This window comes from Peromyscus maniculatus, chromosome 13 (genome assembly GCF_049852395.1).
Source record: "Peromyscus maniculatus bairdii isolate BWxNUB_F1_BW_parent chromosome 13, HU_Pman_BW_mat_3.1, whole genome shotgun sequence".
Classification (NCBI taxonomy): Eukaryota; Metazoa; Chordata; class Mammalia; order Rodentia; family Cricetidae; genus Peromyscus; species Peromyscus maniculatus.
In genome coordinates, this window is record NC_134864.1 from 36,745,533 (window position 1) to 36,817,621 (window position 72,089).

The following is a 72,089-nucleotide window of genomic DNA, read 5'->3' on the forward strand; positions in this document are numbered from 1 at the left end:
TGTTCTCCAGGAAACAAAGGAGATAATCCCCAGTAGGACTTTGCAGATCACTTTCTCTTTAGGAAGTTTCCAGGCTTCACCTTAAAGAGGGGATGGCACAGGCTGTGCCTGGTCTCTGAGTTGAGGAGACAGAAAGCCAAGGGTGGCAGAGCAGGATGCTAAGAAAGGAGACTACCCAGGGACCTTTTGAAAGTCACTGATGTTCAGTGGATTTGTGATTGGCACCTGGGAATGGAGGGATAACCCAGCTGGTGAGAGACCATTCTGAAGGAGTGGATGGAGGGGTCCTTGAAGACCTCACAGCATCAACAATAACACCTATCCCCAACCACAGCGGAAACTCTCATAATGTGCAGAGCATCAGATCCAGTCCTGATAAGGTCTTTCCTCAGTATAGAGGAAAATCAAGCAGAGTAAATGCTACTTTCACTCAGACTAAACTTACAAGTAAGATTTAGAAGGCTCTAGCCAGTCTCAAATAATTCAGTCCTGTCAGAATAATTACAGGAATCCAAAACTATTGGCACCCAACAAGAACAAATTCGAAATGTTTCACATCAGATAAAAGTTTACTAGGGGTACCAAGAAGCCAGCCAATACTGCCACCGAGGGTGAAAACCAAATGACCAACATTGACTTAGAAATGATGCATATTGTGGAGTTGAGAGACGAGAACATTAACGTTATCATCATTGCCTTTCATATTGTCACGAATCTCGGAGAAAGGATTGATCATGTTAAGTAAAAATACAAAATAACCCACAGCTCATCTAACACTTCTAGAGGTAAAAACCACGGTGTCGGAGATGAAAAATACCCTGGGTTAGACCACACAGACTGACACTGCAGAGGAGGAGACTAACGAATGGAAAGAAACAGTGAGAGAAGTTGTTGGGAATGACAAGAAAAATGACAGAGAATGACAACAGTGTCCGTGGGCTGTGGGACATGCCTGTGCTTACGGTGACTGTGGGGACAGATACCGGGCTTGGGAGGCGAGAGAAGATGTGTCTGCTCGAGAGTTACTGGAAACTTCCTGAAAGTGAGAAAAAGTATACATTCACACAGGTGAACAGAGCAACCAAGTCCAAGTGTAAGAAATAGGAGAGGGTGCTTGCTGCTAAATCTGAAAATCTGAGTTCTATCCCTGGGACCCACTTAATGGAAGGAGAGAACTGACTCTTATGAGCAAGCTGTCCTCTGACCTCTACATGTGTGCTGCGGCAAGATGCCAATTGTCATATACACCCAAAAAATGTTAAAAAAAAAAGGAAAAGAAAAAAATCTAATAACCTCATAAAAAGTCTTTAAAACCAATGAAAAGCTGGCCTTCTTCCTTCATGTCCCCTCTTTCTTTCTCTGTCACACACACATATGGACACAGACAGACGTGCATAGGGACATACAAACTCACATATGTTGACTTAAGTGGGGTTCTTTCTATCTCCAGTATTCGGTTTGATTAAAACCAAGCATTTGCTTTGTGTAACTACAGAAGGAGAAGTTTTAGTTTAGAAGTTGATTCATCTGATCTGCTAATAGCATATTCCCTTAGCCGTAGAGCTTAGGCTCCAGGGGAACAGCTGTTTTCCCGTTCTTGCCTGGGAACCAGGCCCCAGCAAATGTTTCACATGCGCACACAACGCCTTTAAGCTCCCCATGATTATCTACAGCAATTAGGGCGCTGTGACAGCTGGTGACTCCTTGATTAGACCTTTCATGAAAACCCTAAGTGGTAAGAAGTGAGTGTTCAGGCTGATCAGCCCCTCTCATGGAACAGAGAGTCCTTCCTGGGGCCAGCCTTCTGGTTTGGAGTAGAACAGACATTTTCCACTGCTGATGAGATAGGGTAGCCCTGTAGAACCGTGGAATGGCCCTTCGTGACCTGCACACCATCTTATTTATAATAAAAACAAACAAGCAAACAAACAAAGCCCTGAGCTGCACTAGGTTTGATTCTATATTCCGATTGGGTCAGTTTTTAATTCATAGAATGCAGTCTCTGACGTCTAGACATTTGCTTTTGTGAAGTTCTAGTTTTACCCAATCAACCAATTATGCCCATTCTCAAGGTTACAGTAAAGTTTTGAGCCAAATGCTCTTGCTAGGATTAATAGTTCAATGTTAAGAATTTGTCTGTTTGAAATTCAATACCTGCTCTTAGGTGACTTTTAATTTTATTATTGTTATTATTATTGTTTTTTTTTATTGTATTGAGACAGGGTCTCATATATCGACGGCTAACCTCAGATTAGCTCTGTATCTGAGGATGACTTCTGCTATCTCTTCCTGCCAAGTGCTGGGATGGTGGGGGTGTAACACTACACCTAGTAGATGGAGTGCTGGGAATTGAACTCATAGGTAAAGACCTATACTAACAGATCTATATCCCTAGCCCCTACGTGTGTGTGTGTGTGTGTGTGTGTGTGTGTGTGTGTGTGTTATTGTGTGCTCTCACGTGGATACATGTGCAAAGGCCAGAGGTTGAGGTCAGTTGACTTCAACCTTTCTCACATACTTTCCATCTGATTATTTGACGCAGGCTCACCAGTTCAGCTAGGCTTGTTGGCCAGCAAGCTCCCCAGATTCTCCTTGCCTTCACTGTCCAGCACTAGAATTACAGATGTTGTGTGGGTCACCATGTCTAACCTTTTATGTTAGCGCTAAGGACCCAACCTCTGGTTCCCACGTGTCCATGTCAAGCAAACACTTTCCTGACCAGGGCATCTTCCCCAGACTCTTATGTCCTTCTTGAAATCTCCAATCTTCTTTTCTAGTCATCCGTAATTTATTCCTCTCTTCCCCTTATCCCTACACTTTTTGCAATATCTCTTTTCATAAAGTCCAAATAGCAGCACAACCTCACCACTGTAGCTCGGTGCACTGGCTTCATAGTTCTCACCAGGGCTGGGTATCCACTGGGTAGCTGGGTTACCATCCTCTCAGCCAAGAACACGGCAGCACAGACATCCATGTCTAACGGAATACAAGGCAAGGGAAACTGAGTCGAGACGCTAGCTGTGTATACACGTGCAACCACAGTTGGACATTCTTTTATTTGGAATCCTTAATTACATGAGCACATCTAAAACCCATCTCATTCAGTGAAAGGAAAATGTTGTCATACCAGAAATGTTAATCCTAAATTGCTTTCTATACTTTTTGCTTCTTTCTAAAACTTAAAAAACAAACAAACAATAATGCATAATCATTGAAGTATGTTTGAATGCATTCTGTTTTTGAAAGTTCAAAAATTTCTGTCTATATTTATATGATGGAAGACCAATTAGGGCAATGAGCTCTCATACGAAGTTGAAGGTGGTATTTTTTTTTCAGGGATAACTCTGTAGGCTGCTGTAGTGGGTAACTGTTCTCACCATGCCCTGAAGCACTGCCCTTAGTGAGGTAGCAGGTAACTGTTACACCTGCCTATGACCTTGAAGTACATGCCCCTGGAGTGTGGCCGCTCAGGACCCTTAAGACCTGGGATGCACATTTGAGGTGCTCTCTTCGATACCTCCTGGTTTTGGAGGCTCGGACAGACCACGGCAGATCTCACCAGAGAACAGCATTGGACTGTGCCTCACCCTTCCAGGATCCTGTAACAAATTCCTTTATTCTGTCTTGTGAGTTAACCGCCAAATAAATTCCTTTGCTCATTAAGCAGACTCTGTGGATTGCTAGCAATATTGCTCTCTTTAGGCTGCTTATAAGAAGTTTCCTCTGCCTAGCATCTGGGCCGCCACCTGTGGCCATGTAGGAGTCCAGGCCCCCCCCCCCCCCAACTCCTTGTGTTGTCCATGGTGATGTCCAGGCCAGAGCTGAGGCTGAGGGCCCAGGGTCTGTGCTGATGTCCAAGGCTCCTGTTACCACTGAAGACCATGTGGACACCTGAGGTCTGGGGCTGAGCTGGTGTCAGAGGGCCACACTGCTTCTGGGGCCATGAGGCTGCAAGCCCAGGGTTAGGGCCTGCAACCTGAGGCCTTGGTGGTGTCCTGGGGCCATGAGGCCACCAGAGCCATCCTGATCTGAGTGGCCAGTGCTTTCCCCCAGAGCCAGGATGGCATTCAGGCCCAAGATGCTACCAAGCACCATGTCTGGGTCTGTGGTCTGGGGTCTGTGTTGATGTCTGCGGCCCGTGTCATCTCAGAGGGCCATAGGAACCATGTGTGATGAAACTCAGAGGGCCAGGCTGAGTCAGCCCCCCTCTTCACTGGCCCAGGGAAAGCTGGCCCTGCCTCTCTCCAGACACTGCAGCAAGAGAGCTGGCCCTGCCTCTCACTCTCTCAGGAGAGCTGGCCCCTGCACTCATGAGAGACGGCCCCACCTCTCAGCACAGGTGACAAGAACAGCCCCTTGACAGTGATGTAGGGGAGCTGGCTCCATCCCTCACCTGTGGTGGGTGACCCCCGTGGCCTGGACTGACCAGCTCAACCACCCTTCAGGCCCACAGCTGGGCCTTGGGTTGGCTCACCCCAACATCTACCCCATCTGGGACTCGCTGGAGCTCATGAAGGGACAGGTCCTGTGGAGCAATACCCGCAGGAGCTCCATGACTCAAGGTGGCGGCAGGATATCCCAAAGGAGTTCCAGTGAGGATCTGCTGCTGATGGTGTGCCAGAAACCAGAGGCCTTGAACCAGACCAGTGACTCACTGCAATGAACATTTGCTAGTAAAGCTGATTGGACACAGGGGTCTCCTTGGTTACATACTGTTCCCATTGCCACCAGGACAAATGAAGAGGTGTTGGAGAGGGGAGAAAGGAGAAGGGAAGAGTTTGTTTGTTTGTTTTTTGGTTTGGTCTGTTCTTGTCTTTGTTTATTTGCTGGTTTACTTGCTTTGTTTTGTTTTGTTTTGATTTTTAAAAAAATTTTCTTGGGGGGGGCACTGCAAGGTGAGGGGAGGATATGAGGGGCTGGGAGGTGAGTGGAATTAGAGTACATGATGTGAAATTACCAAAGAATCAATAAAGAAATTATAATTTTGAAAAGAAAATTTCCTCTGCTAAGATAGTTCTAATTCAGGGTAATTCTATCCAATGTCTTCCGGCTCATTTGCACATCCCTGACCTACCCGAGTGGTTGGGAGCTCCTTACCGACTGTGGTCGGGGCTTCAACTCCTCTCATTGGCTTTGTGTTGGCTGGAGAGGCAGAGAAAGATTATAAATAAGAAATACATCTGAAGAACCTGGAAAAATATTCGTTCCTGACCAGGAGAAACTCGCCTTTCCTCAGTGGGCTTCCACCAAGCCTGCTTCCGGTGTGTGTGTGCCGTAGCACGCACGTGGAGGTCAGAAACAGTCTTCACTATCCATCTTCACTTCCCCTCCTGCCAGGGTTGAGACACGAGCTCTTGTCATTTGACACTGTGTACACCAGGCCAGCTATCCCATGAGCCTCTGGGGCTTCTCTTGTCTCCCCGCCCCCCTCCCCCATCCTACTATGGGAGCACTGAAATCACATATAAAACTTGGCATTAGTTGTACATGTGCATATATATGTGCAATTAATGCCAACATATATATGTGTGTGTGTGTGCCTCTGTGTGTGTGTGTGTGTGCCTGTGTGTGTGTGTGCCTGTGTGTGTGTGCCTCTGTGTGTGTGTGTGTGCCTGTGTGTGTGTGCATAATGTTTGTTTCTGACTGTGAATGACAATTTGAAGTTTATTCAACTTTTGTATCATGTTCCTGGATTAAAACAAAACAAAACAAAACTCTTTATTCTTTTATCTGATCTTTGCCTACCTTACCTGTTAAACCTATTCTTTGACAGAAGAAGGTTATCCAAGTCTGTCATGTTAAAGCAAGATAATGCAAAATGAATGTAAATGAATGAGTCTTTCTCATCTATCCATCTCGGCTGTGTAGAAGTCTTTTAAAAAACAGTTAATATGAAACATACCAAACGTAAATATATAAGCCAAATAATTTCGCATTGTACAAACTTGATGGCCCAGCCTTTGCTCATATAGCAATCCATCTACTCATTCCTTCAAGCCCTGAAAAGCAGCTCTTGGCTGTGCTTGGCACATGGTTCAGTCAGGTCATCTTGCTGGCATAGTGTGCCAAGGAGTACTGTTTGTGCACTGGTGCTCCGTATTCTTCAGTTGTTGGACTGGTACAAAGATAAATGATCCTGACTTCCCGAGACAGTAAGTGGATACCCAGTCACATTGTCACAGGTAATCAGTTATGACCCTTAAGACCTCTGGCTTTATCAAAGAAGAATTTTAGAAAACCACATTTTTTTCTCCTTCAGAGAATGTACAATATGCCCTGTAGTGATTCTTCCAAAGCTTTCAATCGAGGTTGGATTTGCACCAATTCAGTGTCCAAGCAACTTCTAGGGAATGCTGTTGGTGATCTCTCTTCCCTTACCACTCCTACCTAAACCAGCTCTCCCAACTTTCCCTGTTTATTTTTTAAAATAATTTATTTATTTTATGTGCTTTGGTATTTTGCCTGCATGTATGTCTGTGTGAGGGCGTCAGGTCCTCTCGAGCTGGAGTTAAAGGCGGCTGTGAGCTGCCATGTGGTTGCTGGGAATTGAACCTGGGGCCTCTGGAAGAGCAGCCAGTACTATTAACCACTGGACCATCTCTCCAGTTCCCAACTTTCCTGGTTTTGAGACCCACCTTTCATCCGGTTACCTGAAGCAAAACTTCAAAGTCCTGTTTACACTTTCATCTCTACTGCTTCTGGTCCAGTCAATCAGGACCCCACATAATATTTCCCTCCCACATTTGTCCCCTTCTAAGCTCACCTCCGTAGCTCAGTCATGCATCCTAGAGTCTACTTGTATTCTGGAGACCTTTGTGGCTGTGTAGTGGGTGATGTGCAGCACAATCTTGCCATTGAAATTTTCGTTATCAATTTGGGAACAAAATTTGATACCATTTTTATTCTCAAGGAATGCCAAGATCAATTGGCATGAACAACCGGTGTATAAAGAGCTACTCTCAGAATTTTATGGGAGAGAAGGGGCAGGACTGTCCCACTGCTCAGAGTGCTGTAGAAATTTGAACTGATCTCCCCTACTTTACTAAGTTTCCACAGCGTTTACATAATTAAATGCAAGCTCCTCACCCAGGCATTCAAATGCTTTTACAATATGGAATCAATCTAACTTTCCATGTTCATCTACCACTTTTCCTGGAAATATGGAGCCCATGCTCCAGCCAAATTTTCCCTCTGAGATCCCTGAAATTGCCTTCAAGTGTTCTGTTCTCTAATCTCCTGCAGATCTCCCGTCTCTGTGCCTCTTGTCAAAATGCTGCTCAGACATCCATGCCTACTTGGAATGCTCCCTCTGCTTTCCTGCCTACCTGATGTGACCTCTGCTCTCAGTGCACAGAGCAGAGTTTCTGTGCTTTCTCACATCACTTCACCCCCAGTATTGCAGTTGGGTACATTTGGGGTTGCAGATATGTGAAATATAGTGTGGATCACTTACCTTAGTTGACTAGGTGCTAAAAAGCACGCAAGCACAATAAATCAATGTGATGAGAAAGAGTTATTTTATGACTAGAAAACACGGAAGATTCAGGATGCTAGGACTAAGGTTGCCACTGGTTTGTAGTCCAGGCCTCCAAATTGATTTCACAGTCTTACTCCTGCCTATATACTCCTATAAATTCCTGAATATAATTTCCTGGAAATATGGAGACATATTTACCTTATAGGATGGTAACAAAGGCAACTATGGATTTGAGAATTCTTCAAAAGAACAATATACTTCAAAAGTATATTGTTTCTGATACCGCCCATGAAATTAAGATGGGTATCTGTGGCATGTAAATATATTTACTAGTTTTAAAAATCTAAATGTATGATTCAAATTCTTGGATGTCCGTGGCTGTACTATAGAACTTATATAATTCTAAGAAATGAATTTTAATTTAAAGGACATCAGTCACTAACTGGCTCTGGCCTCCTGCTTATCTGTAGCATCAAATTCTAAAATTCCAGGTTGTGTCTTATTTCACTGACACAATATTAATATCTTGTATTCTTGAGTGGTGTCGCTCATCAAAACCTCATTGTTCTACTAATGGGTGCCATCCATCGGTATTGTAACCAGGCTTCTAGATTCTTCTCATTTTCATTTTCCTAGGACAGCCTTTTAGAGTTAAGGATATATGTGTTTGTCTGCTTTGAGTTTGTTTTCTACTTTTTTTTTAAAAAAATGGGTGTTTCTTTAATACCTCCAGGAAGTCTCTCCTTTCATGTCGCCTAGCCAATGATGGCTTAGCTGTAGTTAAGAAGAAAGCACCATCAGGGAAATGCAGAAGCAAGTGGTATTTCAAGAGTCACTGGGTGGTGCAGGTCCCATGCTAGACAGTTTGCATACCTAATCGCACACAATCTTAGCAGTCAGCCCACCAACCCACTTGGTGGGTGTTATCATCCCCACTTTCGGTTGGAGAAACGTGAGGCTCAGAGGATTAAGGTACTCACCCAGGGAACACCTTGATTCCAATCTTGGTTTCATCATTTGATGATTCCAAAGTCTGGATTCTTATTTTCTATGGTTCAACACCCCCTAGATTTTAATTGAAGAGGTCGTTCTTGAAGTTGGCAGGTTGTGACAATGGGATTTTCTATTTTGATGCCCTCCTAAGACCTTAGTACAGCTCTCTGAGATTCCAGAGGATCAATGAATTGATTGGCCTTGGATAAAAATACACAAAGAAAAGTGGCTTTCTTATAAAATGTGTTTCAGTTATATTAAGATTTCTGCCAACAATGCTTTTTTCTTGATAAATTCTTTTATATTGATTTTTTTATATATGATTATTCTTGGTAGTATCAGTCAAAACAGTATGGTTTTCTTTAGTCAGATTGCATCTAGTCTATTGATTTGCACTTAGTTGGTTGATACATGACTAAATTTTTCTATAAGAAGTTACCTTATTCATTATAAGGGCAATGTTCATGCTTCTTTAGACTTGCAATCCTGTGTCCATAGATACAGTAAATAATGGGAGATATACTCATTTCTCTTTGACCTTTTGTTATTCAAAGCACAAAACACATAAGAAAAACCACCTCAGGAAACATCTTACAGGCCCCCCTTTATTTTAGCAAATGGTCCCCCAATAGTGGTATGATTTGTTTTGTAGTATGTTTAGTGAGGGCTTTAATATCTATCCATGAAATGCCAGTAGCACACTTCCTTCATCTGGTGATAAAAAAAGTCTGTAAACATTTCAAGGTCTCCTACAGATATGAGTAACCAAGAGAGGAAAAAGAAAAGAACCAAGACTTCTAACTCCACAATAAAACACAGACATAGTATTTGAGCCACATCTTAAAGAAGGCTGATAGGCTAGTGTTCAAAAATGGGGCTCATTTGGCTAAATTTTCAGCATGAAATAAGATTAAAAGCCACTTTTCCTTGAACTTTATGTGATACAAACTAGACTGCAAATTAGGCACATTTTTGTCCACCTTAAGCACTTATATTTGAATAACCTAGGCCAAGAATAAGAAAGGAGACTGCAGAGTATTAGCCTGCCACCCCAACCCCCAAATTAGGTATTTTAATTGCATTAGAGCGAGTTGAGAATATAATTACTCTTGGTAGCATTCGTCAAAACAGCTGTGATTTTTCTTTAGTTAGTTTGCATCATTTTCACTTAATTTGACTTAAAAAACTTTCATTGTCCCAACCTTATTTTTCCATTTGAAGGCATTCTTTTCTCATTTGATATGAAAATGGACTTTAGTAAACCAAGTGCTTAATTACCACTCCCCCCACCAAAAAAAAAAAAAAACAAAAAAAAACCCCACCCACTCTGCCTAAATGTAGAAGTGGAAACAAATGGGTCTCTGAATTTTGACTAAGCTGTCAGAGGATTCTGTTTTTCCATCATAATTTGGGCAGACCCTTTGTTTTCTGCTGAAGTCTGCTCTTTGAGTGTGTAAGATGGATAATGAATGTGGTTTGAGGGCATTAATCTCATTTTTCATGGTAGTTGTTCTCAGTGTTTACATGCTCTGATAATAGGACTGCCCCACCAATTAGGGGATTATTCAGTTGCACTGTTTTCCCCCTTCTTTAAGCCTTCAACAAACTTTAAATACTAGAAACATATCTTTGGGTAGTGTTTTTGCCTTTGGGCAGGACTATCTCATTTAATCATTACAAGTCCCATGGGATAGATATTTTAATTCTCACAGCAAAGATAAAAATAAAAAGAGACTCAGCAAGTTCCAATATCATGACCAAAAAGCCAGTGTTTGTCCCTATGTCCTTTTTAAATGGGTGTTGGGCAGCTATAGTGTGTCAGACAAAGTTTAGGTCAAAGCTGTCCAGTAGGAATAGAGTATCACTTACATAGATAATTTAAAATTTTTAGTAGTCTTGTTAAAAACACAAGGAGAGGCAGCTAAAATTAATTTAAATAATATTTCACTTAGCCTGGCATATGAAAGAGATTATTATTTCCAAAAATAATCAAAATAAGAATTATTAATGAGTTCTCATGCATCCCTTTTCAGTTTCAAAAATTATGGTGCATTGGGAAGATTACAGTACATCCCGGTCAGAGCAGCTGTCCCTAATAGCTCCACGTAGCTGTGTTCCATGTACAACTTTGGGTACCACATCTGTAGACATCAGAGATGTGGAAGTGTCCAAGAAAAAACTCTGTGTTGACATCAAACTTAGCCTCCAGTGCAAGAACCCCAGTGCAACCAACCACTTGGGTGTTGTGTAATTAAGCTTGTGTTTTCTAACTGATCATCGTGTTCGCCTGGTTTCCTCGGGAGCCTTGATGTGCTGTAGGGTGAGTCTTGGCAAAGGCGGAGAAGCTTTGCTTCATATTCTCCTTGTTCGTCTCTCCTCTCCTTTCTCAATCTATCTTCTCCCATCTCCATGTCCCGTATGTGATGGAGCCTTCCCCTCAACTGAATATCCAACCAGTGGCATAGATCCATACTTAGATGGATCTAGCTTAGATGGAAATAGTACAAACACACATACCTGGTGCTGCCATTCTGAAGGAACCAGGAAACTTGGAGTAAAGACTCAAGTTGAATGTAAAATGGGGTTAGAAGAGGCTCTGCAATGCCTCTTTCTTCCCTGAGTGCACTGGTGAGCCTCATTGAGTGAGGAGCTGACCGACCGGTCAGCTAGGTGATCCCACTACAGGGGATGGAGCAGATCCCGGATGTGTGTTTCCTTTGGTAGGAATGGCATAGATGTTCAGTTCCTCATGGAGTAGGTTGCCTAGCAATTTCCTTTCCAGCTGCTTCCAGGTGTCCAGAAGGCACCAGGCCTCCAGGGGCTCCTCCTGCCCTCTAAGATGGTTACACCACTTTGCTACCAGTTTGCAGTATTTCCAGCATTGCAGAAAAGAGTTGCCGCATGATGAAGATTCCTGGCAATGAGAAACAGAGCATTGGAGATGCTTCAAAAGCTGATCACTGGCAGGTAGAGGGGACAGGAGAAGTACATATGTACAGTGAAGGTCATGTCCACACCAAGTTCAATGTTCAGTTACTTCTTTTCTTGATTCCATACTGAGTCCATGTCTGGAGAGGTTTGTCAAACAACCAACTCCCTAACATTTACTAAGAAAAAAAAACAAAAACAAAAAACAAAAAACTTCAAAGCAATGAGTGTCCATTATCCTGATTCTATAGCCCTACTAGAGAAGGACTTAAAATGAAAAGCTACAGTCTTTAACTTCTTCTCTTTCCTGTCAGCTGCTGCTGTCAGCACAGAAGACTTTCTGTTTGTTTCCCTATTAATGTTTTAGAAGCTAAACAGAGGAATGCATAGCTCTGTCCATATACACACACCCTCCTTTCCACACCTGCTTAAACTGTGTGAGACTGTCAGGCATATAGGATCTAGATCATACATGTTTTTTTTTAACTCTATATCTTAAATGCATCTCCCCTGTCCTGTATTACAGTTGTGTAGTGTGATTTTATATGACTGTACTTATTCATTCATTTTAGATGAGCACCCAGCTTCTTTTCCCCTCTTTTTATACCACAGTAGCTATGCTGTGATAAATGCAAATGTCTGAGAGTTCTACCTTCATGAGATAAAGTCAACCTATGGCTTTCAAAACACGTTTATTAACTAAAGATACATGAGACTCCCAATTAGACATTTTGATCATAGTGAGAACATGATTAATACTGCACTGAACTGAATCTGGTCCAAAGCTTAGGAATATGACTATTAAGTTAGCCTGTTTATCTTACCTGGGGGCCAGATTGATATGTGAAAAGTTGATATGTGAAAGTCTTTGAAATGCTGAGAACATTCTGTAGTCCCCACACCACGAATGACATCAGTACTTTTGAGAGCATGAAAAATACCACCCCATCTCTATCATATATAGATTACTTAAAACATAAAAATTTTCTTTGATTTGCAAAATTTTAAGCAAAAAGTGTAAGTAATGTGACTGAGTGTTTGAGTGGAATTATTTAGTTTACATGAATGACTTAATCACTTTGATAAACTAAGTCAGATATTTTTGTGCTATGAAAATATTGAATGTAAGGATTTAGCTGCACATACCAAATGTTTTCATTTGTTTGTTTGTTTTGAGTTCTGAGGATTGAACCAAGGCCTTTGCACATGGTAGGCAAATTCTCTATTGTCATTTTTTTTTGTGAAAATAAATTTGTTTTCCTTCTTATGTTAGATTCTGAATCATGGCCTTCTAAGTACACTCCAGAGTGTTGCATCTTGGACACACAGAAGACAGAAATCTTAGTGAGTCATTTTCTAGCTGTTTTCAAGATATCTGTAAGTGTTGCCTAAGAGAACCCTTCTAGTGCAAAATGTATTGTCTAGGATTCTGTCCAGATGCTGTTAGGGTGCTTCAAGAAGACTTCAAGTGGTCCCATGAGTGAGCCATTTTATAGACTTTCACTCTGATATTTGGCTTGGCTGCATTTGAAGTGGTCCCTTGAGTGAGCCATCTTATCGACCTTCACTTTGCCATTTGGCTCGACTGCACATCAGATGTTGTTAGAACCAGAACCAGTGGGTCACTCTTCTTTTCAGGGAAGACTACATCCTAGAAATCTCTATAATTCCTATTTTAAACTGAAGCCAGAAAATATACTTTCTGAAACTAATCAGTCAGCAGAACACCTGTCATCCAACTGTGTGCCATGTATATATAATTTCAAGAAACATTGGCCATCTAGGACTTAAAATTTTAGGGATTTGGGCAACACCCAATGCAGAACAGATGAATTTCATGGTTTCTTTATGCATTTGCACAAATTAAAATATAAGTCCTCACTTGGTTTGTTTGAACCTCTTTCTTCAATTAGCTCTATACGCAGCAAAGACCAGACAGCAATTTTCAGAAAGCAATCCGGCTTCCTCTGCATGTTGTTACCCTTGTGTGTGAATGTCACTGTGACAGGGAAAATGCCTGGATTAAAAGTTGATTGTGCTCTATCAGTTCCTCCTAGCAACAGGTTTTGTAAACAAATCTGCAAAATCATAAAAAAATTTTTCATGCAGTAATTTTCATTTCGTATACAAGAACAGTAGGATAAGCTTCCCAAAGGTAGATCTTACATTCAAACATTGAATAAATGATTCTTGCCTATAGTGTGTGTGTGTGTGTGTGTGTGTGTGTGTGTGTGTGTGTGTGCACTCACGCGGGAGTGTGTGTGCTTATGGGAGTTAGAGGTTCTGGGGATCCAAACTCCAGTTCTTATGCTTGTATGGTATCTGAGTTATCTTGCCAGCCCTTGGCCCATTATCTTAAAAAAAAAAAAAAGATTCCAATTACAGCATTTTAATTTCATAGTTGAATAGCCTTTAAAGAAAAATTTTTCGTGATCTCCAGGAAATCGATGAAGTCAACCAGATTTAGGAGGTTGAATAGGAGACAGTATAGCTCAGGTCTACTAACCCTAGACGAATATTCTACTTTCCTTGCTGTTTCCTCTAAATAGCATTTGAGAACAAGACGTTTGTTTCTTGGAGATTATTTAGGGGAAAAGTATAAGCTACATTTTTCCTTCCCTCACTTGGTCCAGATAATCTCCTCTTTTGTTTACGTGTCTATTAAAATATTCCTTAGAACTATAATTCTATAATTCTGTAATTACTGTGAGAGCAAGATGGCAAAGTAAGTAAAACCACTCGCTCCCAAGCCTGAGGACCCCAGTTCGATCCCTGAGATCCACATGATGGAAGGAGAGAACTGACTCCTTGAAGTTGTCCCCTGAACTCCATACACACACCATGGTGGCACTTACATGCCCACACATGCATACACACAACAGATGAGCGGAAGTATATAAAAATGTAATTGGCTAAAGAAACTGAAGTTTCATTTATTAGAAGCGGATTCATTGGGCAGCCAGTGTCTGTTTATGAGGCAGCCAACTGCCAAGTGGAAGAAAATCAGTCTGCTGCTTGCAGGCAATTCCAGTTCTACTGAGAACCTGCCGTAGCTAACTGAAGGGTATTTAATGGAGTCTTAAGATCAACTGTTTGGTCATTTTGCTGCCAGTGTGGTAGAAGGTCGAGATTGATAGACAGACTGGTTGCCCAATGAGTTGTTCATTTGCTCACTCATGAGTCCACCAGGACAGTGGTGCTTCATCCCTGACAGGTGTGAGGAATGACGGGAACTGCTTCACCAAGTAGGTGATGCCTTGCATTCAGGAACTGCAGGTTGCTGGGAAAGTGAATGAGTCCACAAATGTGAAGAAAGAGTAACAAAGACCCTGAAGGAAAACGTTGCAGGCCAACATTCCATCTGGGCAGTTAGATGAAGAAAACTTCCAGTTGTGACCCGACAGATGAGCAGCTCTGAGGCAGAGGAGATAACCACATGTGCAATGGAGGTAGGAGGAGGATGGCTCACCTGAGCACTGAGGGACATTGTGTGTTAGAGCCTACAGGAGGTGAGAGATACAGCCGCGGCTGGGAAGGGGACCACAAGTCTCCAGGGTGTGCTGACAGTGTCACACAGCTATATGACTCTTCTTCAAGCTTGTAGCAAGCCTGTCACTCGGGGAAGAGAGACTGAAGGAGATGCAGAAGATCTGGCTTCGGTCACTGCTGGTTCTTGGTCTTCCCCCTTTCACAGCATGGCTTATCTCTTGCCTTGACTTTGTCCAGGGCTGAAGGTGAACCTTAACAACCTTGCTCCTTCCCATGTGTTACCTGTTTCTGGAGATAGTGTGATCAGCTGTGGTGGTAAAGGATATCTAACAGGCCCGAAGCTCTGTCTCTAGTATGTCAGGCAGCTTGGAGAAGGGGTGGGCATTTGCTGAGATCTGGGGATCAGTGGCGAGCATGGAATAGAGCGCTCAGCAGAAAGAACATAAAGGCAGATCTGTACCTTGTATCTTTTCTGCCCTCTTTCCTTGACTTGTTTCCCTCCTCTTCCCTAGTTTCTCCTTCCTGCTTCTCTCTCTGTCCCTCTCTTTCAGAAACGGAAACCACACAAAGAAGATCACAAACTCTAAAGATTCAGTTAAGTCATAGCCAAAGCGGTATCCATGTTGTCTTTTATGCAAGATGCAAAATAAAATGTTGCTAGCACACTGACGTCTGCAATCTGCCCCCACCCCATTTAATCTTCTCTGTCCCTGCTAGAGATGACCGTGATCCTATTATGATATCCTGCTAAGGGATTATACTGCATATATATATATATATATATATATATATATATATATATATATACAACTATAGCATGCCTTGCCTTTACCCCTCTTTCTCTGCAGTTTTAACACCTAGTTACATATGTGTGTTGGATACTGAAATTCCTATAAAGGGAATATGACAGAATATATTGTTTAGTCTCAGTTACTTCGGTTAAGCTTATATCATTAAAGGACATTTTGAAACTAATTCAAAATTTAAAAACATATGAATATAAGATAATACAAAGAATGCATATTGCCCTTTGCCAAGATTTATCAATTAAAAAAATTGTCTCTGCCTAGAGAGATGCCTCAGTAGTTAAGAACACTGGCTGTTCTCCAGAGAACCTGGGTTCAATTCCCAGTACCCACATGGCAGCTCACAACTGTCTGTAACTCCAGTTCCAGGGGATCTGGCACCCTCACACAGGCATACATGTAAGCAAAACACCACATAAAAATAGATATTTTTTTAAAAAAAATTTATCTTACTTGTTTTATTATTTACATGCCCTCTCCCTACATATACATAATTATTCTCATAGTATTTTTCACAAATACTTTAGTGTGTATTTCCAAAGAATAGAGATATTCTCATATAACCACAATATAGCTATCAACTTCATAAAATTACATGGATACAATATAATCTACTGTTAGAGCCCAATTTTGTAATTTGACTTAATGATCCCTTACCATATAAGGAATCTTTTCCTGTAAAGGGTCCTGTGACTATAGGGCCCCATTTAGGGTCAGAGGTATTCTGTTGTCATTTCTTTCTAGCTTCCTTTTTTTCTGGAATGTTTCCTTATTTTTTTATGCCTTAAAAAAATCACGTTATTGATTTTAGGATAGGAAACATTCTCTCTTCTTTTTAAATAGGATATAAAACTCAGTTTGTCACCCATATTGCACGTCTTATTGAATTGAAGAAAACTCATCAGTAGATCTACAAATTTATTCTCAGCTATACCTGATGTCAGAACGGTGACCTGGAAGAAATACAAGGTTATTGAGGGATTGCAAACCCAAGCCCACAAAAATGGTAGTAATCACAGTTCTAAGGCTTCAGTGTTAAATATCTGTTCTGAAAAGAAGCGAAACTCCCAGTGCCTGAAATCATTGAACTGGCATGGGGGCATTAGGATGTACAGTTAATTGGAAAATGACTAGTGGTGCATAAACCTCAGAGACGCTAATAGTCAGGATGCTCATGTGAGACTTTTAAAAATACTTCTAATCAAATGGACTCAAATCCTTTTGGTTAAAGCCTTTTTCTCAATTACTGGTTCCCTTTCGATGCAAACCAACGAAATTCATGTTATTTACTTGGCTCCCATCAGGATAGCCTTTCTCCTGTCTGAGAGTGATCGTCTTTGTTGATACTTCACTTTGAAGTCGGTACAGGGTTGCACTACATGACCAGTTTTACGATAATAACCCCACATTTGAGCCAAAAGAATTCCAAGAACTAAGTTCGTTCCAGGAAGTGGTTTTAACCTCCATTCTTCCCCGTTCAAATTGTGTATTAATCTGTAACTCACTGCTTTGAGAAAATAGAGGTGTGTACACTTCATATGCATTTCCCAGTTGTCTGGAAACCTAGCCTTCCTCCTAATTCTGTCCCAGAGAGGCAGGTGGTGGGATTATAGATAACAGTTCTTTCTTTCTGGACTTGGATATGTCTCATCAAGGAACTGACCGCTAACCATTGAAGGCAGAGGTTGGCCCTACACTAGGTAGCCCTTTCTAACAAAGGGGACTGTTAGAGTATTTTAATGACACATGAAAAAATTCTGACTCAATGGTAAGCTAGAATTTCGAGTACCTTTAGAAATTGTAAATTGCTGGAAAGAGATATTGCATATCGCTTTGCGACAGTAGTTTTGGCATAAAGACCATGATGCGAAGATAGCAGAGATAGCAAAAGGATTTTCATGTCCAGATGACCTAGGCAGAGAAGAATGAGATGTATGTAGGCTCCAAACAATGCAAATACACGAAGGTGTCAGGTTTAAAGAAAGTAAATTTTGGGGAATTAAGAAATCTAGTGAGCAGGGCGCAATAAGAGGACGTATAAAATTCATGAGCATGAAAACAACGGAGGAATCCAAGACACCATAATTAAAGCTCAAAGAACCGCGGTCCTGAAAGAGAATATAGGACTAAACACACATAGTCTGTGGGTAATGCCAGAGACTGCACAGAGCTAGTCAAGGAACTGAGAAGGGCACCCCAAACACCAGTGAGTGATTTCCTGTTTTCTGGGTCAAAATGCTAGGGGGGCTCGAGAGGGTGGTGTGGAGGAGAGGAGAACACATGGAGTCACCTGCCTCCCCTGCTAAGGAAATGGACAGAAACAAACCGAAGCGGTAATTTGTAAATATGACTGCGGCAAGGATCGCAATAGAGTTTTTAATCCAGGATGAGAAAGGAATTGAAATCAAAACCCAGGAAGGTAAGCTTAAGAAAATGAAAGCCTCACTTTGCTGAAATGGTTAGTTTTGGAAAGTCCATGGAGCTCTTTAAAGGAGGAAAACAACATGGGAAAGTTAACTTCAGTAAATAACTAGCATGCTAGATTTGGGTTAGATACGTGATTCAAGTGCATCAGGCCATGAAGAGGAGGATTTGGATAAAAGTTAAGGAAAATTACTTGGGATTCATAAAACAAATATTTTGGGTATAAAAAGGAGACCCAAGAACAGAGGCGGCTTTGAGAAAGCCATTTGAAAGGAGTCAGGATGGAGCATTTGTCCTGACATTGAATTAAAAGAAAGAAAGGAAAAAGGAAGGTTCTTTAGAACATAGATATAAACAGGGAGACACATCTGTGGAATGTCAGAATGCTTTCCGCTTTCCCCCTACTTCCTCCTCCCTCCTCCCCTCCCTCTTCATCTCCCTCTTTCTCTTTCTTTCTTCTTTCAGCGGGGTCTAGCTTCGAACTTCCTATACAGCCAAGGATGGCTTTAGACTTCAGAGCTTCATGCTTCCATTTCGAATGCTGGAATTACCCACCATGCCCAGCTTGTGTGGTGCTGGAAATCAAAGACTTCGTGCATTCCAGGAGGATTCTCTACCAACTGCTCTGCGTTCCTAGCCCTCATTCTCTCCTTCCGACGTCCCAGGGAACATGTGCTGTTTGCACCTCTGTTTAGATGCTGTCTGTAGCTTCCTCTGATGGTGACCATCATGGGAACAACCACTTGTCACAGCGAGAAGTGGGACAGCAGATATCAGAGGCTGTTTGGGTTGAAAGGGAGCTTACATGTTATTGAGTTCAACCCTGTAGGAGGCAACGGAGGTCTTTGTGCACCCAGATAAGCACTAAAGTAGTGTTTCTCAACCGTCCTAACGCTATGACCCCTTAGTACAGCTCCTCATGTTGTGGTGACCCCCCAGCCATAAAATTATTTTGGCTGCTACTTCATGACTGTAATTTTGGTACTGCTATGAATCGTAATGTAAATGTTTTGGGAGACGGAGGTTTGCCAAAGGGGCTGTGGCCCACAGGTTGAGAACCACCACCCTAGGGGACCCTGGAGTGGTAAGCACACAGGGCTGTTCCTTCAAGGGAAGAAATGCAATGCCTGTTAACTGCCCAGAAGGCTGGAGGGGAAGTGCTTCCTAGCCTGGGGACCTTTGTGCTTATGTGACTAAAGATTTTTCCAACACTGGATCCTCCCTGAGACCCTTACCATAAGCTTGTTTTTCTCAACTGATCTGTAGAACCTGTCATTGTGGACTTTACAGTTTCGATGTAGTCAGGTCTGATCTGTATTTAGCTTACTTTCTTCCTTAAGGAGATATATGTATACTTCGTTGTGCATGCAAGATTGAGTTAATTATCACCAGAATACTTTTTGCAAAATTGTGTTGTGCTTAAATACGCCTACAATAGATTGCTCGGGATCTGAATACAGAAGTTCGAACCAACACCAGCTACTGAGTGGTGTTGAGCCCAACTGCCTCCTTGCCTCCCTCATCTTGACTCTCTGCAGCCATTTAATGTGGCAGAGACCCCTCCACAAGCAACCCTACCATTTACAGATGACAAAAAAGACCGGAAATGGGCGTGGTCTATGGAAGAGTTTTTAACTGGAGAATGCCTGTCAGCTAGTCTCACGTTTTAAAAGTGTCAATGGCCATTTCTGGGGGCATCCCTTCCTGTGGATAATTTCATTTGGGGGAGGAGTCTGCTTTCCTTTCTGTGAAGTTAAAGAAAGACAGTTGTCCTAAATTTGGTCACTAGTCTCTTTCTCTGAAAACCTGGGTTCTGATGAAGCGAAGACTAGGCAGAATTTAGTAGCCGCCACCTGTCATGTCAATGGAACCTGGTATGGTGCAGATGGCTCTTCCTGTTACTGAGGCTTCATATTTCTTTGGTTTTTACTCATTTCTACATTAGGTTGTAAGGCTCTTTTTTTGTATTTGTTGATTTTTATTTCCATTTTAAATAATATTTTTTATTCTTTGAAAGTGTCATGCAGGTACACAATGTATGGCCTCATCTCCTCCCAACCTCTTAATTTATTTAATTTTAAATATTTGTATTTTTTGAGATTAAAATGTAATTACATCATTTTGTTTCTTCCCCATTTCCTCCCCAACTCTTCTCATGTACACCTTATTTGCCCTCTAATTCATAGCCTCTATTTCTGTAGTAATTATTACACACACACACACACACACACACACACACACACACACACACACTTAAATATATAAATAATACCTGCTCAGTCTGGCTCATCATATTATTAAGGAAGAAACAAAACTGTGAAACAATAAGTACTATGTGCATAGGAAAGGATTATCTGATGGAAAATCCATAATTTTCTGATGGGTTACTATCAACCAAAGAGTTAGTCTATCTCTGCTTCTGTCTGTCTGTCTGTCTATCTATCTGCCTACCTACCTACCTATAATTTGTGTGTGTGTGTGTGTGTGTGTATGTGTGTGTGTGTATGTATGTGTGTGTGTGTATGTATGTGTATGTGTGTATATGTGTGTGTGTGTGTGTGCGCGTGCGTGTGTGTGTGTGTGTGTGTGGGTGTGTATGTGTGTATGTGTGTGTGTGTGTGTATGTGTGGGTGTGTGTGTGGGTGTGAGTGTGTAGAAGGTAGCCATGGCTTTGTCAGATAGAAGGCATCTCTTTCATTTACTCCAGTAGAATGTGGAGCCTTCCATGTGAAATGGTCACAGGAGATGGGGAACAAGGGAGAAGATGTTGGGCTCCCGAAAAGAGGGAGCTTGTATCTTGGTTTAACACAGTGTATGAGACATAGCAACCTTTGCTAGAGTTTCATGGAGTCTGAGGGTCACAACATGAAGTGGTTTACCTAGGCTATCCCAGAAAATACCACTCTGGGGGAAGGTGGCCCAGAGAGATGGATGCAGCCCATGATGTCCAACCTTTAGACTCTGTGGCATTGTCATCCACAAATTTGTTGGACCTCGTTCATAGCTATCCCGGCACTCGAGTAATCTGCCCTCTTCAAGTTTGATATACCAGATGCAGACCGCGGAGTCTCCACTCGCTCACAGGGCATGGACAGCTGTGGTAAGTCTTATATGACCTGATGCTTAGTGCCTGTTTTCACAATGCTGCATCTCCACATAAAAGCCAACAGCCCAGACAATCACAAAAGAGACTTTGTTCTTTGGGTTTGAAGCTTGGGAATGTAAGGGGGCAGAATTTAGCTTTGGGATGTTTACTATAGTGTCTGATGACAGCGCTTGCTGAGGAGGTGTGATGTGTTCTTTTCCTTTAAAGAATGAAGGATGGAGAGGGCGTTGGCTGTGGCAATAGTACTTGAGTGAAAAACAAAAGTCCTTGTCAGTAGGAAACGGTTCTCCCATGAAGGTGTAGCAGAAGTTCTTATGTTCTTCTGTCAGGTAAACAGAGTGTGTGACAGGGTAGCAGAAGGACAGCGTTCATACCGTGGGGCATTTCATTGCCTTCAGACACAAGTGATCATCCAGACCTCTTCTCTACAGGAATAATGTGACATGACTTTCCAATCGCTTTACAGCGGGCTGTCAGAGACACGGGGGACCATGAATGAGCAGACAATACCTGAAGAGTTAGAAACTTGGAAATTTAATAATATCCTCCAATGGGAAGCCAGGAAATCACACCTCTTCTTCCCCATTTAGGAGATCTGAATGACTTTCCGGTCTTGTCTAAGAAGTCACAGGTGGAAGAATGATGTCACAGTCTTGAGTGTGGAATGGTGAATTCTGGGTAAATGTTTCAGCCACATTAAGATGCAGATAAGAATGTTTCTAAGAACCAGAGGAACACTGCGCAGACTGAAGAATTTTAATGCATTGGGGCCAGAATTATAGACTGCTTTGTATCTTGTAGTTATGTTTTTTTAATTCTTATTTTTATTCTAAGATACATTGCATCCTTACCACAATTTTCCCCACCTCCACTCCTCCCAGTCCCCCCTCCCCTAGTTCAACTCCTCCCCTGTTTCCCTTAAAAAAAGAGCATGCCTCCCAGGGATATCAACCAAAGATGGCACAACAAATTATAATAAGCTTTTTGCCTGTGCTTGGGACCCTTTTCCTCTTACTGGGTTGGCTTGTAATTATGTTTATTGGTATCATATGATACCTCAAGTTCAAAAACAAGTTCTTTCCCCAAATGATCATTTAAAAAAATATTAGGACATGTGTGCCATCGATCACCACGATGCTTTTCCATCTCCTGTGTTCTCTGGAACTCACTTTGCACTCCACACTACTATGGGTGCTGTTCTGAGTGGTCATGCTCCTGGTGGAGTGGGTAGGGGGCTGTTTGAGGTTAGGTCACAACCAGTGTTGTCACAAGACTCTGGGCAGCTTGTTAGTCCCTTCTACCAGGTGAGGATATGGCAAGACAGTGTCACTAGAAGTGATTCTTATTTGACATTGAATCTGCCAACACTAAGAAATAAATGGCTCATGTTTATATGACACAGAATTTATAGTAATTTGTTACAGTGGTCTCCACCGACCAAGAAAGTATCTATCTATCTTCTATCTATCTATCTATCTATCTATCTATCTATCTATCTATCTATCTATCTATCTATCTATCTATCTATCTATCTAATCTATCTACCAATCTATCTATAATCTCTCCTCTCTCTCTCTCTCTCTCTCTCTCTCTCTCTCTCTCTCTCTCTCTCTCTCTCCATCCATCCATGCATCTACCTACCTACCTATCTATATACCCATCTATCTGCTAGCTCTTTCTCTGTATATGAGTGTACATATGGATATTATCTATGTAAGTCAGTTAAGGTTAGCATTACGTGGCTCTATCTTGTTTTCAAGCTGTTTCAATTGAACTGTGCTGTGTGTCACACAGCAGTGGGAAACAGCTGATACAGCCAATCCTCCCCACTGTGTGTGTGTGTGTGTGTGGTGTGTTCCAAGTACAAACTGAAAATCTCATGCTATATTGCTGTATGCCCTCAAGGGCTAAAAGAAAAGAGGAAACAAAGTGTGTGTGAAGACACAAATCACCTGGTTCTCTCATATAACTAGTGCTGAGAGTATACATTTGAATAATCACCTTACAGAATTCTAGAATCCATTCAAGCGAGGTATGTGCCTCCTCTGTTCTACTGTCTAGGGATAAACCCATAGCAATCTATATGCAAGTTTCTTAAAAGACGCATCCCAAAGATTCCATGGTAGAAAGCTGGAATACAAAACAAGCACCAGTGAAAGAAGAGTGAGCTGGGCGGTGGTGGCACACGCCTTTAATCCAATCACTTGGGAGGCAGAGACAGGCAGATCTCTGTGAGTTCGAGTCCAGCCTGGTCTACAGAGTGAGTTACAGGGTTTCTCTGTAGTTTTGGAGCCTGTCCCAGCCCCTTGGAATCGCTGGATATTTTAAGCACATTCATACTTTTGCCTTTTCCCAGAATAGTTATGGCACTGGCAGCTTTTTTCAGATAGGACCTTCTCACTTAGTATATCACATTAATGTTTTCTATTTTTATGGCTTCATATATCATTTCTTTTAGTGTTGAGTAATATTATAGACATACTATATTTCATCAATTCACCTACTGAAGGCCTTCTTGGTTTTTAAAAAAAAATTATTATTATTTCTACTACTATTACTACTAATTCTACTACTACTACTACTACTACTACTACTAATATTATTATTATTATGTGTGTGTGTGTGTGTGTGTGTGTATGAGTGCCTGTATGTGTGTGTATGTACCATATGTTGGCCTAGTGCCATTGCAAGACAGAAGTGGTTCAGAGTGTGTACTGTTCTTGTGGAGGACTAGAGCTTGGTTACCAGAACCCAGGTCAGAGAGCTCACAACAATGCCTATTACTCCAGCTCCAGTGAATCTGACAACCTCTTCTGGCATCTGTGAGAATTGCACTCACAGGTACACACCAACACATAGAAGAACGCGCGCGCGCGCGCACACACACACACACACACACACACACACACACACACACACACACTTTAATATGAAATAAGTGTTCAAAACAAAAGATCTTACTGGAAAATGGAGTTTGATAATATCTTTGTCAACCTTCACAAAGCTGAAAGGCTGGCAAAGCCCTCCAGCTTCATCAAGCCCCTTTCTTTTACTATCCAGAGGAGCTTGGGATGTTCTATTAAGTCACGCTTGGTCTGAAAGTGTTCTGGGCAAAGATGAGACTAGACCTGGCATTCTAGACCCTTGCAGTCACATGTTCACACTACCACACTACATCTGTTTTCTTACTTGAGTTCTTCAGTTCCTGGATACCGAGTCTTGAGACTGTGGACTTGGTTATGACTTCTCTTGGCCTCGATTCCTAGTATGTGAAGTATGCTAACCGTGCATTTGAAATAAACTAGCCACTGAGATCTGTTGACCATGTGCACCCAAAATAGCCTCGTGCAATAGAATTAATGCTGTGTAAAATTTTCTGTCCTTTAAGGAATGCTTCCCTGCAAACTCTGGAAAACAGTCTCCTTAAAAAATTCCAACTCAGTCATCAGCATTCCAGCTCGAAGAATTCTTTATCTGTTGCTGTTTTCATAGGGCATGAATTAAAATGCACGTAACAACTATGATTTTCCCACACCATTGAGTGGGAACTTAACAAAGTTGGCCCGAGAATAATGATATAACATAATCTAAGCATAATTTTTCCATGAGAATGTCTAGCAACTGTTTAAGGTGTTACATGTGTAAATTAATTAGATGTGTCCACCTAACAGGGAGTCTTCATCCACACCTATAGACAAAGGATAAAGAGATCACTATTTTGAAAATAAAAACTTAGGATGAGATTACGTGGTGAGGGAAATGAGAGGAGCTAGAAATCAGTAACTGAAGAACGAGGAACACAATGAGTAAGCGATGGAGGCAAGGAAAATAGTTCCTATTCCTTGATTGTGAGCTGGAGTTTCTCTGTCCTGTCCTTAGTTCCCACTCGTAGAGTCTAGGATCTCTAATGGACTCACATGAGCTCATCTAGTGCGCATGCTCTGTGCCTCTGCACTGGCCCTACAAGACTATGTCTGTGATGGCAAAGGACAGACAGCATTTCCTCTCCTGTGTTGTCCGTCTCCAGATCATTGGGGGACACGTCCCTTCTACATATCTACAACAGTAGCTACTGGGGAAACCGAGGCTTAGTAGATAACATGGGTATTTGTGTACTCCATAGCTTATTTCTATTGTCACCTAGAGTTGGTGGCAATAGAAGGGATCCTCAGAAAGGTGTCATCACAAAGACAACTGGTGCAAACTGCAGTCGGTTCTTTCTAGGGAAGGGGGATAGTTTTAGACTAGCTTCTCTTATCTCTGGGCTTGACTAGAAGAGCCAGGGAAAGCCACCTCCTTCACAAATCTTGCCAAACACTGCAGGGAAAGGTAGTGGCTTATCGGAAAAGAGAGCTATCACACTCTTTACTGCTTCTTTCCTCTCCTTCTAGAAAGATCTTATGCAAATGCAAGTGAGTGCATAAATACATAGACATAACTATATCTGGGCAATACATGTTCATCTCCCTATATCTCTACTTGATTTTTTTTGTTTCTGTAAATAGGATTGAAGTATCCTTCCCTTTTTCTCTCCTTCCTTCCTTCCTTCCTTCCTTCCTTCCTTCCTTCCTTCCTTCCTTCCTTCCTTCCTTCCTTCTGTCTTTCCATCCTCTCTTCCTCCCTTCCTTCATTCTTCCCCCGACTCCATTCTTTTTTTTATGGTGCTGGGAATCAAACTTAAGGTTTTATGCATATATATGTACATATATATTATGCATGTATACACATAATATGCATGTACACACATGCCTTACTTGTAAGTGTATTCAAAACAGTACATATAAATCCAATTCCCATCCCTAGCTGATTCCTGGCATTCTGCTGTATAGAAGCATAATAATTCTTTTGTGCAAATATTTGTGTTTCTAATTTGGGGTATGTATATATCTACTTAGAAGACCATATTTGTACTTGGTGGGCTAACTAATTGGATATCTAAAATTTTCATTGTCACAACTGAATGATCTTCTAGAAATATTGTACCATTTGGCATATTCACCAGCAACCTGTGTCAGTGACATCATCAGATACCTTATGTTTTAATCAAATCTTTACACATTACAATACTTCTTTTTCAACTAAAATGAATCTCATTGCTCTGATTTGCATTGTATTAACCATGGATGAATAGAACAAAGCTCCTTTCATATATTTATCAGCTACTTATATTTCTTTGATAGTTCTTTCTTGCTCATTTTCCTATTGGGCTGGTCACTTTTTTCTGACTGATGTGCTCAAATTTTCTTTGTATGATGGGAAATCCTGCCTCCTTCTGCTTATCATTTGTCCTCAGTGTTCTTGACCTGGATATCTCTATCTATGTATGCATGTGCATTTGCTTTTCTTATTGGTATTTTACTCTTTTTCTTATGTCTTCTGGATTTTTCTGGAAGCTTTTTAGGATGAGAAAAAAATTAAAACTGGATTTAAGTGTAATTAAATTGTATTTGTTTCTCTGGATTTTAAACCTTGCGTGTTGGCTTCTGTAATCAATGCCAATATTATTTCCTTATGATAAATTTCCAGAGGTTAGCACACCATAGAGATATAGAAGGAAAGCAATTACCTCTTTCTGGAGATGCTGCTAGAACCAAGTAAAGCAAGACTACACCCTGCCCTCCATCAGAGCTGACTTCTCTGTGCTGGCGAGGATACACTTGGGCGGGCTAGAAGTCAAGTCCTTGTTAAGGAGGGACCAGAGAAGATGCTGTCTAAACTAGAACAAAGTTTTATGTGATTCTTTCTAAGAAGGATGGTTTGTTCAGAGATGAGAAACAAAAGGAAACAGTGTCCTTACTCAAGGTGGTAGAAGCTTCTGTCATACTTTGTTTGTATTATAGGAAAATGTACTGTACAGTAACTAGACTATGCAGTCGGATTTATTACTATAGTCTGAGCACATAGCTCAGTTGGTAGAGTACCCTGCCCAGCACTCACAAAGCCCTGAGCAAGCTCCCCAGCACAAAATAAACCTGGTATTCATGCCTGTCACCTTGGCTGTTGAGATGGAGAGGCAGAACAATCAGAAGTTCACAGCCATCCTTGTCTACAAAGGAAGTTTAAAGGTAGCCTGAATTGCATGAGACACTGTATCAAATAAAAAGACATTAATATAAAAATTTTTAATGTGTCTGATTACCCACAGGCAATGCACTTTACTTGTCCATACCCCAGAAATATATTACATAAGTTAAAATCTATATAATAACTATAACAACTACAGGGATACTTTTCATCTTAAAAGATCAATAGAATGGATTCAACCTCCATTTTAACCGAACTGTCAGTTTCACATCTGTATTGGGGTCATGAGTACTGAGAAGAAACCATGTGTGGTTGAGACCTAAGAGATTTTGCTTTGTCCTTCTTTCTTTTTTTTTTTTTTTTTTTGGTTTTTTTTTTTTTTGTTTTTTCGAGACAGGGTTTCTCTGTGTAGCTTTGCGCCTTTCCTGGAACTCACTTGGTAGCCCAGGCTGGCCTCGAACTCACAGAGATCCGCCTGGCTCTGTCTTCCGAGTGCTGGGATTAAAGGCGTGCACCACCACCGCCCGGCAGTCTTTCTTTTTACTTAAGCAGACTCTTCTTAAATAAATCATCCACTTGAAGACATATGCTTTTGACTGTACAAGATGGTGCACGTTGTAGTGCTGTGGGATGGTCTGTATGTCAAATGTGTTGCTCTGATTGGTCAATAAATAAAACACTGTTTGGCCAGTAGCCAGGCAGGAAGTATAGGCGACACTAACAGAGAGGAGAATTGAGAGAACAGGAAGGCGGAGGGAGTCACTACCAGCCGCCTCCATGACAAGCAGCATGTGAAGATGCCGGTAAACCACAAGCCATGTGGCAAGGTATAGATTTATAGAAATGGATTAATTTAAGATATAAGAACAGTTATCAAGAAGCCTGCCACGGCCATACATTTTGTAAGCAATATAAGTCTCTGTGTTTACTTGGTTGGGTCTGAGCGGCTGTGGGACTGGCGGGTGACAGAGATTTGTCCTGACTGTGGGCCAGGCAGGAAAACTCTAGCTACATTGTAGTCTCAACAGTGAGGAAAGGGACAAGGTAGGGGGGATTATGAATTTGAGGCCAACCTTAGCTACATGGCAAGAACCTGTAAGGGAATGAGAATGGGAGGTGGAGGGAGAGGAGAAAGGTAGAGGAAAATAGAAAAAAAAAAAGAAAGAAAGAAAAGCAAAAAGCAGAATTGTGATTCTTAATGCAAACCAAAGACAGAAATAGAAACAACTGGAAGTGGTTGTTCACCAATGGTATGTCAGAGCACATGTCTTGCCTATTTCCAGTTTGACTTGTACACGTTCTTACATATTTTCAAAGATTAATTGCCTACAACAGAGATACCCTCCTAGGTGGCTATAATGGAGAGGTGACTTCTGTCAGGGGCTCATTGATGAACTTAGCCATGTTAGGTGAAGTTATGGGGAGACATGAGGTGCTATATGGAGGGAGGGAAGGGAGAAGGAGAAATTTTCCAGAGGATATAGACCAGCTTTAGAGGCATGTGTGTGAATTATTGTTGTACTGTGTGGTGGGATAGACTATGGGGAGAGAAGTTCCAACAGACCCACCCTCTCTGTCTTAGTTTGAGTTTCTATTGTTGTGCATAAACACCATGACCATGGCAAACTCTTATAAAGGAAAACATTTAGTTGGGGCTGGCTTATGGGTCTGAAGTGTAGTCCATTATTGTCATGGCAGGAAGCATGGCCACATGCAGGCAGATGTGGTGTTAGAGAAGTAGCTGAAAGTTCTACATCTGGATTGGTAGGCAGCAGGAAGAGACAGAAAGCCACTGGGCCTGGCTTGAGTTTCTGAAACCTCAAAGCCCATCCCTAGTGACATACTTTTTCTAACAAGGCCACTCCCTGTAAGTCTGTAGGGGGTGTTTTCATTCAAACTACCACGTCCCCAAAGTCTTCTTTTGCTTCTTCAGTAGGAAAGGCAGAGAACAAAGTGTGAAAACATGAGCTGGCTAGATGGTATTGTAGGTAAAGGCACTTGCTCCCAAACCTGATGACCTGAGTTTGATCCTAGGACCCATGCGTGTAAACAAAGGCTTTTCTCTGTCCTGCCTCCTCCTGCAGCCACTTCCCAAATTATCACACAAAGGCTTATAGTAATTATAAATGTTCTGTCATTAGCTCAGACTTGTTACTAACTCTTACACCTAAATTAACCCATAATTCTTATCTATGTTTAGCCACACGGATCATGGCTTGTTATCTCATTTTCTACATGTCCTGCCTGCATGGTGGCTGGCTGGTGTCTCCTGACTCTGCCCTTCCTCTTCCTGTGTCTTCATTTGGCTTTTCTGTCCAGCCTTATTCTGCCTGGCTATAGGCCAGATCAGCTTTTATGATCAACCAATGAGAGCAACATACATTCACAGCGTACAGAAGGGTCCTCCCCCAGCACGTGTGGTAGAGAGAAAGATCAGACTCCCACAAGTTGTCCTCTGACCTCCACATGGCATGTACACACACACACACACACACACACACACACACACACACACACACACACACAATTAAAAAATTAAAGAAAAAGCCAAAGGGACAGATTCTGAAGGGGAGATAGCCATGTTCCAGGGATTCCAAGTTCCCTGGGTAGGGCATGTTGACTCCTCTCTCTCACCTTCTCTCCATCTTTTTGGTATTATCTCTGGTCCTCATTTTTAACCTCATCCATTAGTTCTAATCCTTTGGCTTGTTTGTCCTTTCTATCTCACTTTCTTCAATATCGATTAAATAACAGCCATATATAGAATTCTTTCTTTTGCTATTTTTTGGTTCAACTTTATTTTTCCTATCCTCAACCTCCTCAAATAAGGACACATAAATAGTGTTAATTCTAACTTGGCTATTCTTCTATTGGCCTCTTTGCATGAGAGAGATTTGTTTTGCCCTGGAGATGGGGTCTTATTAGGCTATCTAGACTGACCTTCAACTCACAATCTTCCTGCCTCAGCCTCCTGAGTGCCAGGAAGATCAAAACTTCCAGCTGGGTCAGAGGCTCCAGTCCTCATCTTCATCAGAGGACAGCTTAGTGGTTCCAACTCTACACCCAGCTGAATCGGCAGCTAGCCTTCCTTTCTTCTGGTCCCGTTCTAGCTTTGTGATGCTGGCCTCACAGCTGGGTTTGACTTATTCCTGAGCCCTACCTATTACGTAAGTTGACGGCCATATATCTAAGTTCTTTTCATATTCCCTTATTCCCAAATCTTGATTGGGATGCTGCACCTAGCTCCCCAGATCTCATAGGACAAGAGGCTACTTCCTTCCAGTAGAGTGGGAGGGATGATTGCTCCTGATTCCAACTGGGATCGGTAGCAGGATGCTATCTTTTCTCATTCTTTGTAGAAAGCAGGTTGTCAGTCCAGTGGCAGCCCTTCTCCCTCATCCATTGTCCAGTTCCAGTTCTCAGGGCATTTACTGAGCTTTCTCAACCCCCTGCTGCTAATCCATTTGTTCCAGGTCATATCACAAGGCACCACAGTGTTGGTTTGTATGTGCTCTGGAGGTCATGTTTTTTCCTTTGAATTAGTAACCTGCATGGACGAGGTGTATGTACACACACACACACACACACACACACACACACACACACACACACACACAGAAAAGTTCTTCTTGTTTCATCTAAGGTCTGAGTAAAACAAGCAACTCAAAGCATTTTCCTGTTTATCCAGTGAAACTAGTCATCCCCGCCAATACTTGACCCATGTGCTGCTAAGATCAGACAGGGCAAACTGGTCATTTTTGCGGAGGTGACAGACTTGAGATGTAGGTAAGAGTATGAGAAGTGAGGTAATAGAGAGGGTGATTTGATGAGTGTTACATTCCAAATCCTTAATGTTTCTCCCAGGTGTTAACTGAGACAACAGGTACTTTAGGAACAAATTACTTTATAAGAGTCCCCCTTTACCAATGAAATTTGGAAATGTATCTACCATGTATCTACCAGAGAACACGTAGTCCCAATAAGGCCAGCTGGCCACCTTGATTCATTTCTGTTACAGTAACAGTGATTTAAAATAACTGTCCATTTGGCCATACACTGCATTCTTTCATAAAGTCAGTTGAGTACCAGTTAGCCATAAGAAGGGCATAGTCTACTGCTGTATTGAAAATGCTGCCATAGAACAAACTGCCAGCTAGTAGACCACAGAAGAATTGTTTCCATCTTTTTATTCCTAACTGACAGAACTTGAGACAAGGATCTCAGACATTTTTATTTGTTTAGGGCAGTCTTTTTTAAAAAACATGGATTTCAAGGAAATAAAACATTTTAAGTTTCTCAGCTTTTAGCAAATTTGGGTCTAGAACCCAGTTCTCCTGCTCTCCTGCTTTGAGCCCCAGAGATCTTCTGCTTTTTATCTGTGTGTTCTCTGGTTTCATCTCAGGAGAATGAAGCAACCTTCCAGAAGATGAGGGTTGTTGTCAACTCTGGCTACACATCAGAATTACCATGGCATCTTGGGAAAAATACATCTGAGATCTAACGCTTACTGATTCTCATTTCAAATTCTCTCAGGTGAACTATGTGCAAGGCTAGTATTCTTTTTTTTTCTTTCTTTTGGGTATGAAACTTTATTGTACGTAAAAGAATATTGCTGCTACTAATGAATGGAGATGACTCAGGCCATAATGGAACTGCTTGGAACATGGCTAACTCTTTGGAAAATGAACAGGTTTAAATCACGGGGAGCCTAATGCCACTCTGACTGATTGGTCAGTCAAAGAGAAGGACTTGTGCCAAACACCAGAGGGCATTTGGGCATCAAGTGACTGCCCTGGGAGTCCACATGCCTCACCTATTGGATCTAGGGCTTCAAGGATGGCACTTCAGAAACAAGCAAAGGGGCTTCCCAAGGTGGTCCAGGCTGGTCTGGAGTCATGGCAACACCACTGTACTCAAGACATCTCATCCGAGGATTTCCACACTATACATGACCTCTGAGCCACCGCAACTGAGTGGAATACAAAACATTACGTCACAGGCTGGGGGAAGAGAAGGCAGCTGGAGTCATGGCACCTTCCAATCCTCGTTGTTCCATGGGGGAGGATGGGGAAGGCTAGACCCAGCCTCTCCTCTCAGCGTACAATGAATTACTTTGATTGATATTAAATCGCAATAGACTAAAAAGCAAACACTGCTCTACGCTGGAGGGAGGGGGGAGTGGAGAAAGAACGAGACCTTGAAGCAGGAAGTGACAGCTGGGGAAGGGTCTGCAGCCGTCCTGCTGGTCACTCGCACTGTTCTTAGTTTTGGTGGCCGCAGGAAGGTCCACGCTTCCCCCCCCCCCCCCCCCCCCCCCCGCCTTTGTATTTGCTGGGATATTTCTCCACCTGTCCACTCCACCATCCTGGCTTTCCTCGAAGTTTTTCCTGCCATCCCCTTTCTTGTTGGGCTTTTTCTCATGTCTCGTTCTCTCCTCCTTGTCATTTTCCTTTCATGCATTTCTTTGGCTTCTCTCTCTCTCTTTCTCTTTCCTTTTAGTTTCCAGCTCAGCAAACAGTTCCACGGTCTGTAGCCTGCCTGTTGGAACATTGCGGGATCATCTTCCTCGACACTTGCAGGCTTCCCTTCCTTTGCTTGTTTTCCCTGCTCTTTAACAGTGTGTGCCACGTTTTCTTTTACTGCCCCGATCACATCCTGATTTAGTAACAACTTCTAAGCTTTGTCCCCAGCTTCAAAATCCTCTTATGTTTTGTCAGCATTATCTTCATTTTTTGTCCAGATGAACCAACATTTTTTTTCAGGATGCAGCTGCAGAAACCTCTTTTTTATTTCATCATCTGTCACTTCAGGATCTGTCTGAAGAACCTCAGAGGGTTTCAGATTAAAGCCAGAGGAATCAGGACGAGTCGATCACTTAGTCTGATTTGTGGACGTTGGAACTGAATCTCTCTTCTCCATTTGTTTCACCTTGCTGTGGTCAGAAGGTCCTAAATCCTCCTCCATGCTGCCTCTGCCCCTGCTCAAAGCTATGCTTTTTCCTGGAGCCACCATTTCCCTGGCCAGCCACCATGTGACCTCAAGGCTAGCATTCTTAAAAACTGCTTTTCACACGATGGCAATTTGTGGCTGGAGTTTAAAAGCCTCTGATATTACTGGTAATTCTGATATTATGTGCATCTCTTTTTTCAGTTCTTAAATCTTACTGGCAGAGACCACAGTCATTCTTAGTGAACTTTGCACCCTTACATTCCCCAATTATTATTTAAAAATAATTTTTTCTTTAAAATTTTTTTTGGGGGACAAGGTATTTCCATGTAGCACTGGCTGTCCTAGAACTCTCTATGTTGACCAGGCTGGCCTCAAATTCTCAGAGATCCACCTGCTTCTGCCTCCTGAACTTTGGGATTAAAGGAATATGCCTCTATGCCTAGTCACTCATTACATTTAATGTTTTAACTACTTCAAAAATAAAGTGAATAAAAGTTTACAAAATCATCTGTGGGTGCTGGGATGACTCTAGGTCAGTAAAGTGTTTTCCTAGCAAGCTTGAAAATTTGAGTGCAGTCCCTCGGTTCAATCCCATATTTTAAAAATTGTCAAGTGTGGAGCATATGCTTTGTCACGGAAGCACTGGGGAGGTGGAGAGAGGTGGCCCCTAGGGCTCACTGACTGACCCAGCCTACTTGACACACTTAGGTCAACAGGAGACACTATCTCACAAAACAAGGTGGGTGGTACCTGAAGAATAAGAATAGGAGGTTGACTTCTGGCTCCCACACGCACTGGAACGCATATGCACACACACACACACACACACACACACACACACACACACACACTCATACACTAAATCTATGACTACCATCCAGCATTAAAGAACTATTCTGCATCCCTCTTTACTATTACCACCTGAAATGAAACTCCAGATGAAGTTGAAACACACCTTTGGGGCTCCTGTTTGGTTTCAGGGTTTTCTCTGTTCTGATGAAAGGACACGGACAGTCATTTCCCTGTGTTCCACACCACTGTCCTTTCCTAAGAACCCAGAGACTAGACTACAATGATGAAAACGACTTTCAGCTACAAGGATCTCCAGGTCTTTGCAGTGAAGGATGCTGCCACTGTGAGACTGAGCACCCCAGCTGGCTGAGGAGTGTAGACATCCCATCCACATTTCAGTAGGAGAAAAGTGGCTTTAGTGAGAAGTTGGAGGAGGTCAGCTTTCACGCTCACAAAATGACTTGGGAATCACAGACCACAGACATGCATGTAGGAATGCAAAAATCCAAGGGCTGAAGCTATGTGGAACTGTTATTTTTCTTGGCTGAGACCGATCATTTTCTTCTTTCTCCCCTAAATTGGGGTTTTAAAATGTTGTTGCTACCACTTATTTCTCTTGGCATGTCCAATGACTGAGTTTCTTTGTTCCCACTGCCTTTTCCGTGGACCCTCTTCAGCTCCCTCTCTTGAGTAAATAATCTAGCTTTTCTGTGGCTTGTGGGGCAGCTTAGCACTCCCTCCTCGGATAATTTTCCCCTTAGGCTCTGGGGTTCTGCCGACCCTGCTCTTAGCGCACGTGCGTTCCTTCTTTCGTCTCTGAAATGAAGAGTGTTTGCTTTTATTGTCGTGCAGTGGACAACTGTCTTTCCCCTGTCTGCTTCCCTAAGCATCTCAAGCTGGACTTCTGTTTTGATTTCACACTCTGTCCTTTTGCAGCCGGCTCGGGCCTCCGCCAAATGTACCAATTCCCTCCACTACCCCCGGTGTGGGGTATGTCTCTGCTGAAGCATGAAGCCCCATGCTTTTGTTTTTGTCGTTAAAAACAAACACATAGATAAACAACCCCAAACGACAACAGTCAAAGATCTCAGTTTTTAGTCTACTTTTAACATTTTTCTATCATTGTGGCCCTTACCACCCCAAATCCACGTGGTTACAAGTAATTTCTTCCGTCTAAGTTTCTCTGTTCGTTGCTTGCTGCATACTCCACAGTGGTTGAATCAATTGTTTTTTTGAGTTGGGGAGGAAGAACAGGTCTGGAGAGATCCCTCGTTCTTCTAGAAAGATATATATCTTTTTTATAGGTTAAGATCAAATACAATGAAACACATGAAGAGGAGGAAGGGGACCATGGGTGTCCCCGCTCCACCCACTTGAGAAACTGTGACCTGGAAAACACAGGGACTGCCAAACTATTCTGAGGAGTGGTCTGCTTTCTTTTCAAAGCCTTCTGAGTTTTAACATTAGAGCTTCTCCCTGTGAGCTGTAGTCTGGAGGTCGTGGCTGTGTATTGAACGGGGAGAAAGCAAACCCGCTTTGTAGGGGAAGGGGCATCTGTTATCCTAATGGCTAAGAAGTGCTCACTACCTAGGGGGTGAGGGGAGAGCAGAGCTCCGCCCACCCAGGCAGCTTCTCCCCATCTGCAAGGGCAAGAGAGCTGTTAGCTAATGGGATGAGATTATGAGTGGAGTCCCCGGCTCTTCCCATGTGTGTCTGCCTCACCACCAGTCCTGAAACACAACCCAGGATGCTAAATTGGGTTGATGCTTAATGAGCCTGGCTGCATCATGGGCTCCAGCAGAGGGACGTGGTGGCTGGGATTGGGGATCGTGGCCATATTGCTTTATGCTCTTCAATCTTACTTTAAATTCCAACGTTCAAAATAGCTTACAAATGCCGTATAGTCATTAATGCTGTTTTCCTTTTAAAAATTTCCATTGCATACTAATGAGCAGCTTAATGCTAACAGAAGCTGTGTCTCCACGCGAGCTGAAGTTTGCCATATGTCGAACTCCCGTTTCACACGAGCTCTAAGTCTGCAGAATGCAAAGTTGCCACAAATATCCAAGTGCAGAGTTGGGTCCCATATACAAGTATGTGAGTGAAGAATTTGGCTCATGCATATACTCTTGGAAAAAAAATTTTCCCATAGTTTTCTTTTCTCTGAGGTATTGAATGGGCCAATACGTGTCCTCATGTTTCAAACATTTCAGCCCCCTTGAAACGTTCTGATTGCTTCTCGCACTGACTAGAATTGCACAATGCTGTGTTCCAAATGCTATCTTTTTCGCTGGCTTCATATAATTCCAGGACAAATTCTCTGCTTCATCCACCATGCCCTTATGTATACAGCTTCTATTTTTACTCTGCCTCTTCTTTTTGTTTTCCTTCTACCATTTCTCCCAACATGTTTTGAATTTGCGTCGTTGTTTATATTTGAGACAATCATACTTGAAACCAACAATACTTATTTTATTTAAAAAATATTTGTCTTGATGCAATTCCCAAGTTTGGGACCTGGCACATCACACTCAATAGAAAGAATGCAAGCCTTGGGACCAGGCAAGAAATCCCTGACATAGTCAGGAGAGGCAATGTGTTGTTGTCATGCCATGGAATCACTCTTTCTATTTTATCATCTTCTACACTTGACGGTAACAGAAATCTAAGTATAGAGTTTCAGCAGTAAACGCTGAACACTCTTACGTAAATGAGGGTATCTGAAAAAGGATGTGGGTGCTATTGGCCTTGGATGATTTCATTTCATCTCATTTAACACAATCATCATGTAAGATGCCATCTCAGGCTTCGGAGATGACAGACATGTGTGAGTATTCTGAAGTACAATACCAGGTATTTATTGGTAAATTAACAAAGGGCTTTACTTAGGAAATCAGAAGATCTAGACTCTAGGCCTATCCTGTTAGCGTCAGAGGAATCATATCTGTTTGTAGAATTGAGATGTTCAGTAAACTTGGCTTCATCTTGCTGACAAAGTACAATCAGGCGTGCTAAGTTTCTCTGGTGCAGCTTGGCTTTCTGGGGGAAATCCAGTTTCATGATTCTGCTTTCGGCTGAGATTCTCTGGAAGTGTCATTAATTTATGACATGAAGACAGAAAGCCTATTAATTCATCTACTTCAATTAGCTTCTGCTTCTAGCTTATTCCTGCATGTCCCAGCTGCTTAAAACCAGTTTCCATAGCTCCGGAGCATCAATTTTGGGAATTCTAACTTCTCAGCCCTGATTCCTTGAATGCCTGTTAGGAAAGCCCATCCCTATCACCACAGCTCGGTCCACGGCAGGCTCTGTACCTGGCATTTACTGCTAATAAGCCAGTTTTTTCTGTCCTGACTCAGCAGCTTGGTTCCTGAAGCAGATCTTTCCTCCGTTCTCTACCCTATTCTGATAGGCTCATTATTAGAGTTCTACTCTGGCTCTTTGCTTATCATGGGTTACCACAAGGCAAATCTGCAGCAAAGATGTGGGTATGTGAGTTAATTAGAAAGATGATTTCAGAAGATGGGATGGAACTTGCAAAGGGAGACAGGGAAGGAGGCATGTTAATGATGGAGGTTACTACTGTGAGAAATGGATTCAGAGGACCCTCTGAGAGGCTGTGGAGAAAACACTTATGAGGTATGAAGACAGGAATATTTCTTTATCTACCAATTATCTCTTATGCTTTGAGATTTGCCTCTAACTAGACACTAACTCTAGAGTTTTATTTTTTCCATTTATTTATCTATTTGTGTGTGTGTGTGTGTCTCTCTCTCTGTGTATACATACACGTGTCACACACGTGTGGACATCAGAGAACAACCTGTGGAAGTTGGTCTTCTTCTACCATGTGGGTTCAAGTTGTCAGATTTAAGTAGCAGGTGCCTTCACCTAGGAAGCGTCTCAATAGTTCTAGGTGCTAACTCTGGACTATTCAGCCTCCCTTTTGCATTTGCTTGTGGTTAGATTAAAACTCCAAGAAAGTCTGGGCGGTGGTGCTGCATGCATTTAATTCCACCACTTGGGAAGCAGAGGCAGTGGACCTCTGAGTTCAAGGCCAGCCTGGTCTACAGAGCAAGTTCTAAGGCAGCCAGGGCTCCTCAGAGAAACCCTGTCTAGAAAAACTAAAAACAAAACAGCTACAAAACCAAAACAACAACAACAACAAACCCCAACAAACAACCAAATGAACAAAAAAACAAAAAGCAAAACAACAATATCAAAAAGTCTCCAAGACAAAAAAAAAAAAAAAAAAAAAAAAAAAAAAAAAATCAAGAGCCTACGGTAAGAAACTCCAAGCAAGTTCAGGAAGTACAAACCATGGTATAGGGCAGATTATGTCTGGTACAACATGTCTGTTGGTTTCATTACACCACTTTTAAACAAAAATTTATTTGATTTTAAAAAAAAATTATGTGTCTGTGGGCATGTACACATGAATACAGGAGCTCCTGGAGGCCAGAAGAGGTTGTTGAATCTCCTGGAGCTGGAGTAACAGGTGGCATGAGCTTCCGAACACGGGAGTCGGGAAACTCACCCACCCAGGTGCTCCACCAGAGCCTCACATGCTTTCAGCCACCGAGCCATCTTTCCAGCCTGCATTACACTAATTTTTTAACAGTCAGATTTAAAAGACCCAACTAGACGTGCCTATGGCCTGGAGTTAGGAAATATTCCTGATGGAGAATTGACTTTCAGGAGGGTCCGTCTTTCTGGATTTCTCTTGTCCACCAGAGGCTACATCTGGGCTTCCCGCGAGGGTATTAAGTAGCCTTTTCCACCAGGACTGAGAGCTAAGCAGTGTAGGAGACACTGAAAGGAACACCAGAGCCTGGGGTGCGGATCATGAAACGTGTGGCTTAGCAGTCACCTACTGAAGTTCAAGCTTGCTAAATAGTTTTGTAAATTGGCACTGAGAATAACTTATATTTTCCAAGTATGTATTCTGCCTGTCTTGAATGGCTCCACTACAGATGATAGGACATGGCAACTATGTTGCGATCTGTACCCCTTTTTACTGGTTTGCCAACCAGCTGGAAGGTGATGCTTTTGTCTGTGTCTTGAGCACAAAGAGTTCACCAACTAGTCTTGACATTCAACGGAGCTAGGCTCACGCAAGTGGAGCAGAGCCAAACAAAGAGCTTATCGACTGTTTCTAATTCCGAGCTGGGGGAAGTATGGGTAATCTAAATGAAACTCACATATGCATCGTTTATTTGTAGATATGGTTGTGTAGGAGATTTGTAATGAGTTGTATATGCTTAATTTGAATGCTTGGTAAATTTTGGTTATACGCTTATACATATGGTATGTGCATTAAACCGTTCTCAGAGTTGCCTTTGGTTTTAAAGTCTCAGTTTAAGATCCTGCTACACATCTGGCTGTCCCTTTGTTCCTAGGCAGTGACTAATTCTGATCAGATCTCCTTACACCTCCAACCTTGCAAGGAGAGAGAAGAGAGATTCCAGAATTAAGATCCCAACATTGATGTTTCTATATAGGAAGAAGCAATCATTCACTAGGTCACAGAATCTTAGCATTTTGTGCTGGAAACGAACTTTTAAAGAAAGCTAAATAAGTTTAAAAGAAACTAGGAAATAGAAGCTTATGGAGGAAGTGTAGGTTTACCGAAGGTCATGAGGATAATGGCTGATTTTTCACTTGGAGAGCGTCTTGGTGACACACTTGCGTTGCTGATAACGAACTGTCGTGATTTTGATTAATGCCGGTGTCTGGCATCATGTAAAGTTAAGACCTTTTTATAGATTCCTTTCAACACAGTGGAAGCTACCACAGCCATAAATTTCCTCAGCGGCAGCAGCTGCCGTACAAGACAGTAGTAAAACCTCTAGCACTGTCCTCGCCTTTTCTCTGAAGATTTTAGTATGTTAGAAACTTTTAAACTACTCTTTATAAATCCAAGTGGGGCTGTACGGCCGCATCTTTCTCCAGACATCAAGAGAAGAGGCTTGGTGGATGCTGGAAGAAAGCAAAGAGTCGAGCTGCTTTCTGTCCTAGCCAGATGAAGCCGAGGAAGAATGATCGCGTTGGCAGTTGGCAAGAGGAAATCTGAGGCTAAAAGTCATGGTAAACACTCTTTCTTTGTTTCCCCGCAAAGAGTGCCAACACATATTTAATTCTCAACAGACACATTATACCTAGAGCTAAACAAGGTACAGATTTATCTCTCTGGGAATAAGTATGCATCCACTCTGCCACAGCTCAGAAAGGGATTGAATCATTTATTCCATGGTCAGTAATAAACAAAAACACACAAAGAGGAAATTGTTCCTTTCGTATACTGTGGACCCTCTGACTGTCTGCTTTTGTTTAATAACTATCAGTGTTGATAGCTATCAGTGTTTTCTGACTTCTTGTCAAAAAAAAAAAAAAGCAACCAACCCCACTTCACTGTACTTAGAAATTATCTAAACAAAGGCAGCACACTTCTTTGATGCAATGGTGGTGTTCTTCAGAAATGGATTCTTTGAGGGGTCAGAGCTGCTGTGATTTCCTTTGTCACATTCTAAAGGCTGAATGAAGTATTCAAAACACAGCAAGCTAATAGCAAACACCACATTCTCTAAAGTAAGCGGGGCAAACAGAGGACCGCCAATGAAGGTACAAAAAGATGTTGATAACCATATTTCAAGAAAGAGGGATAAGATAAATGTAGACCTATAATGGATGATTTACTCTAATTCATCATTAAGACCCTTGGAATCGTCAAGAGTTAAAGGCACCTGCCACCAGGAGACTGAAGTCTGAGAAAAATGTCATTTGCCTTTGATGGCAATTGGAGATAATTGAGTTGAAATTACTGAATAAAATCTGTTGAGTGGCAGTCTATTAACTCTGCTGGATGGATATCACATTATTACAAATATAATTTCTGATTTTCTGGCATGAAGCATATTAGCGACAAAAATGAAGTGGCTGGCGAGATGGCTTAGCAGGTAAAGTCAGCTGCTGCCAAGCCTGATGACCCGAGTTCAATCCCTGGGTTTCTCTCCTCCTTGCATGGGAAAAGGAAAGAACTGACTTTAGCAAGTCTGCTGCCCAGAAACTGATAAATGGATAAAGAATGGATGACAACATTAACAAAAAGTTCTGGTGTATTCCACTAGGGTGGCTATAAACAACCAAGTGTGGTAGACACTTCGGAAAGGAAGAAGGATGTCTGAAGGCTTTTGCCGTAAAGCAGTGGTCCTCAACCTTTCCAATGCTGTGACCCTTGAATATAGTCCCTCATGCTGGGGTCACCCACAACTATAAATTACTTTCATTGCTACTTCATAACTGTGATTTTGCTACTGTTATGAATTGTAATGTAAATATCTGATATGTAACCCCTAAGGGGTCACGACCCACAGGTTCAGAACCTCTGCTATAAAGAGCTGTGCACATTTGAGAAAATAGGTGTGTTTAACCTATCTTAACAATAGTACTATATGTACATTTATTGAAATACCATGTATTGTCCCATAAGTGTATACTAATTCCTGTTTTTATATGTCAGTTAAGAAATTCAATTTGCGTTTTTAAACAGGTTGAAAACAGTCTCCATTCCTGGGCCAAGGGCTTCTGATGTGAAGATTTCATGAAGCAATGCTTCCCTATACTTCTTTTAGGATTTATGCTAAGAGTGACTTTTAGGTATGTGGACCTAAATAATATTTACATTAAACACTTCTTCCTTTGATGAAGGTTAGTCATGGGATATGTTAAGGTCATCTAATGTAAATATGTTTGACTTGCCCCATGTAACTTGAACTTGAATAAGCGCTTCCAGTGTAAAAGGCTAAGAGTTGGTGAAGAATTTTGTTATTGCTTGTTTGGGGACACTTTGCTAGCCTTCATGGTGTGGAATGAAGGACTTCATAGATGAAGGCATCTTTTTTTTTTCTCCCAGAAATTAAGAGATTTGTCTAAAGTAATATATCTGTTGATGGAAGTTCAAGTTTACCATTATATTTCCTCTTTTATGCAGAGAATCAAGCCGTTCCCTCTCCCCAACTTGCTGTGTAAGAAAGCGTTTTTCTTTTCTTTTGTCTTTTTTCGGCTAATCACAGTAATTAACACAGCATGTTTAAAAAGACTGACTTAACTGTGCTTTTCAGATTACAGGGGAAATGATTACTGTAAGACTTCTATTTTCATTTGTAAACTTTCAAAATCATTCTATTGCTTGTTTCTCAGGACACCTGTATGAGAATGACCCAGTGAGACATCAAAAGCCTAAACAGATGAAAACTCTTCTTTGGACATGCTGTTTCCATAGTTGATATGATGGAGAATAATCATGCACAAAAAGGGAAAAAATGACTAGTTTTTTGGAAGGTTTAAAAAAGCCCCTAGAGAAAAAAGAAAAAGAGGATGAAAAAAGACTCTGGGGCCGGGCGGTGGTAGCACACGCCTTTAATCCCAGCACTCGGAGGCAGAGCCAGGCGGATCTCTGTGAGTTTGAGTCCGGCCTGGTCTACAGAGTGAGTTCCAGGAAAGGCGCAAAGCTACACAGAGAAACTCTGTCTCAAAAAACCGGAAAAAAAAAAAAAAGATTCCATGGGAAATAATTATTCCTCAAAAGCTATAGAATAGTTAAAAATTTGTCAAAATTCTGCTTTTAAAAGATATTCTAGAAATAATTTCCTTGCTTTAATCCTTTTACTTCACAATTTTTCTTTTTTGAGACTTCCCCTGCCCCCACCTTTTGGTGGATTTTCCTCAGCAGCATCCTTATAGTAGTGTGATTAGTTACTCAACAGTCTCCCAGGGGCACAAGGCCTCCATAGGGAGGGAGGGAGGGAGGGAGGGAGGGAGGGCACGCACTTATGGACATGATCTAATGACCTGAGTATCCTCCACTACTTGTTAAAGTTTCTCAATAGCAACAAGCTGGGTTCCAAGGCTTTAACATGTGGGCCTCTGGAAGATGGTCCAAATGGCCTCTATAGAATCATCATGAACAATCCATGGTGTTCATGGTATTCTGGAAGTCAGGAGGATTGCATTGTTTTATTTAGATGTCTGACACTTCATCTGTAAAGACTTGAAATTTAGTGATGACTGAAGCCTGGGAAGATTATTTACTTATGTGCATGACAATTGATGCTAGTGATTTATTGCATAAACGACTTACCTGTATCCGTTCCATGTAGCTGCTTGGGCTTCCTATAGTGTGGTGGGTGGTTCCCATGAGCAGGAGTCTTGGAACTGTCAGGTAAAGCCTGCACTGCCTTTTATAACCTAGTATAAGACACCACACAACGCCACCTCTGTCCTCTCACAAATTCAAGGAAAGGGAATGGAGACCCACCTCCACAGGAGGCATGTCAGAGAAGAATATGTGGATGAGAGACATTCTTGTGGTCATCCTTGCAAAATATAATCAGACGTGGTTTCCCCCTCCGCCGGGCTCTGCACATATGGGAGAAAGGATGGTTGGCAGAAGCTCCGGGCAGCCCTGATACTTATTTCTTGGCTTCTCAGAAAGAGAAAACTCCCCCTCCTAGTACACTGTCAATCCCAATGAAAGAACTGTGGTTGGCCAGCCTGGGTCATATGTTTACCCAATTGCAGATGCTGACGAAGCTATGTTAGGCCAGGGATAGTCAGTTCCAGAATGGAAACCCATCTCTTTGATACCGAAAGAATAAAGGGGATCCTAGCAGAGAGAAACAACCAGTGTTCCAGGTGGCTCCTTTGATCACTAAATGCTATACAGTCTCTCCCCTCCCCCCGTTTATCTAAACCAACCCACGGACCACCAGGATCCTATATTTTCTCTGTGATAATGCTTATGTGACCACAAATGGTCTCTTCCCCATCTTATCTGCCCTGCTAGCATTTATGTTTTGTACATTCAAGCCTATATCTTATATCCCATTATCATTCTAAGTGAGTATTCGCCATATGTGATATCTAGACCAGTGACATTAACGTTTCCCACAGACTTGATAGATTTGTGACTTCTTAGACATTCTTTCCAGCCCTACTGTATCAGAAATGGTAGGGGCGAGACCTAGCACTCTATCTCTGAATAAACCCACTGATGGTCTGAAGCAAGTTAAAAACCAAGTAACACCGTTTTAGAGATGCTTTCAAGTGTTGATAGGCTATTGAATGAGCATAGAGCATCTACCATTGTAGTAGTTAATTATCTTGTTGTTGCGACCAAATCCTGGACAAGAAGCAACTTAAGGGAAAAGGAGTTGTTTGGGTTCATGATTTGAGGGTACAGTCCATTATGGCAGGGATGGTACAGTGTTGAGAGTGTGAGCCTACTTGCTCACAACTTTGGAGACGAGGGGGTGAAAGAGATGAATCCTGGTGCTCATCAGGCTTTCCTGTTTAACTCAGTCTCTTTCCTACCCTTAGCCCATGGAACGGTGCTACCCAGGTTTAGGGTGGGTCATACCTCTTCAGGTAAGCCTCCTTGGAAATGCCTTCAAAGACACTCAGAGGCCTGTCTCCTAAATCCAGTCACATGGACAATGGAAATTGACAGTCCCCTCTCCCCAGGATGTTCAGTGAGTGGTTTGGACCGCATGTGCGCCAATCATTTATTTCACCAAATGTGAACACTTTGCCAGGAAGGAGAGAGCTTGTCCACCCGCTAGAGAAGGAGCAGGGTGTCTCAAGGAGAGGGTGCTAAGGACAAGTACAAGCAGAACCTGCTTAAGGTTACCCTTTGAGCAGTGACGGTAATCTCAGCAGCCAGAGCTCCCAGGAACCACCAGGATGCTGAAAATCGTGGAAAGAATTGCTGCTTCTCCTTGCATTTGCATTTTCTTTTCATCATGTTGACATGAATGCAATATGACAAAGGGACAACGTAGTCCAAATTGCCCGAGATGGTTCCCCCGGTGCAGCCCAGCCTCTGCGCCTGCACCACGCAGAGACACATGGGTACAAAAGCCCATATGGCCACATTATCTCCTCAGTTACACATGTACAAGTCCTAATGACTTCAATGGGAGTTGCCCATAATAACCAAGGGGAGGGATTTGCCCCATGCAATTTGAATTGAACTGAAGCCCAATTTGTAATACTTTAGTTGAAAACCAGCAGTGATTATAAGACTCAGGGTGTGATTAAAGCTTCACCTTCGAAGTCTGCTGCCCAGAAACAAAAAAATCATTATGTATTTTTTTCAAGTTGTAGTAAAGAATGAATTGTTAAAACTTCCAGCCTAAGAAAAGAATTAAAGTATTGGGGGAAATTGGATATTCAGGGTGGCTGTTTTTCATTACTCTGCAGCTAATGAAAAAAGTGAGACTTCAAATAGCATTCTGCTTTTATTGTTTCTGTTTCCCTAAAAGGACCTTCATCACATTTTCTAAATCATATCTACAACCTTCTCCTGAAGTCCAACTAATCCTAGGAAATAACATTTCATGAATTTCTAATTTTTTGATTTTTCAATTATTACTTTAAAATTTCCATTACCATTTTCAATTGTAGGATGAACTGCCTCAACACAGAGGCCCCCCCCCCAAAAAAAAAAACCCCAGCCATTTATTTTTTGCATGGCCTTGTGGGGGATCGGGACTCATGGGGGGCTCATGGGACAGCTTGTCACTGCTAGATTGGCTTAGCTGGGGCAGCAAGGCTGGAGGATCCTGCTTCAGCAGGGGCCTCGTCCCTCACTCTGATGCCATTTTCTCTTTGCATGCTTTCTGTGTGCTTAAAGTTTCCCACTGCGTGGAAGTCTCAGAACGGCCACCTTTCTTCCCCACCTGTCTTCCGAAAGGAAGAGGACATTGCCAAGCTAGTTAATTCTTCACCTATAATGGGGACCAAGTCACTCCCATTATGCCTACTGACTGCATGAATTCCAGGGAGGGAGCAAGATTCTGTTCAAGATGGTAGTTGGTAAGGTGCTGCATAAGGATGTATAGGGATGAGAGACAAAGATGTAACTGTCTTTAGAAAACACCATCTGCTTTGCCTGAACGTGTCTGGCATGTCCTTGTTTCCAAAGCCCTTATAAGCTTAGGTTAGACTTATGTGGTATATGGACCAAAAAAGTAGGATTTATAATCATGGAAGTTGCTTCTCCAATTACCCAATGCTCAGCTGAGAGGGTCTGCTGAGGTTACCCAAGAGCACACAGCTAATTTGCCTTCTTTGGGATTGCTCTAAACCATATGGATACAAAGGCAAGGACCAGGTCCTAGTGACCCCTCCCAGAAAGCAAATGTAAAGAACTAGGGGAAATGGTCAAAGGCAATAGATGTCATCTCAGAAAACAGAGATGAAGAAAGGTATGAAAGACAGGAAGTGGGGAGTCAGGGTTGGATGTCCCTGGGAACCACTGAGGCTCAGTCACACTGGAGACTGATCTGCTTACAGCATGCCTCAGAAATGTGCTGCCCAACAGAAGGGTGCCCAGGGGCATCCCCTGTTGACTAATGGTAGTCTCTGGCTATGCAGTCAACTTCTGGTCCAGTTGAGTATATCCTTAGGATGCCAGAGAAATCATCAAACAGAAACCACCATGATGGCATTAAAGATAAGAAGTTGCCCAACTGGAAACTGCCCATCTTACCTGCAGGTCCATTCAAATGGTTTAAGGTGAGGTTGGCAGGCATCTTCAAACACCAACCACCTGGTTGATGGCACAATTGGTAGATGAGTGTTTGATGTGCCATCATTAGTAGTATTTATAGAGCGCTGTCTATATCCCAAGCATCTATGTATTTCTGCCCTTTGCCGTTCGACTTTTCTAAGTACATCTGTGCTCTTTCGCCTGGCCTTCTGCAGTATCCCCCTTAGCTCTTCTCCTTTGTGTCATGCTTGCCTTCCTCAGAGCATTCAAAGTGGATTTGTAAAAAGCCAACCCCAACCATATCTCTCCACTCCGTTAGTTTGTTGCTGTTGTTGCTGCTGCATTCAGAATCAAGTCCCTAAGTCACACTGATGTCTTCAAAGGCCAGAGTGGTAGCCTCCCTCCTCAGTATTCATGTCAAGTGTGTTAAGCTTCGGTTGCGATGACATGCTCTACTGTTTCTCTAGTCCCTGAGCTGGATCCAGTTGTAAGGCCTTTGCCCTAGCTCATCTCTCACCTTGGAATGCTTTCCTTCTTGATCTTGAGATCCCTGGCTCTTTCTTACCATCACCATCTCAGCTGAAATGGTAATTCCTTGGAGGGAGACTTCAAGTCCAATGGCTTCTGGGCTTCTGAGACTGAGCACCCTGTGAGTCTTCAGTGGCCACCTCCAACCCTCCTTTTTTTTTATTTAAATCATTTTAACAGCAGCAGCAACAACAACAACAGTGAGGTTCAGATGATTGTTTACATGTTGTTCACTGTGTATTTCTATATAGAGACATTTAGACATACACACTCTCAGATGCATACATGTATCCTGTATATGTTTATAAAGTTTTAGAGAAGTGCCATTGTTTTTCATATTTGCCTTTGAGCCCCAATTCTGTTCTCATGCTAGCTACATATGTAATGCTTTTAATCAGGGAAGTCCCACTAGAGTGTGTGTTCATGTGTGTTGTGTGTACACAGCCAAGTGTATAGAAGGGATGACCCAATTCTAAAGGGCAATGCATAAACCCTTCCTGGGTATGGTCTATTCTATTTCTGGTTCCATCCTCACACATCCACACAAACATCTCTGAAATTTTCTTTTCTTCTAGACATATCTGGCACCTTTCCCCTTTAATGGGTGAATAGTTGAATACGATTCACATGACATAAGTAAATGTGCTGTTCATACATTGTGAGTGGACCGTTCAACAATCTTTGATAACTACTTAGTGTGTGTCCTCCCCTTAGTCAATGCTATTTCCTTTCTCTCGCTCCATCCAGTGTTCCCACTCTTGCTTATGTGGGGTTCCACTTGTGCCTCCATCCCAGATGACCACGGATCTGCTTTCTATCTCTATAATTCTGAGTTTCCTAGATATCTCATACACATTTAGCTTTGATTAGTTTAGTGTCTGGTTTCTTTCGCTTAACATAATGTTTTCAGATTCACCCATGCTGTTGTCTAGATCTGTCATTTGTTACTTTTTATTGTATTTATTTTTATGCATACCTCTTTTTTCCGTTCACTAGTGGATAGGCATTTGTAGTCTCCAAAGTGTTAGCATTATTAGATAATGCTGGTATGAAAAATTTATGCACAAGTTGTTCTGAGGGCCTGTATTTCCATTTCCTGTAAGAAGATATCCAGTAGTGAAGTCACTGGTTCATACAGTCACCCCATTTGACTTTGTAAAGGCTTCTCCTGTTTTCATTTTTCATCAGCAATGTGTACCTTCACTTACACTTGCTGTTGTAAGTCTTTTTGATCATGACTTATCCCATGGGTTTTCATTGGGGTTTAAGTGAGCATTTCTTCAAGACTGATGATGTTCTACACCTTTTCACATGCTTATTGATCATTTGTGTATCTGTGTAAAATGTTTATTAAAATCCACTTTTTACTGGTTTCTTTCCATACTTTTTTTTAAAATTTATTTTTTGTTCTTTTGGTTTTTTTGAGACAAGGTTTCTCTGAGGAACCCTGACTGTCCTGGAACTTGCTTTGTAGACCAGGCTGGCCTCAAACTCACAGAGATTTGCCTGCCTCTGCCTCCTGAGTGCTGACGTATGTTCATACACTAAAGGCTCTGAGAAGTTCTATAATTACAACCTGTTAGCCTCTTACCCCAAGTCTATTAAATCTCTCTTCACACATCATGTCAACACTTAGCTCACACTAGGGACATTAATGTATTTATACGGCAATAGAGCAGCAGGCCCAGGGAGGTCAACAATTCTCTTCCGATGGTGATCAGAGAACATAATTTTCTCCCCTGTCCATCTTCAGTATTTTGTGCCCCAGCACGTTGCCTACAGCTTCTACCTAAACAGAAAGGAAAGCAGGAAAGGGAGGTCAACAATTCTCTTCCGATGGTGAGCAGAGAACATAATTTTCTCTCCTGTCCATCTTCAGTATTCTGTGCTCCAGCACGTTGCCTACAGCTTCTACCTAAACAGAAAGGAAAGCAGGAAAGGCCTGGGTGTCCATGACCTATAGCAATCACCTGACTGCCATCCAAACACCTCCTTTCTTTCAGATTCAGCTGGTGGCATACTCATTTATTCTACCAATAGCTTCTTGGTCATTACCATTTTGCTTGGAAAGACTAATTCATAACTCAATTTAAAAAATAGATATGAGTTACTTTTCTTGTTGCTGTTTTCACCTACCATGATGCAATTTAAGGAAGGGAGATTTCTTTTAGCTTATGGTTTGAGGGATGGTGCATGGAAGCAGGTCAGTGAGGCTGTTGGCCAGATTACACAGTTAGGAAGCAGAGAGGCATGCATGCTGGCACCCAGCTTACTTTCTCTTTTCTTCCTTTTGAACACAAGGAAGGTGAGGGTGGAAAGAGTCGACAAATATATAGATAGGTGATGGAATGTCAGGCTGACTTAAAATGCCATGAAGAGAAGAGGAAAGGTAAGGGGAAAATCAAATGAGAACAAATTATTTTATCAGAACTTTGGATGTAAGGAGTCTGGTAGTTTGGGAGGAAGGTTTAAATTGTGTGAAGGAGGAATGTAAAAGGCCAGAGTGAATGGCTTCATCTGCCCAAGGGGCACTGACTCGAGTGGGGTGGGAGAGAGCATGAATGAGGGCAGGTTCCTGGAGCTAAAGTGAGGTGTGTATTTGTTTTCTCATTGATGTGACCGAGTTCCAGATAAGATATTACTTAAGGGAAGGTGAATTTATTTTGGCTTGCAGTTTAAGGGGTCCAAGTCCATCATGGAGGGAAAGGCATAGTGACTAGAATGTGAAGTGGCTGCTCCCATTGCATCCGCAGGCAGGAAACAGGAAGTGGACCCAGGCTGTAAGAACTCCAGGGCTGCCTCCCATCATCTGCAGTCAGGAAACAGGAAGTGGACCCAGGATGTAAGAACTCCAGGGCTGCCTCCCATCATCTGCAGTCAGGAAACAGGAAGTGGACCCAGGCTGTAAGAACTCCAGAGCTGCCTCCCATTGCATCTGCAGTCAGGAAAGAGAAAGTGGACCCATGCTGTAAGAACTCCAGGGCTGCCTCCGGTAACCCACTTCCTACCACAAACCTCCACCTCCTAAATGTTCCATAACTTTCCCAAACAGGTGGGGACCAAATGTACAAACACATGAGCATGAAGGGTAGGAATTTCACATTTAAATAACAATAGAAGATAAAGGGTATAATCCAGCTAGGGAGCATTGTTTAAAAACATGAAAACAGCCGGGCGGTGGTGGCGCACGCCTTTAATCCCAGCACTCGGGAGGCAGAGCCGGGCGGATCTCTGTGAGTTCGAGGCCAGCCTGGGCTACCAAGTGAGCTCCAGGAAAGGCGCAAAGCTACACAGAGAAACCCTGTCTCGAAAAACCAAAAAAAAAAAAAAAAAAAAAAAAAAAAAAAAAAAAAAAAAAAAAAAAAAACATGAAAACATTGGGGCTGGAGAGACAGCTCAGCAGGTAAGAGCACTTGTAATTCCTGCAGAAGACTGGAATTTGGTCACAGGACCCACATCGAGTGGCTCACAACACTCTGTAACTTCAACTCCAGGGAACCATGCACCCTCATTCTCTTCTGACCTCCACAGGCATCTGTAAAAATATGTGCGCACGCACACAAACATAGAGATAGAAATGAAAAATCACGACAGCAAAACTCTGCAACTAGGTTTACAATGCCATTTTTTATACATGCATTTTTATGGAAATGACTGATAATGGCTCCCCCAAAAAGGAGGCTAGGAAGGGAATGTTTAGATCATGTTGGGAGTCATCAACACAGTAAGACGCTCAGTGGTAAAGAAACACTTTAGCTCTGTAGCTTCCTGTGGCTACATGAAATATTTTGCCATGAAGGTCCTTTGTTTCTTAAAGAATGTTAAGTAGTATAGCGAGGGATCACAGCAGGGGGAAATATAGTCCCTAGACTGATCACCTCTTCTTCAGATCTGCTCAGTGTCTGCTCTCCTAGGCAGAAGCTTGCCTCATTCACAGAAAGTGTTCAAGGCTGTGCAGTTGATATGCACTAAGTACACAAAACTAAGGAGCTATACTTTGAATTTTTTTATTCTTTTTATTTTTTTTGTAAAAATGAGCCAATCAACACCTTTTCAGTTCAAAGTACTTCCCAAAATTTTAACAGGCCAGCTCTTTAGGGACCAAAATGATAGAGACAAGATGGGTACAGTCATCTTGGATCCCAACTCCATTGTTTGTACAGTTCCCCAAAGATTTAGTCTGATTTATGACCCATCTGAAATGTGATAGTTTTTATTAACAAGTCAATCATCATGATATTGTTAAATGCTAAATAAACTCTACTGTGGGTATCATATGAGAAATGTACTGTCGGTGAGCGGTATATTTCAAGTCACACAAAAATGGAATTCACATGAAATTTTATGTGCTTCAGAACAGAATAATCCCTGATTCATGCAGGGAGATCTTAAACGCTAATGTATGCATATTTATGGAATGCAGAGCTGAGACTTGGCACGCTGCCTCCCCAGTACTGCTTCTGTAAACCTCAATAAGGCCCACCTGTCGCAGCTTCCACAAGGCCTCTGCAAGCTCAAGGCATGCAAAACACCAAGGCCGCTTTTCCAATGTGACTCGGAGAAACTGGTCCTGTTACCTTGGACACACACCAGAGAAAACAAAATAGGCTCAAAGCCATGTGAGAGGAAGAGAAGTGAGCTGTGGGCTCACTAAGTCAATACCCTGCTTCCCTTCACAGCTATTTTTTTCTCCCAGGGAGAATGGCCGCCATCACTGTGTGGTCCTCGCCTTAGAGGTTGTGGACACTTTTCTAACCACGCTGGTAAATGCCATGTTCCCACATGCCTCTAGCTGCTTCCTTGCTAAGCCCATGTGGGGGCTCTCTTTTGCAACTGCCCTGCAGACCTTAAGAGTCTAAGGCACAATCAGGAGGTTAGAAGTCACATCCAATACCTCAGTTGCCTTCTCTGTCTGTAACTTTTAGGCTCCAAGAGCTCCACAAGCTTTCATTTTTATGCCCAAATTATTTTAAAGTAATTGTTTGGCTAAACAGCTTAAAGGGCAAATTAAAAAAGAATTAAGAACTTGGTTTTGGCAAATGTCCCATATCTCTATAATTCAATATTGTATCTTTTTGAGTCACAGTCCCAAAGCTCCAAATTATTATTTCACTATTTTCTTCTGCTCTTTTTAAGCCTTATTAACATTTAGGAGCATAGTATATGCTGGTCTTCCTCTGGTCTTGGACAGCCTGTTCCTCAGGCTCTCAGTGGACACGGGCTAGTTTCTTTTTCCCATTTCTTTCAAATTGGGGCCACATGGCCTTCTGACTGAGCAGTACCTCATAGAGAAAATGGGATTTCAATCCACGAGAGTAAATTGTTAAGATTGATCTGTTCTAGGGACCCAGGAATCTGCTTCCCTTGGTGTCCCCTCTTCCACAAGGCCATGTTCTTCTCATTAGTTACAAGAGGGAAAACTGTGAGTCTGGCATGCCAACCTCCTGCCCCTAATTGGGTTACTTTCAACATGCTCACTGTGCATGTGTGTGTGTGTGTGTGTCTGTGTGTGTGTGTGTGCATGTATGTGTGTGTCTGAGTATGTGTGCGTGTGTGTGTTTGTATGTGTGTGTGTCTGTGTATGTGTGTGTGTGCATGTGTGTGTGTGTGAAAGAGAGAGAGAGAGAGAGAGAGAGAGAGAGAGAGAGAGAGAGAGAGAGAGAGAGAGAGAGAGATCCTCCTGTTTGAAACATTAAGTGTAAAACTGTCCAAGTGGGAAAGCTCAGGATAGGTTGTGTCATCTAATAGGGACCATCAAGAAATTCTGTGACCTCTTTGGTGATTTTGTTTTACCCTTTAGGTAATTTTTTGTAACTGTCTCTTGAGTTATTTTTCTGTTTCATATTTCTGTTTTATTAAACATCTCTCAAAGTTAGCCCGCCGCTAGCATTGGTGACAGGTTGGTGACGTGGAGACATGAAATCTTTTGTAATAATCTAGAGTTTGTTTATAGGGGATGAGATGGGGGCCTCTTTTTTCTGTTGCTTCTTGATTCCATGATACAGGAGGTTACATGGGGTGGGGGTAGGGGGGGTCTCACATCAGTTTCTCCTTTCAGTCAACTCCTGGGGATGGGGAGGAAGAAGGGGCTATGTGAAGGGTGAGTCTGAGAGAAGGGACATAGAGTGGCTACCTCCCACCCTACACACATACACATCTCCTTTCTTGTAGAGAACAGAGACCGTACCTTCTGGTTATTGCTGGTCAGTGGGTTCCTATTTGCCTCACTGTGGCCACCAGACAAATGGAAGAGCCTTGTAAAGGTAAAGTAGTGGCAAGTCAGTCATAATTCTAAAGCAAAAGACTTCCATGTCTTAGCCCTTCCTCTCCCTTTGCGCAACCCCCCCCCCCCATTCTTTTTGAGCCGCTAATCTGTTATCTTGATTTCCTAGTGTCTAAGTCTTGTATCCTCCAAGTTCTTCATTCTATTTAAGGCACATCAATCAGCTCTCACCCCTTGATGCTGTCTCTAAGTCCAAAGACCTTTAGAGCTTTCTGCTCCTAATTTTCCACTTTGTGGATTGTTTTGTGAGATTGAAAGAAACTCTTTACAAATAGAAACTAGATCTGCCTTTCACAACCAATTTAGGCAAATACCAAGGACACTTGGGAAGTTTACTTAGCTACACAACAATCATCAGGATGGAATGATTTAATCATCTCTCCCGAAATGGAAATTCGAATAATGACACAATCTCCACATTCAGAAATCTTGAATTGCTTAAACACACGTCCTCTTGGGGTGCAGTTTTCCAGTGTTTTACCCACCTGTGCATTGGAAGGATTAGCGAAAAGCTTCAAATTGCGCAGCACACCGCACGCATGCCATGTGGGAAACATAGCATACAGAAAACAACATTTCTAGCTTTCAAAACAAACATGAAAAGATATTATGCAGGATTGTTCTGGGAAATGAGAGAACATGATGGATGCTGTGTGGGGAGGGAGCTCATGTTTGGACAGGCAGTGGAGATGGCTGTGGAGGGCATCTCTGAGTATCAGCTGGTTAGGTGGAGCTTTGTGGTCACTCTTCCATAATAACTCACAGTATGTCCATATTTCTGGATATTTTTATTTGTCCTTTAGCAGTAAAACCCGCCACAGAATATTTTATTTATGTAGTAGTGTAATTGTTTTTCTTGAACCCCATGAGAAACGTGCCAATTAAGCAGTGTCTGGGAGAGACCTTCCCAGTGAAGCCTTGAGGGGCTCTGAGAAAGTCCAACCCCTGGGCCCACTGGGAAAAGATCATCAGGAATTTTACTCGTTTCCCAAGTGTTTTGATATTTTGTATAATTAGCAAGATCTGGGAGAATGGAAGGAGTTTCTAAAACCTTTGAATTTTCTCGAAAGTTTTTTACATGGCTGCTGAGAGAATGTTTTCTTTCCTCCAGCACTCCTTGCAACCTTTTCCAGAACCTATAAAATAGAAAAGACACTGGGATGGGGGGTAGTGGCGACTTACCTGATTGTATTGGTGCTGAGAGCTTTAGCTGCGCCTTTTCTGATGACAGTTTTCCGACATAAATGTCAGTTATATTGAAGACTGAGATTTTGTCCTTTTCTTTGGCACCTCCCTACCTGCTGGCCAGAACTCTTTCCTGTGCACCTGTGGGATTGATTGCTCAAGGAAGCAATGCACAGTTGTTCTTGGAGAATTCACAACAGCCTGATTCTAAAACATGGCTGCTGGAACGTTGCCTGATTGGGAATGTTTTGGAGGTGTTATGATATACTTACCAGGGTCCACATTTTAGTACATAAATAAATAAAATGTTCAAAATTGAGCTGGGCATAGGTAGAAATGAAAATTTTGAAAAGCATCACAAAAGAGCAGATTCAAGGCAATAGGATATGTGGGAAGCTGTGTCTTAGACTGTCTTATGATGTACAAAATGTTTCCTAGGCTTTGGAGGAAAAAAGGCAATGAATTGACACTGATGTGGATACTTTCCCAACAAGTTTCTTTACAGTCAACTCAGAGTCATTTAAGTTTGATAGATGAACAATCTTGTATAGTTAGAAAGGCTACATTCTTCAAGGAGTGCTCTTTGTCTGGGAGATCTACAACTGCCCCAAAGCCAAGAATAGCAAGAAAGCAGCATCACCTTGTATGTAGTGGGATTTGGTCAATTAAATGGGGGCATGGAGGGCCTTATCAATTTAGGCTCCTGAATATTCCGCTCCATAGAATTGCGTTTGGTGACAGTGAGATTGATCTCTGGGAACAGCTTTCTAGGTAGGGCCTGGAAGGTTGGACCTCAGCGGCATTCTGCTCTACTTCCTATGATGGTGAAGGGCACAAGGGGATGCAGGTAAAACTGTTTGCAAAGTTGGGAGCACTCTCTCTTCTAAATGGCACGGTAGATGGATGTGAAGTCTGGGATCGCTACGGCCATTTTGCTCCCCTGAGAGAGAAAGTCGGTTTTAAGTTACCTAGAACAAAGTCAACCAAACATTGTTTTCCTGGATGCTGGGATGAGTTCAGATTAGAGTTAGTGGTCACATGATTAGAGGTTCCCCCTCCACCCCTCAAGGAAAAGTAATGGCTTTGTTCAGAACTTTTAAGGCCGCACATTCTGTTCCCTTTGGCCAATAGGATGTAAGAATTGAGGCTATGCCAGGTGTGGTGGCACATGCTTGTAATCCTACCAAGCTGGAGACTGAGACAGGAAGATTGTGAATTCAAAGCTAGCTTGAGATATATACTGAGACTCAATATCTAAAATCAACACAATAACAGGACCAGGGCCCAGTATACACTGGCCATTTTGCTCCAGCGGGAGAAAGTAACTCAAAGACAAAGTCAGAATTTGGACAACTGCAGAAAACCAGGGCTGAGATCTTGATCCAACCGGTCCTAAAGTTTTTTTTTTTCCCTCAACTTTGAGCTTGTGAGTCAGTATTTTCTTTTTACAAACAAATGAACCAGTTGAGTTGGAAACATGAGTTGACTAAAATGAACTTGAGTCAACAGGACTCTTAGAGAAGAGCCGATGTGTTGCTCTGTCGGATGCCATCATAATTTTTAAGTGTCCAGAGAGGAACACTGATGTGTAAAGGACAGAGAACAATAAAACATGCAAATTTAAATCTACACCTTCACTAAGTAGGTCAAATGCCACAGTCACTTAGTTTCAACTGATTTACTGGAGAAAATACAAAAGCTTGTAATAAGAATCAGATGTACTACAAGTTGCATACGACTAATTGGATTCAACAAAATCTTGGAGATGTTTCTGCTTGTTTTTTTTTCTTTTTTTTCTGAGCAGTCCAACAATTTAGTCAAAATAGAAACTGCCTTCTTTCAATTCTCAGCAACAAATGAAAAATATACAGCGCAACATAAGAAAACAATGTGATCTCGTTCCATCGAAACACACACACACATACCAAGAAAACTACAAACATACATACACAAACACAGAAGAAATTATACAATGACACACACACACAAATAATTTACCCAAACACAAAACTAAACCGTCACACATGCTGAAATCCATGGGTACTGATACACAAAAGCAGGGCCTCTGCTCTGTCTCAACACTTACAGCGTGCTCTAAAGTGACAACCCAAAAAATTGAAGTATGCATTGGTTGTTACATTTACAATAAATAATTTAATATTTGCATGCTTTTCCCCCCTCTGAAAAACAATCAAAGGACAAAGACAGTTCATAAAACTGTCCTAGAACCAAAGCAAAGCCTCATGTGAAGCCGGTGAATTAGAACGCGTGGGGAGCATCATTTACTTTCTTTTTGTTTTAATTTCAGACTACAGAGCAGGTGGGGGTAGGCAGGAAGAGAGGGAAGAGAGGTCCGGGTGAGATGCCATGCAGAAGATGGAGGAGAAAAAGAGTAACTAGAGGTACATTATTTAGTAAATTAATACTGAATAAATGAAAGTAGAAGAAAGAAATATGTAGCCTATATTTCTAGAATCTTCATGTCCTAATACCATCAGCACCGTCATCCAATCCGTCAGTACTTATATCAAAAGACAAATGAGTTGATAAAAGCATGACATAATAAAAAATGGAGTCTCCTCTCTCTTTTATTTTGTGCTATAAGAGCAAAACCAAAAACCATTTTGATGATGATAATCATAGTATCTCTTGTGCCACAGCCCCTTCTAAGGGAACAATGTGCTGCCCACAGTGCCTGCCGCCCTGGCACTCAGGTCTTATACCTTGTTAATCTAGGCCCTACACTCAGATTATTAAGGCAGATATGTGAATTAGATTTAAGATCAACAAAGGCATGGTCTGGGCAACAGATCTGAGCATGGCCTGCGTCTAGGAGACAAGCTAGACCAATCAGATTTTCTATCTCTGGAAGTGAAATTAAGAAAGACACAGGAATCTGCCAGTTGGAAATCGAGCAGAAACTGCAAAGTTGCCTTGAGGGGAATTTGAGGCGGCAGTGAGCCAAAGCCATTTGCATGGAGGAGTTTGGAGAAGCATCTATTTGGAGGAGGGTCAGAGGGGAGCCCACTGGGAAATGCAGAGTCCTGTGGTCATCATCAGTTACAGTGATGTTAGAACCCGGATTGAAGAGCCACAGGCTCTTCTTTGTGAGCTCTTGTAAGGGCCGACCCCAGCATCCTAGCTCAAGCTTCTGCAGTCGTCTCCGTTAGTGCCTGAGTTAGCCTAAGTGTGTCTCCATTCCTGCAATCCCAAGGAGATGCCTGAAATACCTGTTTTGGGTATTTTTATCTCCAGTCATTAGTTAATAGAAGGACTAATTGGTAAGCGTGTAAAAAACGTAATTGCCTAGGACAGACCCCTGGAGACTCCAATTAGAAGAGTATGGAAAGTAACTTGGTGCTTGATGCTAGCAACTGTCTTTGGCTTCTACTGGCTGGGTTTGTGTTGACTACGTAGGAAGGCGTCCACTAATCTCTTCTTCCTCAAAGTTTTAGTCTCAGATCACTTTCCAGTCTTAAAAAAAAATCACTAAAACCCCAAAGAGTTTTTATTTAATATAATTTTTATTTCCTTTGTATCAAATTTAAATGTTTAATGAGTTCATCAAAAACAGTAAAACAAACACGTGTTTTATTTGAATCATTTAAAAGCTATCACAGACTGGCCTGGCAAGATGGTTCAGTGGTTAAAAATGTTTCCTGCCAAATCTGAGGACCCGAGTTTGGTCCTTGGGACCTGATGGTGGATGGAGGGGACTGATGCCAACAGGTTGTCCTCTGACCCCATGTACACTCCACATTGCTTGCACATGCCTCGCCCCCAACCATATGCTCATTCGTATGCACAAACACACATAATAAAATTTAATAAAGGACACACATAATAAAATTTATTAAAGGACAAACTGAGTGGTGTGAGCAGCACACAATCATTGGCTTACAGTTTTGGAAGTTTCATATTAAAAAAATGGAGGTATCCACAAGAGGCTTAATTCTGAAGGTTTCAGGGGAGACCCTACCCTTGAGCCCTCTTGCAGCTTCTGACAGTCTCAGATGCTTCTTGACTTTTAGATGCCACTCTCTCTGTGTCAACTCGGTGTCCAGATCCCCTTTTATAAGGACTTCACTCATCCAGGATTAAGAGCAACTCAAATAACTTAATCTTAATTTGATCGTATGTAAAATCTGTTTTAGAACAAGGTCCTATTCATGGGGTGGTATTTGCATATCCTTTTGGAAACATAGTTCAGTATGTAACATCTTCTCATGTGTATTTTTGTAAAAATAATTCTGTTTTAAAAATAAGTTTAGTTAGAAGATAAACATTGCTTTATGTTTTGTAAATCTCTTTAACATCTGGCTTAATAGACTAAAATTAAGTTAGTTTCCCCATCTGCTAGCAAAGTATTGCTTTGTTTGAAGTATCTATAGAAAATGTAGTCTTCTTAATTGGTGGATCCTGGCAATCATTTCAGCTAATGGTTGAACATTTTCTTTAATCCCAACTCCATGGCATGGTAAGTTGTAGTTTATTTCTTTTTCCTTTTTTAAAAGAGTTGTATTATTTATGTTTGTGGTTTTCACACATGAGTACATGGCATTGGTGTCCTTTCCATGCCCACTCTTCCTGTGGCCCCACACCTTCTTGAATTTAATCATTTCTTAAAAGTTATAGTTATGTGGGATTTGATTCCTTTTATTGTTGTTGCTTTGTTTTTGAGGCAGGGTTTCACTGTGTATCCCTGGCTAGCCTGAACTCACTGTCTGGAACAGGCTGGCCTCAAACTCACAGAGTTCTGCCTGCCTTTCCCTTCCAAATACCGAGATTAAAGGTGTGCTCTAGCATATCAATAGACTTCTCTTTCAGTGCACCAAAATCCATTGGTATCTCTTGTAATTTGAAAGATTCTTTCACCAATGCATAATTCTGTCACATAATGCAGTGGTCATTTAAAAACCGGCTCCCTGAGTTATGTAGATTTTCCAAATGCACTGTAGGAAGCTCCACCACATCCTTACACAACAGTGTGAAGGAAGAAGCACAACTTAGTACTTACATGAGAAGATTGCTCACCTTACACACGATTCCCTTGAAAAACATCTCAGGGACACCTTTGCGTCCCTAGATCACATTTGTGTCTGTTTATGTGTCTATCCACGTACAGGTGCACATGCGTGCGCACGCCTGTGGAGGACAGAAGTCAATTTTGGGTGTCTTCCACGACCATGCTTCACCTTGTTCTTTTGAGGCAGGGTCTCTCGCTGAACCTGGACCTCACTGATGGGTAGACGCACTGGCCAGCAAGCCCTCAGGACCTTCCTGTGTCTGCCTCTCCCAACACTGGGTAATAGGCATGTACTATTGTGACTGGCTTTTTACAAAGATCCTGGGAATCCAAATTTAGATTCTTATGCCTGCGCGACAAGCACTTTATACCCACTGAGCCACGTTCCTGGACCCCCAAACCGCACTTTGAGGATTTGTGTTACAATCGATTTACAAACATGAGTTGTGGGAAAAATTCTACAAACATGAATTTCAAGTTCGACCTCAAGGTCTGTCTTCCCCCTGACATCTTGACTGATGTCACAGGTAGGTGCCTTTTATCAGTACTCACACTACTTTACTGTTTTATTTTTAACTTGTTTTTGCAGTTCTGGATATTGAATGGAGGCCTTGTACATGCTAGGACACTGAGGTATTATCTACAGCCCCGTGTGCTCACTTTATATAGTACTGTCTCCTTGGAGTCTCCTGGGACTGGATCTCAGTCACATTTTTACCTCTTAGGCAAAGAAGACAGTGCCTTGTCACAAATTCTTTCCTAGGTGAGCGGAATCAAATTGGTTATGTTGTTTCCGTATAGAATAGTTTGTAAACATCAAAGGGCCTCACTTTCGCTTCTTGCTCCTTCTAATGTTTATCATGATATAAACATTCATATTACTTTAAAGTAACATTCTGCCTTCTTTGCCCCACGAACAAAAAATTGTATCTAAAAATAGTAAGGCTCAGACTTCCTTGTAATTCCATAACCATGCCTATAACCATTGTGTGTGTGTGTGTGTGTGTGTGTGTGTGTGTGAGAGAGAGAGAGAGAGAGAGAGAGAGAGAGAGAGAGAGAGAGAGAGAGAGAGAGAGAGAGAATGCAGAAGTCCATGTTCTGCATCTCTCTCAATTTCTCTCAACCCTACTTTTGAGACAAAATCTTTCACTGAACCTGGATCCCACCGATTTGGCTTGACAGGCTGACCAGGAAGCCCTAGGCTTCCTTGAATCCCCAGCTCTGGGATTTCAGACACGTGGCTCTGCACCCAGTTTATTTATTTATTTTAACATGGGTACTAGGGAGCCAAACACAGGTCCTCAGGACTGCATAGCCAGCTCTTTACTGAGTGAACCATCTTTCCAATCCATCCTTCCATGTGTTATGGGTACTTTTCTCTGTACTCAAAATGCCTGGCCAAGTTCTACTCCTCTTTGACAGTGCAGGTCAAGTGAAACCATTCTTGACCTCATGAGACACCTTTGATATCCTAAAGCAATTGCACTCACTTTTGATTATACTTTGAAGTATTTTTGTTTTCCTTTTAAAGGGATCTCCCAAAATGTTTCCAGTGGTTTAGAAAGGGAGATGTGTCTCTCAGTTCCATGCTGTGGCTGGTAAGGGCAGGAGCCGTGCATGCGCTTTGTAATTCATAGCTATGTGAGTAGAAAAAAGCATAGCATAGTGAATGGGCTATCACAGAGAATGATGATCTGTGCTTTTCATCAGGCTCCATGGCTTTCCAGAGATAGAGTTCACATGCAATTTGTATAAAATGGGGACATTTTTATCAGTGGTGTTGGCTGGTGGACAAATGCCTGAACTGTAAAACTCACCCATCTACGATCTATAGACATAGAGCAACCAGGGCTACTCCAGGGAACCACAGACTCTCACTCCCTCTCTAGACCAGCCTTCTCCACGAGAGTGGGAATTGTCCCTCCCACTAATGGCTCTTGGGATTCTATTTTACCCACACTGCCCTTCACGAGGAAGGGAGTCTGCTTCCAGCAATGGATGCATCATCAATGGCTTACTTTTGGCAGCTTGCCCAATTCCTAGAGAGGGAGCAGGAGCAGGACACTGAAGAACTGGAGCTGACTCCACTTAGCCCATAGGCTCATCTGAGAGACAATAACTGTGGCCAGGGAAGGGATTCCAGAAGGGTGGCCGACAATCCTTCAGTTCTAATGAGCACAGTAGGAAAAGCAGGGGTCAGACACAGATTCCCCCCAAACAAGGCAGGTGATATTTGCAGGAGAGAGATGGAGGAGGTTCATCCCAGACAGACCAATCACCAAATGTCCCTTCCAATAACTGTCTGATGTGTCTTTACAAAGTTCCCTGTGAGGACATTTGAAAATACCATGTTAGCCAGCCATGGCCAATTTAATCATGTTGTATGCTTTGGAGTAGTGACATCAATTAATATCTGTGGCTGCATGAAGTTTGTTATTTAATAATTGCATTTTAATATTTCAGGTTACATGCTCTCCTCGTATTGCAAATCAGGACTTTATAAGGAGCTGTTTTGTTATTATTCTCCTATGGTGAGTGATGAGATGAGATTACACGCTGCTGTTGGATTTTACATGGACTCAGCATCCTTGTTTGCTTCTGTCCATTTCCCTGTTTACTGCAGTCTCCTGAGAGGAGCTATTGGTTTGGAAAGGATTGGTATTGGTGAAGCTAGAGAGGTGACCCAGCGCCACCATTGCCACTCAAGAGACTCCCCACTTTAAAATATTCCCTGGACTGGGGGCTTGACATGTGGGTGACAGCCGAGTGACAGCTGCAGAGGTCTGAATATCGAATGTCCTCCCATAAGCCCATGTATTTGAATACCTGGTCCACAGCTGGTGGTACCATTTGGAAAGGTGGTGAAACCTTCAAGATGTAGAGCCTTATGGAGGGAGTGGGTCACTGGGGGCCGGCCTTGGGTCTCTATAGCCTGGCCCTACTTCCTGTACATTGTCTGCTTCCTTCCTGCAGATGCAGGGCAACCATCTGGCTTCCTGCTCCTACGGCGATGCCTTCGCACGTCTACCGTCATGGCGGCCCCACCGTGATCTCATGAGCCTCTCATACGGGAAGCCAGAGTTGACACTTACTTCCTTAACACTGTGGTCGGGTATCTGTCATAGCAATGCCAAGGTCACCGATGCCCAACTACTTTCTATAATGCGTTCCAGTGGGATATAAGTGCCGCGTCACTTGTCCCTCACTTATTGTTATCTCTTGATTTTTGTTCTTATTCATCATTTGTTGGCAGCAAACCTTAATGATTCTCACACAGAATTTTCTTATATATTTCTGTCACTCTTCTCTTTGTCTTAGATAACTAGTTTTGGTCTGGGGATAAATTTCAAAGTGGCCCTCTTCTTAGAACTCGATGTACACTAGATTTCCTCTAGTAAACTATTTCATTCCGTCCCTTTTCTTTCTTTCATAGGACTTGATACAGTTCACACTTGGATCCTGGCTTGTGTGTCTATGTCTCACCTCTTCTCCCTCCACAAAGACAAGTGACACCCGTTTGGGTGTCCTTCACCCAAACATAGGGACTCACATAGTTAGTGCATAGAAAACACGTGTTCAATGACTGCAGGAACAAAGCAGACAGGGTATATTTCATGTGTGTTCTGTCAGGAAATGAAATCTGCCTTGTGTGCAACAGGTAGTCCTAAGTAGCAGAGGAGGAGGGGCAATCAGAGAAGAACCTGGCGAGCAGCCCAAATGCAAAGGCGATCTTCAGATCTTCAGAGACCAAAAATGGCCTCTGCCCTGTGACGCTCTTGAACACAGCCTGGGAACGTGAGGTACATGTGTTTTACATTTGAGTACGCACAGGAGGGGCATCTGGCTCTCACTGTGAGCGCTCGTGCTCATGGGTGGGTCGTGGTGACTAATGGCTGCTCCTTGAGCGTTGGTTTCTTACTCCCCCCTCAGACATGAAGTCAGGTCCACCAAACCCAGGGAAGTGGTCTGTCTAAGGACTGGGGCCGGGGGACCCTGCTTTCACACACTGACCACCTCCGGGGGAGGGCAAATGGCAGCAAGGCAAGAGACGTTTGCACTGCGGACATCTTCCATTCTCTAAAGTCCAGATGTGCTTTGCAGTTCAATTGGAATAATCTATTTTCAAAGGAAACAGGAAAGCCGTATTTGTTTTCCAACACTTCATCATCAACATCAAAGGTTCTCATCTGAGAAATGTACTTTGCTTCTTACATCCTACCCTCCCCACTGACTGGGAGTAACTAATTAACCATGTCACTTGGGCATGTCACTTTGGTTCATGTCATTTTTGACATGAACTTTCTTATTTGTGAAAAAATTTTTTAACAAGGCGTTGGAATAGGTTGTGATCATTCCAGTTCTAACCATCAAGAAAGAGAAGCTGCTATCATATCTCTTGCTTGGCCTGTCAAATCTCTTAAATGCAACAGTCATTGTCCAAGAAAAAGAGATAATCCTTTCATTCATGCAGGCATTGTGATGCTTAATATTGATCGCCAGCTTGACAGGATCTGGAAACACCTACCTAGAACACCTGTGAGGGATTATCAAGGTTAGATTAACCTCTGAGCATGCCTGTGAGGAATTATCTATACTGCACTGATTAGAGTGATCTTAACTGTGGACAGCGCCTCCATGGGCTGGTGTCTCTGGATGAATAAAAAGAAGGCAGCAATCTGAGCACTGGTGTCTGCCCTCTCCTTCATGAATGGGGGTGCAATGAGGTTGTCTGTTTCACACTCTTACCACCATGACTTCCCTTCAAGGCCTGTACCCTTGAACTGTGAGTCAAAATAAACCCTCCCTTAAAGTGCATTCACCATGTGTTTCATTGCAGCAGCAAGACACGAATACATGCATGCATTCAACACTCCTGCACGGCCCTGTAGCATGCCGTTGGCACCTAGGAATAATTCTGGCTCAGCTACTGACTTGATTTCAGGCATGTTGCTTACGCCTTTGTACTTTCTCGTGGTAGACATAGGGAAGAGCTAAGGCACTAGTACCTAAGATACAGGGTAGTTAAAAGAACTAAGTAATGTAATGAATAAGATGCTCAGAATGTATAACAGATATTCCATTATTAGATTTAGTATTTATTAATAAGATTTATTATTATTTATTAAGAGCCCATTTTATAGCATGAATGCCATTATGCACTGAGGTATAATAATAGCTAATGAGGAGTGACCAAAGTTAGGGTCTCTATTACTGTGATAAAGTATCATGACCCAAAGCAAATGTGGAGAGGAAAGGGTTTATTTCATCTTAAATCTTATAGTCTATCACTGGGGGAAGTCAGGACAGGAACTCAGAGTAGGAACCTGGGGGCAGGAATTGAATCATGAAGTAGTGCTGTTGATTGACTTGCTTCCCATTGCTTGCTCAGCCGGCTTTCTTACACACCCCAGGACCACCTGATCAGAGGTGTCCCCACCCACCATGGGTTGGGATCTCCCATATCAACCAATCAAGAAAATGTTCCACAGGCTTGCCCACAGGCCAATCTGGTGAGAACATTTTCTCAATTCTGGTTTCCACTTCCAAAGCAACTCTAGCTTGAGTTGACATAAAATGTAGCCAGCCCAGCATGTTAGCATCCACGGTTGTAGCTCCAAGTCTTAAATCTTACTGCTCATTTGAATCATCATCTTCTAAGGTTCCCTTCTCCTGTCATCCTTTAGCAATTGCGCTGTTACTTATAGCACATGCTGTGATAGCTCCCCTTCACTAGGGACGCCAGAGTCTCATATCTGCTTCCGGCATTCATGAAACCTAGGCAGACTGACCTCCAGCTTCTGTAGAATAAGTTAGCTCATCATTCCCACCCCTTTTTGTTTCTTCAATGCTGACGGGTGAACCCAGGGCCTTATGCATATTAGGACTCCACTCTGGAGCCACGCTCCTACACTTTTTTTTTCTTAAAATGACTATTTTGAAGCATGTTCTTGCTAAGTTGCCCAACTGATCTTGCTTGGCAGCCCAGGCAAGCCTTGAACTTGGGGTCCTCTTTCCTCAATTTCTCCAGTAGCTGTGATTGCAAGGCTGAGCTGCCAGGCCCAGTCTTCGTTCTTAACATAATCTAGACCAAACCACGTACTTATAGGAAATTCAAGGGAAGGGGACAGGTTAGGCAACACCCAAGACACAGAATGTCAAGACTCGTATAGAATAAAGAAATCCAGTTTCTTTGACAAATGAGGAACATGGAGAAAGACAGGGAACTGCTTTAACTTCTGATAAGAAACAGCATCAGAATAATGAATTAAAATGTGTGAAACTTGATTTGGCCATTATTCAAGGAAACATAATATAAAGAAACCTTTTTCTTTGGATAAAAATGGATAAAGTAAACCTATTAGATATTAAATGGTGTTAGGAAACATTTTATTTGGGAGGTATTGCCATGTCTGTGTGTTTATATTAAAAAAATTCTTGGACTGGGAGATGGCAGTGGTTAGAGCATCTGCTGTGCATCCTGAGGGTCTGAGTTCCGGCATATGTAATGCCAGACATAGTGCCTAAATCTGCAATGGCAGCTCTTCTTACAATAATATGAGAGTGGATATAGCATCCCAGAAGTGCTTGGGCCCTGCTAGCCTGATCTAGGCAACAGAGAGCAAGAGAGCCTGTTTTCAACAGGGTGGCAGAAGAGGACAAACACCAGAGCTTGTTTTCTGACCCCTACATGCATGCTGTGGCATGTGCATGGCCACATTCACACACACGAACACGCATGCACACATACATCATACCCACACATCCATACAAATAAATGATAGAAAAAAAATTACCTCAAGGTTAAAGGGTACAAAGCTTCTGAAAGGTACCGTATAAATGCATAGAATTTTCAAAGTGAAAATATTATAAAGAAAAAACAAACTGGAGCTCTTTGTCTAAAGAACAAAGTCAACAAAAAACCAGAAGTGATGGTTTGGGATAAATGAATTTAAAATGAAAGGCATAAGGAAGACTCAGACGTGTTCTGTAAGGATTTTTACAAGATGTTGGGGAACATAGAAACATATAAATAACCATAGTGTTTTGGGATTCCTAAAGACAATTTAAAAATATTTCTAGAAGACTATAAGCACCAAAGGGCTTCATAAAAGAGGACCCATGTTGGATTTTTTTTCTCCCTGTAAGGTTTCTCTGTGTGGTCCTACCTGTCCTGGAACTCACTCTGTAGACCAGGCTGGTCTTGAGCCCATAGAGATCCACTTGCCTCTGCCTCCCCTGTGCTAGAATTAAAGGTGTGCGCCACCATGCCAGGCCTCTGTGTTGGATTTCTAGGCAGCATCAGGATCTGGTATACAGTTTGATTGGCTGGCTAGATGCTTCACAGCCAGTAACATTGTAGACTCCTCCTTAGTAATTTGTGTCTAGGTAGAAGAGTTCATGGATGATCAATCAGTCAGTCAATCAATCAATCAATCAATAATTCTTTCTTTCTGTTTTTATTTCATTTCTCCTTTCCTCCCTCCCTTTTCTTCTTTCTTCTTTTCGATATGGATACACTCATTTGTTTTGTGTGCCCATGAACACTAGGGAAGGACATGAGGTGTCTTCCTATATTTCTCTCTGCCTTATTCCCTTGAGACAAACGCTGTCATCTGAAGCTTGCTGTCTGGGCACGGCTGACTGACCTAGGGCAGTGAGTTCCCAGGGCTCATCTGTCTCTGTCCCCCAAGTCTGACCCCAAGTTTACAGGCATGCTTGTTCATGCCTGGCTTTCTTTTTTTAATGTGGGTATTGGGTATAGAGAATATTCTGGTCTTCATGCTCTCACAGTAAGCCATCTTATGCACTGAGCTCTCTCCTCAGCCTTTTTTATGTTTCCTTCTGCAGAAATTTGCGTTCACTTACTTGTTGACTTGTACAAGATGAAAGGATCTTGTACAAAGCTTCTACCCTCGAAAAAGTTGCATCTAAGAAAGGAGACAACAAATAGCACAAGAATTGGGATGGATGGAGGTATGATCAGTAATGTGAAGGCGGATACTAATCTACTAACCCAAAGTCATTTGTTTTGAAGACTCCCCCCCCCCCTTTAAAATATAATTCATTTGAGGCATGTTTTATAATAATGTAACTTTTCTATTTTAAATTTACCAAGTTGTGCAACTCTCAAAAATTTAGGAACATTCCCCTGGAGTCGATCTCTCAAAGAGGAGAATGTCTGCTGGAGACAAGGGAGGAGAAGGCTCCTCCTGGGAGAGACTGAAGGATGAACAAGTGACCACTGTTAGGTAATGGTAGCAATGATGGAATGCGCACTGTGGGCTCAGGTAGGAGTTTTATGTGTTTTAAATAATAATAATAATAATAATAATAATAATAATAATAATAATAATAATAAATAATTATTTTCTGTTCTCCTCCTAACAACAAAATGATGAAATTCTTGTGATTTGTAGCCCTGCTGCTATTACACACAGGAAGCTGACCACAATGAACACATTGCCTTAGGTCACATCATTAAGAAGAGTTAGGGGAGCCGGGTGGGGGTGGTGAATACCGTTAATCCCAGCACTCAGGAGGCAGAGGCAGGTGGATCTCCGAGTTTGAAGCTAGCCTGGTCTCCAGAGTGAGTTCTAGGATAACCAAGGCTACACAGAGAAATCCTGTCATGAAAAACAAACAAACAAACAAAAAAGAAGTGATGGGACCTGTGTCTGCCGGCCTGAGTTCATTCCTGGGCAGCACACAATGGAAGGAGAAAATCAATTCTCCAGGATGTCCTTTGACCTCCACAGGGGTGCCATAGTACATATACCTCCCCAAATAAATGGACGTTTAAAGAAGAAGCAATGGAACAAAACTGGAATTCAAGCTCAGAGTCTAAGCCCTTAACCTCCTTGCTTCCCTGGTAGGAAGTCTCCAGGTCTGAGAACAGTGGTCCCAGGCATCATGGAGACTTGGATGCAGAGGAAGCAGGGTGGACAACAGCACCCCATTTCTCATGACTACTTCAGCCTGTCTAGTGTGACTGATGTGTTACACAAAATGAGGAAAGAAGAGGTTCTGTTGAGTTTGAGATTCATGAGGGTGGAGACCCCTAGAAGGGCATTGGATATATACAGCAAGGCTGCTATGAAGATTTGACTTCCACTGACATGGGGCTGGTGACTGAAGTGAGGAGTATGAATGAAACTCTTTAGTGAGCTCCAAGGAGGGAAGAGGAGCAGGACAGAAGCCTAGGGTATATGGATTTCTAAGAAGACAGCAGAAGAAGATGCGACAGACCGAATTGTGTGCTTGGGCCCCACATTTATACGTTGAAATCCTAATATAGAGTGTGGCTGTATTTGGAGATAGTGCTTCTAAGAGGGGTGGTAAGCAGATCAAATAATGTCTTCAGGATAGGAAGGATGGAGTCCTGATCTTACAAGAATGGGGAGGAGGAAGAATGAAGAAACCCTTTTTCTGTTTTCTATAGAGACACACTGAGGATGGCCATGTGACATAGGGAGTCATGTGACCCAGCATTCATCTTGCAAACCAGGAAAAAGGACTCTTTAATACACAACCTTGCCAGACCTTACCCGGGATTTCCAACGTGAGAACTGGGCTCTAATAGAGAGGGAATGTGGCTTGCAAATGGCAGTATGGCTATGTCCCCACAGGTTATAAAGTTTGATACGTGTCCATTAGGTTTGACGTGTAGGAAGTCATTGCTAGGGTGGAGAAGGGTGGTGACAGAAGACCCAGATTGTAGTGGACTGAAGGAAATGTGAATGAAAGAGAACTGTGTAGAGATGTTCCCCGCTGGATTCACAGGCCGCTTGTTAGAAGCTGGTCCAGCTCTTGAGCCAGGAATGTAGAGTGCTTGTCTAGCATGCTGAAATTCTGGCTTTGATCACCACAATCCCACACTCTGAGTGTGGTGGTGCAAGCCACTCAGGAGGTAGAGTCAAGGGGATCATGAGGTCAAGGCTGTCCTCAGCTACACGTAGATTTTGAAGCCAGGCTGGAATACATGAGGCAATATCTTAAGTTAGCAAGCAAACAAACAATGAAACCTACAGACAAAAGTTCTCTTAGTCTCCTTAGGAGTCAGTCACATTTGAACAAGAACCTCAGGTCTATGCACAAATTAAAGTTAGAAAGAAATCTGAGGTCATTCTTTGCAAGAAACTGCCTGGAATGGGAATGAGGGAGGGCTGAGATTGGTCAACAGGAAGCAGAACTGAGTATGTTTTTAAACATGAAGTTGTCTGTTCCACTAATGGTCTATAAGGAAGGGGTTGTAGGAAAGGGAAAGGCTGAGAATAGGAAGACACAAAAGAATAATCAATGAAGCAAGAGCATCAGGGGCGGGAGACATCAAGAAATTAGCCCAATAAGGAATAGGGGCCTTTCCCCATTGGCCGATGGAGGTTTATGATCATACAGACTTTTCGATAGAAATTAGAAGCTTAGGGAGTGTGTGTCCAGAAGTCTCGTCTCATTTTCTCTATGAAGGTGGATACCAACTAAAGAAAAAATTGGTTGAGGTGAAGATTTATGGGGAATGGAGAGATGGCCCAGCAGTTAAGAACACTGGCTATACTTTCAGAGGACTCAGTTTCAGTTCTCAGCACCCACATGGCAACTCACAACTGTCTGTAACTCCAGCTCCAGGGGACCTGATGCCAATGCACATAAAAAAGTTTAATAATTTAAAAAAATTAAAAAATGTTACATCAAGCTTACTGCCTACCTTTTAAAAAACAAATAAAGTAAGATACCATGAGCACATGAAGTGAATGGGAAGGGCTGGGAAACAGGACAACTCAAGGATGTCTGGACATGCTGATGATAACCATAGACAACTAAAAAATCTAAAGGGATTGGGAGGATGCTCTGGACAATGTCAGTATCTTGAAGATGGTTCAGGAGTGGGGAAATGAGTGAGAAGAAATGGTTGGAACCACAGAGATTACCCCCAGAGAGATTGTCAGCCTGGATTCTGAGGTCATCTTTCATGAGACCAGAATGTAGACAAAGAGCTGAGAATTAGATCTGGGTTCGAAAGTCCTCCAAAAGAGACTTGTTGGGACTTCCGGGAGAAAGATGTAGAGGCGAGGGTAGGAAGACAAGTCTCACCAGAGTGTAAATTGGCACCGCATGAGTGGAAAACACATGGCTTAAAAGTAACCACAGGGACTGCGATGGTTTGAATGTCCGGTTTCAGAATCATGTGGGAAGGACTCTTCTCTCACTAATGGGACACAGCAGACACAAGTTAGCTGTTGTGGCAGGGAGTTTACTGTAAATTCTTGCCCCTCATGCCCTCTGTCTTCTACTTGCTGGTTTGTCCTTCTGTCACACGGTAGCACGGCATGGAGACCCTCATCAAATGCCCACACATTGCTCTTGAACTTCCCAGCCTCCAGAAGCACCAGCCAAGTGGCTGTCTGTTGTTTATCTTTACCAGGTCTGTGCTATCCTATTCTCACAGCAGAAAACACATTTAGACAGCAAGCAAGTGGAATGAGGCAATGGCTTGGCCGTGAGAAGGATCAGAGATGCCAGGACAGAACCAGCACAGTGTGTTCCTGATGCTCTCCAGAGGTCACCGCATGCTACAAGCCCTGCTAACTCCACATTATGATGATGCTCTTCCTCCCACCTTGCCTGTCCATCCGTCCTTCTGTTACTAATGTCTGTAGCTGCTCCTCACTTGCTTCCATGAGTCTGTTTCTGCCATCCTGCCTCATGTCTCTCCACCCTCATCAGAGAAGCTTCTTTGTACAGTCCACGACAGTTAAGACAGAGACCCACAGCGGGTCAGCATGCAGAGAATAAGATACTTCAGAGCTCTGAACTGATGTCTGTGTTGTCCCCTCAAAGTTCAGATATAATCACAGAAGAGTGGGTGAAAAGATTGGTAGGACCCAGAGGTAGCAGATGTCTACCATGAAAAAGTATTTGCCTGATGAGTCAGGGCCATGGCGTGACATGACTTCACACACAAGTGTGCACGCGCACATGCATGTGCTTGCACACACATGCAGACACCAGATGGTGGTGTTCATGGCTGATGGAGTACTTTAATGACATTTAGATCAGATAATTAGGTGAAAGGTTGATGTAAGTTACTCAGGTCACACGACTAAGAACTAAGAGTGATAAGCAGGCAGACGCAGAGATGAAATTCAATCGATTTTTGTGTAACAATTAACTTCTAGCTTTGTTTTTTCATTTGCTTCAGTAACTCTGGCTGATTTTCTTTATATGGCCTTGTTTAGCTGAAGGAGGGAGTCAACCACAGTTTTAAACTACTTGCTGCAGCAGGAGTCAGGAATTAAAGAGCTTTGACTAGTGAAGCAAGCAGGACTACTAAGAATATGCTTTCATTGTAGAATATGGCTCATCACCTTCTAGTCCTTAGCTGTCCATATGCAGAGATACCCCAGCCAATCTACTGTTCATGGTTGATTTGTGAACTGGTTTAAAATGGTGAGAATGTGTATCTATCAATATCCTGTCTGTAGCTCCATCTCTATCCATTTACTTGTATTATATTTATCAACTGTCTATCTAT

The 72,089-nt window shown here is 42.4% G+C and overlaps 1 pseudogene; it reads right to left on the reverse strand.

The window, feature by feature from the left end:
- Positions 1–958: 958 nt before the first annotated feature.
- Positions 959–33,259, reverse strand: LOC121822147 (dnaJ homolog subfamily C member 8 pseudogene; annotated as a pseudogene).
- Between the last annotated feature and the right edge of the window lie 38,830 nt (positions 33,260–72,089).